This window comes from Zea mays, chromosome 3, assembly GCF_902167145.1.
Source record: "Zea mays cultivar B73 chromosome 3, Zm-B73-REFERENCE-NAM-5.0, whole genome shotgun sequence".
NCBI lineage: Eukaryota > Viridiplantae > Streptophyta > Magnoliopsida > Poales > Poaceae > Zea > Zea mays.
The window spans coordinates 58,557,127-58,629,215 of record NC_050098.1 but is presented as its reverse complement, the minus strand read 5'-3'; the positions used below and the strand labels follow the sequence as shown (position 1 = coordinate 58,629,215).

At 44.0% G+C, this 72,089-nt stretch overlaps 2 protein-coding genes, 1 non-coding gene and 1 pseudogene across 9 annotated transcripts; 2 read left to right on the top strand and 2 right to left on the bottom strand.

Annotated features, from left to right (window-relative positions):
* The first annotated feature begins 489 nt into the window (after window positions 1–489).
* On the top strand, window positions 490–12,049 carry LOC109945009 (uncharacterized; annotated as a pseudogene).
* Window positions 12,050–21,249: 9,200 nt separating this feature from the next.
* On the top strand, window positions 21,250–43,945 carry LOC542347 (thylakoid assembly 1). Of its 4 annotated transcripts, none has more exons than XR_002268001.3 (20): window positions 21,250–21,891; window positions 22,449–22,728; window positions 23,167–23,270; window positions 24,733–24,912; window positions 25,223–25,441; window positions 25,903–26,016; window positions 26,273–26,386; window positions 26,659–26,826; window positions 27,391–27,566; window positions 33,331–33,397; window positions 33,542–33,688; window positions 33,856–33,951; window positions 34,039–34,107; window positions 34,382–34,483; window positions 35,245–35,496; window positions 35,610–35,677; window positions 35,791–35,908; window positions 41,057–41,296; window positions 43,054–43,270; window positions 43,630–43,945. XR_002268001.3 is itself a non-coding variant. In XM_020550216.2 (19 exons), the coding sequence occupies exons 1-19, from the start codon at window positions 21,265–21,267 to the stop codon at window positions 43,159–43,161; spliced, it is 3,249 nt and encodes a 1,082-aa protein (XP_020405805.1). In that variant the 5' UTR covers window positions 21,250–21,264; the 3' UTR covers window positions 43,162–43,299. The 4 variants fall into 4 exon arrangements, 1 of the variants encoding a protein (XP_020405805.1); XR_002268002.3 differs by having other exon boundaries at window positions 43,639–43,943; XR_004857139.1 differs by having other exon boundaries at window positions 35,245–35,506; window positions 43,630–43,943.
* Window positions 43,671–46,749, bottom strand: LOC100285650 (carboxylic ester hydrolase). Of its 4 annotated transcripts, none has more exon segments than NM_001158541.1 (11): window positions 43,671–44,042; window positions 44,116–44,267; window positions 44,371–44,476; window positions 44,541–44,618; window positions 44,691–44,805; window positions 44,919–45,046; window positions 45,131–45,217; window positions 45,357–45,430; window positions 45,535–45,664; window positions 45,829–45,911; window positions 46,296–46,625. In NM_001158541.1, coding segments are annotated over 11 exon segments (1,266 nt in total). In that variant the 5' UTR covers window positions 46,507–46,625; the 3' UTR covers window positions 43,671–43,940.
* A 17,362-nt stretch (window positions 46,750–64,111) lies between these two features.
* Window positions 64,112–64,183, bottom strand: TRNAH-GUG (transfer RNA histidin (anticodon GUG)). Its single transcript has one exon. It is a non-coding gene; the product is annotated as a tRNA-His (tRNA).
* Between the last annotated feature and the right edge of the window lie 7,906 nt (window positions 64,184–72,089).

The window sequence follows — 72,089 nt, the reverse complement described above, 5'->3', positions numbered from 1 at the left end:
AGAGGCCCCCGCTGTTGTGAATAACCTGAAGCGGGTCATAGTACTATTCCACGGAGTCACTTACGCTTTTCAAATAAACCCCCGAACTTCTAAATCTTCTCACTTTGAAGCCCTCGACGGTACACCGCGCAAAGAACCGAGCTCCGGTGAGCTAACTAGCCGGAGGGAGCCAAGACCGGTGCCCCCAAGCGACTGACCCCGAATTGAATCCCTCCCAAGCATTTCCCCCAATATAATTTCAAGAATGGCGATCTAATTTGTCCTGGCCACGGTAACCGTGGATGTCACGAACAGACGATCACGTTCCCGATGATCAGTAGGCTTCTAGTCCAATTGAGTGGGTTGGTGAGTATCCAGGGCATGCATGGGTACTGAGACAAGAACATAAATGGCAAGATCGAACCTGGATTAAGCAGACCGCGGCGAGGTTGCTTTTATGGTGGCAGAAAACCGAATTGGGGGAAACGAGAAATTTGCGAGCTCTAAGCGATGATTCGAGGTGCGAGTCGCTTCACTGGTTGCGTAATTACCTAACGGAGCGAACGGTGACGGAAATTTATAGCCTCTAACGGCGGTGGCGTCCAATTTCACCAGGGTGTGCTGGCGGCCGGAGAAGAGAAACGGTACTGGCGCAACGAATTCGTGTCCTACGCCGTGGCAGTCACTCCGGTGATCAACAGGGAGCGAGAGCAGGTCACGGCGATGCAGTGGAAGTGCCTGGACACGCGGCGCAAGACCGGAAGGCGGCGGTCACCGGCGTGCTTATCGGATTCCGCCGCGGTGAGCTTGGTACGGCGGCCGGAATATTTTACTGGCCGGACTTATCCACGGCGGTGATCTTTACACGACTTCAAGTGTTATCCAGTCGATCTGGTCATGAATCACGGCGGCGAGGGCACGAATCTACGCGCGGCGATCGTCGGCGGTGAACTGAACTGAGCTGGCAGCTTAATCCATTTCAGTTTACTGTACCATCGCGAATTGCATTCAGTCGGTCTGACAGAGTAGATTCAAGGCAGATTTTCTCTAAATTTTCTATGGCAACTTACCTAAAACTCTGCAGCAAAGTTGTAGACCAATGATTCAGCTATAATCTTGCCATAACAATTATAGCCCAATTCCCACTCGATCATGCTTGATTTCCTGTCCAAAGATGACTTGGTACCACTATTAGTCTGAATTTTCAGACATCAAATAGCCTGACAGCTCGACTTTGAGTGTGATTTTCTTCCATTTCTTCATAACAACTATGCTTACACTCTTAAGCAAAGTTGTTCTCCTTTCATAGAGCTACAAAATTGTGGTGGTGACCTAGGGCAAAAACCTCATAATTTGAAAGTTACAAAGCTCCAAAGTTGAGCCCATATCACTGAATTTCAGACTTAGGTGAATAGGATTTAAGTGGTGCTTTTTGCAAATAGACCCAAAACTTAGGGTTTAACTTGCATTTTATGACTATTTTTCTTAAGCTTTAGGGTTTTCTCCATTTGGGTGTTGTTTTACCCCCCTCAGAACCATATTTAAGGTTAAGTACCCTACACTAGGGTTTTATTTGCAAAATACCATAACAATACAACGTGTTTGAAATTTTTGCCTAGTGAATGCATTCTAGGTGTATCAAACATATGAAATGCTGATGCTTATGATGTTATGCTCAAGTTTTAGTGACAGTAACACCAGGGGTGTTACAGGGTAGTGAAAGGGAAATAGGGTTAACCTTTTCCTATAATTAATTTTGGTGGTTGATAGTCAACGCAAACACATGGACTAACTAGTTTGCTCTAGAACTCATGTATTGCAGGTGCATAAGGTTCAACACAAACCAATGAAAGAATCAAGTTAGGGACATAATTTAAAATGGAGCAAAGAACTTGAGTGTGTTGAAAGTTGGCGCACCGGACTGTCCGGTGTGCCACTGGACAGTGTCGGGTGCACCAGATTCGTACAGGTGTCAACCAGCCTCTCTCTGGAAAACAAAGGCGCGCTCCGCTATAAATCATTGGACTGTCCGGTGTGCCACCAGACTGTCCGGTGAGCCAGCAGAGCAACGACTATCTGCGGGCAATGGTCAACTCTAACGGATGAACAGTGCAGCACAGTACCGCGACAGAGGTCAGAGCAGCGAAGTCAGAGGGCACCGGACTGTCCGGTGCCGCAAGAGGACAAAGCCCCTACGGCCGACTCGGCTCCGAACCCTAACGGTTGGGTGACGTGGCGGCGCACCGGACACTGAACAGTGCCTGTCTAGTGGTGCACCGGACTGTCCGGTGCGCCCATCGCGAGCAGCCTCCCCAACGGCTACCCAAGTGGTTGGGGGCTATAAATACCCCCAACCACCACAACCTTTGGCTTCCAAGTTTTCTGAAGATCACATTCAATACAAGAGCTCTAGCATTCACTCCAAGACACAATACAAAAGATCAAATCCTCTTCGAGTCCCAAATTCATTCCAAACACTTAGTGGCTTGTGAGAGAGAGATTTTTGTGTTCTTTTGCGCTCTTGTCGCTTGGATTGCCTTTCTTCTTTTCCCATTCTTATTCTCAAGTGCTTTGTAAGCAAGGCAAGAGACACCAAGTGTGTGGTAGTCCTTGCGGGGTCTTAGTGACCCGTGAGATTAAGGAAGAAGGCTCACTCGGTCTAAGTAACCGTTTGAGAGAGGGAAAGGGTTGAAATAGACCCGGTCTTAGTGACCTCTTCAACAAGGACTAGGTTCTTTGGAACCGATCCTCGGTAAAACAAATCATCGTGTTCACTCACCTTGATTCGTGTTTGATTTGTTTTCCCTCTCTTTCGGACTTGAATTTAATTCTAACGCTAACCCCGGCTTGTAGTGAGTGTTTAAGTTATAAATTTCAGGTTTCGCCTATTGACCCCCCCTCTAGGCGACTTTCAATTGGTATCAGAGCCATTGCTTCATTAAGAGTCTAATCAACTTGAAGTGATGTCTAGAGATCACACCAAGAGGGAGATCATGACCGGCGAAAAGACCGCAAGCTTGGGGAGGACTCCGTCAAGAGAGTCCGGCAACAGATAAAAGGAGGAATCATCTTCCTCCATCAAGTCGCATCGGAAAGGTGACAAGAAGAAGAAGATGAAGAAAGTGGTCTACTACGAGACCGACTCTTCATCACCTTCCACATCGAGCTCCGAGTCGTCCACCACTTCTAAGCACCATGAGCGCAAGAAGTATAGTAAGATGCCCCTACGCTATCCCCGTATTTCAAAGCACGCTCCATTACTTTCCGTACCCCTAGGCAAACCACCATATTTTGATGGTGAGGATTATTGCATGTGGAGTGATAAAATGAGGCACCATCTAACCTCACTCCATGAAAGTATTTGGGATATTGTTGAGTATGGAGCGCAGGTACCTAAGGTAGGGGACAAGGACTATGACTCGGACGAGGCCTCCCAAATTAGGCACTTTAACTCCCAAGCCACGTCTATACTCCTCGCCTCCTTATGTCGAGAGGAGTATAACAAGGTGCAAGGGTTAAAGAGCGCCAAGGAAATTTGGGACGCCCTCAAGACCACACACGAAGGGGATGAGGTGACCAAGATCACCAAGCGGGAGACGATCGAGGGGGAGCTCGGTCGATTCGTCCTCAACAAGGGAGAAGAGCCACAAGCAATGTGCAACCGACTAAAACAATGGTGAACCAAGTGTGCAACCTCGGGAGCACCAAATGGGATGACCATGAAATGGTCAAGGTTATTCTAAGATCCCTTGTTTTTCGTAATCCTACTCAAGTTCAATTAAGACGTGGGGATCCTAGATACAAACTAATGTCTCCCGAGGAAGTGATTGGCAAGTTTGTGAGCTTTGAACTTATGATCAAAGACTCCAAACACATTGTCAACTTAGAGCAAAGCGCCACCTCTATACCCGAAGTGCAACCCATCGCATTCAAGGCGGCGGAAGAAGAGAAGAAGGATTCTACATCAAGTAGGCTTCCAATCGACGCCTCCAAGCTCGACAACAAGGAAATGGCGCTCATCATCAAGAGCTTCCACCAAATCCTCATGCAAAGGAGGGGGAAGAACTACAAGTCCCACTCCAAGAAGGTGTGCTACCGATGTGGTAAGTCCGGTCACTTTATTGCTAAATGTCCAATCTCTAGTGAAAGTGACAGGGACGAAGACAAAAAGGGGAAGAAGAAGGAGAAGAAGAGGTACTACAAGAAGAAGGGCGGTGTTGGAACCTGCTCTCCTGGGCAAGTTGATCCAACGGGAAAGTAGAAAGAGTGTTTGCAAAGCTTAACACGGAATGCCAAAAGCTTTGTTCATCTCCCAGTGCCTGGGCACAGTACGGGGGTATTTATAGGTACTTGAGGGACCGCCTGTCCCTGTCAAAGACATTTAGACCCTCGAGTACCCAGTTTATCTCCAGAATATTCCCACGAGGGGAGGTTGCAGACAGTCATTACGGTAAACCTTATTACAGACACGGCCCTTATCACGCATGTCCACGCGGGGCCCATCCCTATGGGCCAAATCACACATGGGCCTCCCCCGGTGGTGAGGGAGCGGGAGGTCCATAGACTTCGGTAGGCCCTTCGTCTTGTCACATGAGTGTGAAGGGGGTCGAATAGGCCTCCGTCCGATTGGCGCCCTCGGCCTATTCTGGCGGGTTTTGTGGATTCAGCCTTCATCTAAGCAAGGAGAGGACGAAGTCGTAGAGCGAAGGGCGGCGTGTTCGCCATCGCCCCAACAGGCGGCGATGCCCACATATGTCGGGAATAAGACTCCGACGAGAGCTCCACCGACTCCTCCTCCGACGAGGACACCGCCAACATCGCCATCAACAAGGGCCTCCTCTTCCCCAACGTCGGCCACAAGTGTCTCATGGCTAAGGACGTCAAGAAAAAGAAGGTACACACTAGAGCCACCCCCAAATATACAACATCTAGTGATGAGGGTAGCTCTAGCGATAGTGAAGATAATTTAATGTCTCTTTTTGCCAACCTTAGCGTGGACCAAAAGAAAAAATTAAATGAATTAATTGAAGCCATTAATGAGAAGGATGAACTCTTGGATAGCCAAGAGGACTTCCTCATTAAAGAAAACAAAAAATTTGTTAAGTTGAAAAATGCTTATGCTCAGGAAGTAGAAAAATGTGAAAACTTAACTAAGGAGCTTAGCATTAGTCATGATAATAGCCTTAGAAATGAAAATGCTAGTTTAATTTCTAAGGTTAAAGATTTGAATGTTTGCAATGATTCTACTTCCTGTCTTAGATATAAGAATATTAAATTAAATGCTAGAATTGAGGAATTAAATGCATGCAAACCATCTACATCTACTGTTGATCATGTTTCTATTTGTACTAGATGTAGCGATATTAATGTTGAAGCTATAAATGATCACCTTGCCATGATTAAGAAACAAAATGATCACATAGCTCAATTAAGTGCTAAAATTGTTGAGCATGAGCTCGAAAATGAAAAATTTAAATTTGCTCGTAGTATGCTTTATAATGGGAGACGCCCTAACATTAAAGATGGCATTGGTTTCCAACATGGAAGTAATGTCAAGATTAATGCCCCTAAAAGATTGTCTAATTTTGTTAAGGGCAAGGCCCCCATGGTTCAGGATAGTGAGGGTTACATTTTATATCCTGCAAACTATCCTGAACATAAGATTAGGAAGATTCATGCTAGGAAACCTCATAATGTTTCTCACCATGCATTCATGTATAAAAATGAGGCTTCTAGCTCTAGGCATACCACACATGTTAAAATGCCTAGAAAGAAAATTCCTGCTGCATCAAATGAGCACAATGTTTCATTTAAGACTTTTGATGCATCTTATGTTTTAACTAACAAATCAGGCAAAGTAGTTGCCAAATATGTTGGGGGCAAACACAAGAGCTCCAAAACTTGTGTTTGGGTACCCAAGGTGCTTGTTTCTAACGTCAAAGGACCCAAGACTGTTTGGGTACCTAAGAACAAGGCCTAAAATTGTTTTGTAGGTTTATGCATCTGGTGGTTCAAGTTGGATAATCGATAGCGGGTGCACAAACCACATGACTGGGGAGAAAAGGATGTTCTCCTCCTACGAGAAAAACGAAGATCCCCAACGAGCTATCACATTCGGGGATGGAAATCAAGGTTTGGTCAAAGTCTTGGATAAAATTGCTATATCACCTGACCATTCTATTTCCAATGCTTTTCTTGTAGATTCTTTATATTACAATTTGCTTTCTATTTCTCAATTATGCAAAATGGGCTACAACTGTCTATTTACAGACATAGGTGTTACTGTCTTTAGAAGAAGTGATGATTCAATAACATTTAAGGGAGTGTTAGAGGGTCATCTATATTTAGTTAATTTTAATGATAACAAAGCTGAACTTGACACTTGCTTAATTGCTAAGACCAATATGGGCTGGCTCTGGCATCACCGACTTGCCCATGTTGGGATGAAGAATCTTCACAAGCTTCTAAAGGGAGAGCACATTTTAGGACTAACCAATGTTCATTTTGAGAAAGATAGGTTTTGAAGCGCATGCCAAGCAGGAAAGCAAGTTGGCACCCATCATCCACACAAGAACATCATGACGACTAACAGGCCGCTCAAGCTACTCCATATGGATCTATTCGGCCTGATAACTTACATAAGCATCAGCGGGAGTAAGTACTGTTTAGTTATTGTGGATGATTATTCTCGCTTCACTTGGGTATTCTTTTTGCAGGAAAAATCACAAACCCAAGAGACCCTAAAAGGATTCTTAAGGCGGGCTCAAAATGAGTTCGGATTAAGGATAAAAAAGATAAGAAACGATAATGGGACAAAGTTCAAGAATTCACAAATAGAAGGATTTCTTGAGGAGGAGGGCATCAAGCATAAATTCTCTTCTCCCTACACACCTCAACAAAATGGTGTAGTCGAGAGGAAGAATAGAACTCTACTAGATATGGAAAGAACCATGCTTGATGAGTACAAGACACCAGACCGGTTTTGGGCTGAGGCAATTAACACCGCCTGCTACTCCATCAACCGGTTATATCTTCACCGAATCCTCAAGAAAACATCATATGAACTCCTCACTGGTAAAAAGCCCAATGTTTCATATTTTAGAGTCTTTGGGAGTAAATATTTTATTCTTGTTAAAAGAGGTAGAAAATCTAAATTTGCTCCTAAAGTTGTAGAAGGCTTTTTACTTGGTTATGACTCAAACACAAGGGCATATAGAGTCTTCAACAAATCCACTAGATTGGTTGAGGTTTCTTGTGACATTGTGTTTGATGAAACTAATGGCTCCCAAGTGGAGCAAGTTGATCTTGATGAACTAGATGATGAAGAGGCTCCATGCGTCGCGCTAAGGAACATGTCCATTGGGGATGTGTGTCATAAGGAATCCGAAGAGCCTCCACAAACACAAGATCAAACGTCATCTTCCATACAAGCATCTCCACCAACTCAAGACTAGGATCAGGCTCAAGATGATGAAAATGAAGATCAAGAAGATGAGCCACCTCAAGAGGAGGACAATGATCAAGGGGGAGATGAAGATAATGAAAACAAGGAAGATGGTCAAGAAATTTAGGGTCAACGACCGCCACACCCAAGAGTCCACCAAGTAATTCAACGAGATCACCCCGTCAACTCCATCCTTGGTGACATTCATAAGGGGGTAATCACTAGATCTCGAGTTGCACATTTTTGTGAACATTACTCTTTTGTGTCCTCTATTGAGCCATACAGGGTAGAGGATGCACTAAGAGATCCGGATTGGGTGGTGGCAATGCAAGAGGAGCTCAACAACTTCACGAGGAATGATGTATGGCATTTAGTTCCATGTCCTAATCAAAATGTTGTAGGTACCAAGTGGGTATTCCGCAACAAGCAAGATGAGCATGGTGTGGTGACAAGAAACAAAGCCCAACTTGTGGCCAAAGGTTATTCACAAGTCGAAGGTTTGGATTTTGATGAAACTTATGCACCCGTAGCTAGGCTTGAGTCAATTCGCATACTACTTGCCTATGCTACTTACCATGGCTTTAAGCTCTATCAAATGGACGTGAAAAGTGCCTTCCTCAATGGACCCATCAAGGAAGAGGTCTACGTTGAGCAACCTCCCGGCTTTGAAGATAGTGACTACCCTAACCATGTTTACAAACTCTCAAAGGCGCTTTATGGGCTCAAGCAAGCCTCAAGAGCATCATATGAATGCCTGCGAGATTTTCTTATCACTAATGGCTTCAAAGTCGGTAAAGCCGATCCTACTCTCTTTACTAAAACTGTTGCAAAAGACTTGTTTGTATGCCAAATTTATGTTGATGATATTATATTTGGGTCTACTAACAAGTCAACTTGTGAAGAGTTTCGTAGGGTCTACTAATCAAGCAACTCCAAGATAGCACCTTCATCAGCCAAACAAAGTATATTCAAGACATACTTAACAAGTTTGGAATGAAGGATGGCAAACCCATCAAGACACCCATGGGAACAAATGGGCATCTCGACCTCGACACAGGAGGTAAGTCCATAGATCAAAAGGTATACCGGTCGATGATAGGATCTTTACTCTACTTATGTGCATCTCGACTGGATATTATGCTTTCTGTATGCATGTGTGCAAGATTTTAGGCAAATCCTAAGGAAGTTCACCTTAGGGCCGTGAAGAGAATCATGAGATACTTAGTTTACACTCCTAAGTTTGGACTTTGGTACCCCAAGGGATCCACCTTTTATTTAATAGGATATTCCGATTCTGATTGGGCAGGGTGTAAAATTGATAGGAAGAGCACATCAGAGACTTGTCAGTTTCTAGGGAGATCCCTGGTGTCATGGGCTTCAAAGAAACAAAACTCCGTAGCTCTTTCCACCGCCGAAGCCGAGTACATTACCGCAGGCTATTGTTGTGCGCAATTACTTTGGATGAGGCAAACCCTTAGGGACTATGGCTACAAATTGAGCAAAGTCCCTCTTCTATGTGATAATGAGAGTGCAATCTGCATGGCGGATAATCCCGTTGAACACATCCGCACTAAGCACATAGACATTCGGTATCACTTTCTGAGGGATCACCAACAAAAGGGAGATATCGAAATTGCTTATGTCAATACCCAAAACCAATTAGCCGATATCTTTACCAAGCCATTAGATGAGAAAACTTTTAGCAAACTTATGAATGAGCTAAATATACTTGACTCTCGAAATTTTGATTGAAACATTGCACACATAGCTTATTTATATACCTTTGATCATGTCTCTTTCATTTGGTGCAAATGCATATTTCTTATTATTCTTGTACCAAGGCTACGACTAATGTGTTTTCAAGTGTATTTCTATACTTAGTCTTAGATTGAAAGGGAAATGGAGTATTCTGCAAAGACAAGGCTTCCACTCCAACTCTGACGGTATCATTTACCCTTTGTCGTTACTCCCACAAACTCTCAATGCTATGACCCTTCAGTCATATTTATATTACGATTTGGGAGAAACATACAAAAAGGGCTCTCAAAGTCTCCGTTTTTGGCGATTAATGCCATAGGGGGAGAAAGTATTAAGCCTAAAGCAAAATTACCGCATCACCACGACCACCATTTCAAAAAATTTCGAAATGAAGTTTTAATTGGTATTTTTCGATTGGTATCTAATTTACAATTGATCTTCAATTGGTATCTTTAAAAGTCAATTTTCAAATTTGAATCTATTTCAAAAACCCTCTTGAAAGCTAAGAGGAGAATTTAATTTAGGGGGAGTTTAAATTTAGTCAAAGGAAAAGCATGACATTTCAAATCTTGAAAATGCTTCTTGCAATCTTATTCATATACCTTTGACTATTTGCAAAAGACTTTTGAAAAGATTTTACAAAAATATTTGCAAAAACAAAACAAGTGGTGCAAATGAGGTCCAAAATGTTAAATAAAAGAAAAGCAATCCATTCATATCTAATGAGTTGTTTCAATTGGTTTAACTCCAAGTAACCTATGCACATTCCAAATGCAAACTAGTTACATTTCTGCACTTTATATTTGCTTTGGTTTGTGTTGGCATCAATCAACAAAAAAGGGGGAGATTGAAAGGGAAATAGGGTTAACCTTTTCCTATAATTAATTTTGGTGGTTGATAGTCAACACAAACACATGGACTAACTAGTTTGCTCTATAACTCATGTATTATAGGTGCATAAGGTTCAACACAAACCAATAAAAGAATCAAGTTAGGGACATAATTTAAAACAGAGCAAAGAACTTGAGTGTGCTGAAAGTTGGCACACCGATGCACCAGGTCCGTACAGGTGTCAACCAGCCACTCTCGAGAAAACAAAGGCGCACTCCGCTATAATTCACCGGACTGTCCGGTGAGCCAGCGGAGCAACGACTATCTGTGGGCAACGGTCGACTCTTACGAATGAACAGTGCAGCATAGTACCACGGCAGAGGTCAGAGCAGCGAAGTCAAAGGGCACCAGACTGTCCGGTGCCGCAAGAGGACAAAGCCCTAACGGTCGACTCGGCTCCGAACCTTAACGGTTGGGTGACGTGGCAGCGCACTGGACTGTCCGGTGCGCCCATCGCCAGCAGCCTCCCCAACGGCTACCCAACTGGTTGGGGGCTATAAATACCCCCAACCACCACAACCTTTGGCATCCAAGTTTTCTGAAGATCACATTCAATACAAGAGCTCTAGCATTCACTCCAAGACACAATACAAAAGATCAAATCCTCTTCGAGTCCCCAATTCATTCCAAACACTTAGTGGCTTGTGTGAGAGAGATTTTTGTGTTCTTTTGCGCTCTTGTCGCTTGGATAGCCTTTCTTGTTTTCCCATTCTTATTCTCAAGTGCTTTGTAAGCAAGGCAAGAGACACCAAGTGTGTGGTGTTCCTTGCGGGGTCTTAGTGACCCGTGAGATTAAGGAAGAAGGCTCACTCGGTCTAAGTGACCGTTTGAGAGAGGGAAATGGTTGAAATAGACCCGGTCTTAGTGACCTCCTCAACGGGGACTAGGTTCTTTGGAACCGAACCTCGGTAAAACAAATCACCATGTTCACTCGCCTTGATTCGTGTTTGATTTGTTTTCCCTCTCTTTCGGACTTGAATTTAATTCTAACGCTAACCCCCGGCTTGTAGTGTGTGTTTAAGTTATAAATTTCAAGTTTCGCCTATTCACCCCCCTCTAGCCAACTTTCAGATAGTCATAGCAATGTTCATGAGATCAACTCTGAACTTATCTGAACATTATGTACATGTTAAATCAGTGCTTTACTTTGAACTAATAAAACACTGCTAAATTATGTTTTCAGTGTTGTAAGGCTTGAGCAAACTGTTAATTTATCATTGCTATGGTCTTTCAGGCTATTTGAGGAGATGTCGTCATCGTCATCCTTATTCTCTTGCTCCAATACTACGAGTGTTGAGCTTCCTCTAATCCCTTGCAAGCTCTGCAATGGGGTGGTGATTGAGCGGGTCTCCAAACAACCAGAAATCACGTCGAGGAAGTTCTACCGGTGCAGAGCCAAGAAAACGGTTATTTCTCAATTTTTGCTCAATTGATTAGTTATATGGTTTGGGTAATTTTAAGGGCCCAAGGCTTTCTTCTTTATAGGATGGGTCTCAATGTGATTTTTTCCACTAGCAAGCGAGCAATGATGTTTTGTTAATCGAGGATGGGTTTGTCAGTGGTGACTGATGCCTTGAGTTGTTAATGATCACACTTAATGATCATGGCAAAGTCGTTGAATCTCTAACCAATTCCATCAAAGAGATGAAGAGTTGTTAATGATCGCTCTTAATGATCATGGCAAAGCCGTTGAATCTCTAACCAATTCCATCAGAGAGATGAAGAAAAAGCTGTCCAACCTGGAGTTAGTGATGGAAGAGCTGGATAACGTGAAAAAGTCGATGAAGGCAGCCATGGTTGAAATTGAGGAAAACAAGAAATCGAAGAATGAGCTGCAAAAGCTTAAAGGGTCAACTAAAGTGAAGCATGTGAATATGGCACTGTGTTTTCTGCTTTTGACGTTGATTGGGGTGGTTTGTGATGGGACAGATGAATTGGGGGGAGGAAGCATCCAGCCGATTTATGTTGGGTGGCTAATGAACTTAGGATGGACTTTTGTATAGCTAGATGTAATCAGAACTGGTTTATATTTTCTCTGCTAACATGGCGTAGCAGCCAGGACACTTTGCTTATCAATTTACTTTTGCGCAAATCTCTTGCCTTGACTGATGACTTGAGCCAAATTTGTGTTGTCAGTGTTTGCTAATTTTGCTAATTGACTCCATTGTTCACTCAATAGCTACGAGCCACAATCAGGAAGAAGAGGATTCCCACACGGAGAAATAACCGAATAAATGGACAAACAAGGCATGTAACTCCTTTTCGTATTAGGATAGTTTGGGTGATCTACATGTACTGTGTTTGTATTCATTTTCAGATAATTTTGCTAATTGACTGCATTGTTCACTCAACAGCTCCGAGCTAGAATCGGGGGATGTGAGGCGAATGGATAAGGAGGAGAGAGGAAAAAATTAAAAAAAGAGGAACAAAAGAAAAATAAAGAAAAGGAAAATATAAGAAAAAAAATAAAAATAGCAATTTAGACATTTTACAATCTCAATCTAATAGGGGAAGCTGTTTTGCCAAATGTTTTAGAAAACAGCTCGAGCCGGAGCCGTTTTGGAGAGCCGGAACCCTGCCAAATAGGCCCTTAGTTACTAACTGGATTGTTTAATTCGAAAATTTTAGAACTGGTAATTTGGAGAATTAGAAGTTTGGAATGCTCCCTCTATTTTTGAGGAGAAAGTAGTAGGAAGAAGGAAATGAAAAGAAAACAAAGACAAAGAAAGAAGAAAATCAATCCTCCTCTTTATTCTTTCTGGATGCATCACTGACGGTGCGCGAAGGATAAGGGTGACAGCACGCTAGTGCGATTTTGAGAGTGTTGGGCTGAAAGACTACTAGGGATGAAAACAATTTTGGAATTTTTCGGTATTCCGGAAACCGATTTTGAAATTTTTCGATATGATTCATCGGTAACGGTATTTTTTGAAAACGGAATCGGTTTTCGAGATTTTCTATCGAAATCGGTATCGGAATCGGCGTGGTGTTTTACCGACCGTTTCCTTCGTCTACTGTTTTTTGTCGAAAATTACCAGATTAGTGTTTCGGATTTTTCCGGAATTGTGTCTCAGAATTTTTTGGAATTGTGTCTTAGATTTTTTGGAATTTTCCAGCATGTGATTTTTCGCATCGCCTGTACGTCTCTAGATAAGGATTACTTATTTTTGTATTTTTTGGATTCCTTAAGATTTTTTTGGGATAGATGGCGTTGGAAGGCAGTTGGGATTAATGATTTGGTCTCTCGAACGAATCCACCCTTTTCTATGCACATGTCATGTATCAGTAATATATAATGATAGTGAGCCGACAGTCTGTCTTTTCCACACACTAGGTTTTAGGGTTTTCCTGTGAGGCTGTGAAAAAACTCTTTATGTGAGGAAAAAATATTTCATGAGTAAGCATGTCATGTCAGCTAGATCGAGTGGATATTGTGAATTGTGAACTTTGAGTCTATGAACGTGTGATCTTTATGAACTTGTTATACTGTGAACTTGTTATATTGTGAACTTGTGATCTTTGTAAACTTTTTATATTATAAATTTTTTATCCTTGTGAACTTGTTATATCATGAATTGTGAACTGGTGGTCTTTGTGATCTTTTGTTAATTTTGTTGTATTGTGAAGTTTGATATGTTTACCGATCGTATTTTAGATTTTGACCGTTACCGGTGTATTTTCTGTACCAAACTTTCGTTTCCGATGTTTCTGAAATACCGATATTGTTTCCATTTCTGGAGTTACCGTTTTCGATTTTGTTTCCGATAAAAAATATGAAAACGATAATGGTTTTAGTGTTTACCGACCGTTTTCATCTCTAAAGACTACCATTTGTAGACGGGGCGTCCATTGTGCTAGTGGCACTGGGGGACTCACCCATTGGAAAAGATTACACCCTTCCGATCCCTTCAAACACAGAATGTGGAATTAAAACGAAACTAACATGTAGAATAACTACACAAAAACTGTGGAATTAAAACAAACCTTTTGGCAACGAAGGAATCCTCTGCCCCTGGGTTAGAATTAGAGATAGCAATGGGTAAATACCCACCGGGTATTACTACCCCATACCCATACCCATGACACAAAAATAACCTCATCGGGTCACTCATATACACTGGTGAGTATGAATTTACCCCCATACCCATGTGGGTATGTGTCACCCATCGGGTGACCCGTATCCACAAAAATTAAACATCTATCAAAATATTATATTATACTATTATACAAATGTCAAGTATATCCATCTAAATACCATTACAAAATTTCTAGCATCATTTAACTACCCATTCAACACACCAAATATAATTGGATAAAGTAGTAACACTAGGATAGTACTACATAGCACATTACATGTTCCGTTACATGGTCATTAAATTGTTGTCAAGCCTTCTATTACATTATGGCCTAAAAGGTTGTTAAATAGTAAAAAAGATGGATGACTAAAGTCCAAGTTCATGCTTGGGCTAGGTTTATATTGGGTATTTTATACCCACGGGTTAATGGGTATGGGTGAAGGCGGAACGTTCTAATACCCATTTACCCATTAGGTGAAGATTTTTGCCCAATAACAGACCCACGGGTAGAATATTTAGCCCACATACATACCCTAATGGAGTAAATACCTATCGGGTATCGGGTCGCGGGTACCCATTGCCATCTCTAGTTAGAATCGGTCCACGAGGTCACCTCCAACATAACACCTGAGCACCTGCAACAAACATGATTATCTGCATCCATCCAGGCTTACGAGGTGACTTTAAAGAGCCAGAGACAGACGAAGTCATGGAGAGCCTCTGCCTAATCCAAAAACCATAAAAATAACATAAGAAACATAATTATCAGCTTGATTGATGACACACTAGCATCTAAACCCAAATCTGATTAAGGAGAGTGCATCAACATGTCACTATATAATAGAAACACCTGTGCATGTAAGAACAAATAAAGAACCGTGTATAAAAAGCAATGTTTTTACTGAAGGATAGGGAGCATCATTCATCCCTTTTTGCTATGTGATATGCACCTACATCCTGATACATATAATGAGTAGAAAGTAGCTATGCGTATATAGTTGCATTGAGTAAATAGAATTTATCCCCCAGACGTGATTCTTCAAAGTTTTTTAGTACAATAAATGGGAATAGACATACATTTTCATGTCGTCACTTGTTCATCAATTTTAATTAGTTTTCATTTCTGATTTGGATCTTGAAATGGATTACGGTGTTGTCTGAGGGCAAGATGTTATATGCATTTCGAACGTTATAATTTCCTTTGACCCATCTACAACCATTTTTGCAGGAAAAAATAAAATAAAACCATGTTAGTAGCAGTGAACCATGTGAAAAAATAAAATAAAACAAACTGATTTGCTGTAGCACAAAGCATCAGTCACATGTAGTTGGAAAAAATATTTTCTTAAACATTCTGGCCACCATGCGGCGAGCCCAAAGCAGAGATGACAAGAACCCTCAATAGATTCGTTTTGTTAATCTGATTAGGTGCGGTTTACAGACTGATGTGAGGTAATGAGTAATTGAAAAAGCTTGCAATTTTGACCCCATAGTTTAGGATTTTGATTCCCGGGAAAATTGGAAAAAGGTGTCTGGATGGTGAAAACAAGTCACCTAGATTCGAACTCGCAGGACATCACTTCTCTTGACGTCCAGCGGAGGGCTCAAGGCGTGGACAGGACCAGTGGCATCGAGGAGGGGTAGGTGGTGGAGCCAGCAGCGTTGGTACGGTGGAAGGCATCGTAGCCGGCGGCACAAAGGTGGAGATGGTTGGAGAGCTGTATGAGTGTAGAGGGGGGAGAGGAGAGGAGGGAGAGTGCTCGCATCGTGTTGTTTTTATAGACCGGGAGTCTTCCAACTATCTATGGTAAGTTTCTATATAGAGATCCTGGAGCCTCTTCACTCTTATTTTGTTGAAAACCAAACATCCAGAAAATTAGAATGGAGCCACTCTATTCTCCTCCGCTCCCCAACCAAACACACCTTTAGGTATGGTACAATTGTATGATTTTGCATAGTTCTTTCTTTTTCCTTCTCCTTTTGACCCTGATGTGGTGGTAGGTAATTTCATAAGCAGTCCCTTTCCAATTGTCATATAGGTGGAGAAATTTATACAATTCATTCATATCAGCCCTAAGGTTGAATAGTAAGGGGATTCCTCCTCCGTAGATTCTTTCGGGATCCCTGATCACTAAATTAGCCCTAAGGTTGTCCTGAATGTTACATATATACAACCTTTTTACAGATGTGTCATTATATATTATTGAAATTCATTCATTTCTCCAGGGAAACCACATACCTTGTCTTCATGGCAGGCTCAAAGCCTTTGCAGTATAACTCTGCCATTAGTGTTTGCACTAGTGTTTGCCCGCGCGCCTTTGCCCGCGCGTGGCCATGTGTATTTATTCCAGTGTGATTTGCAAATAAACATGGTAAGCTTAGCATAGTCAGGTTGTTTGTACACAAGAGTGAGGCAGTGTTAGCCATACAGGTGATTTACAATACACAACGACACATTAGATAGGTTATATGCATTATATGGAAGGGTTTCCTAGGCATATAAATCACAACATCATACAAGTAGAGATGGCCAAATGGGCCGCCCGGCCCGGCCGGCCCGGGCCCGGTGAAGCCCGGCCCGCCAGACACGTTTAGAAAATCGGGTCAGGCCGTCTAAGCCCGTGGGCTCGATTTCTTGTCCGAGCCCGGCCCGCAGCGGGCCTAAATGGGCCGGCCCGGCCCTTTTAGCATGAAAAAATGGGCCGAAAAGCGAGCTAAGCGGGCCGAAAAGCGAGCTAAGCGGGCCGATAAGCACATTTTAGTGTAAAAAGCGGGCTTAACGGGATTAGAGGTAAACGGGCCGTGTCGGGCTAGCCCACCGTGCCTAGTTTCCTGTCCGAGCCCGGCCCGCTTATTCGTGCCGGGCTGGCCCGGGCCCACATAAAATCGGGCCGTGCCGGGCTCAGACCGGGCCTAAACAGTGGGCTTTGTGTCAGGCTCACGGGCCTCGTGCTTATTGGCCATCTATACATACAAGGGGAGAAATCAGCAACAACATAGAAAAGTAAACCACATGGTGTCGAGTCAGGCCAGAGAACCGTAGTAGCTTCCAGTAGTTGCAGTGGTGTTAAACAACTTTCGTGGCTGCAGAGGCAACCTCGGGCTGGGGCCACTGTGCAGCGACAACTGTAGCTTGGCAGTGGCGTTGGAGGAATACTCAGAGCTGCATTGAGCCAACAGGACAGTATATGCATGAACTGGACCTACAGAGTATGCAGAGAATTGGACCTTAAAAGCATTCCTACTTGGTTACAAATTACAATGCAATAGTTGGTTCTGATGGAGAAGACAGTCTCATGTCTAGCTACATGTCCGTACCTTGAATGATAACATCTTCTTCTTCAGCTCACCATTCCTCTAAACCATATTGTCGCACATGTCCTGAAAATAAAAGCAAGATAGTCTCTACAAATTTAGCAAGCAAAAATAGCAAAGTCATAGCTTGACCATAAAGTATCTCAGGAATCTACTGAGTTCGAAACAGGCCCGAGGAATGTGTATCACTGAAGACAAATTAGTAGGCACAATTTCTCAGTTTTCATTTTGTTTGAACTTGAAGTTAGCTCCTAGATTTTTCCTAGCACAGAAAATAAAGGACGCATATGCATATTCAAATATACATAAACCTGCATCTCAGTGAAATTACACATCTTGCTCAGTTCTAACTCAGAAGATGGGGCAAAGGTGCCATCTTTTTTCGAAAAAGAAGGGTACAATAATATAGAAGTAGTGAGAGGGTAAAGAAGGTGCTCTTTTGCACTCCAATGAGCTGTAAGCTCTTTCTGCATCGAAGTTTTCAGCCAATTCACAGTTAATTGGGCCTGATGCATCTTACTAATTTCAGCCAATTCAGACCTCGACTTTTCACTCTCCCTCTTCACTCTCTATAAATCCCTCGCTGCTTCTTCCTAACAATAGATTGTTTTAAGCACAACAACAATATATATAACTAACTATAATTCATTAACAAGCTCAGACATGCATACCTTTGCTCGCCTCTCATTCACAATCATGTTTTTATATCTCTCAAATCAAGTTGGATCTAAGCAAACACTTTCAGTGCTTTAGTACGCCTCTTCTCAACACCTTCCTTTTTGAGCCTCAATATCATTTATCCATTTAGTTGGGACTTTAATTTATTTATCAAAACTCTTGATCGTCTCACGTACATCTACCTCCTCATTGTCCGCAAGGGGCATACTTTCAGAAGTTTTTCTTTGGTTATCATCCATCTGATAGCAACAAGAACCCAAATGAAGAAAGTAGAAGAATAATTACAGAATAGATCAACATGATGACATCTGACGATTAGAGTTAGAAAATTGTGCTTTTGACCATTGTCCTTTGGATAGTAGCTACAAATTTGTGGAATCACCGCACGAGTTGGTATTGATAAAGTGGTGGTAGACAGAACTGGCATAAACTAAAATGGATTATCCACAACTAAAAAACAAGGAACCAAATGAAAAAAGTAGAAGAATAATTACATAATAGATCAACATAATGACATCTAACGGTTAGAGTTAGGAAATTATGGTTTTGACCATTGTCCTTTGGATAGTAGCTACAAATCCGTGGAATCACCGCACAAGTTGGTATTGATAAACTGGCGGTAGACAGAACTGGCATAAACTATGTCACTCCAGTGGATTATCCATAACTAAAAAGAAACGTACAAGCAAGGGAATACGATGAAGCATCATGCATGCTTATGCACATCAGCAGATGCTATATGCTATTAAAGACACATCGATACAAACCAGAGATGCATAGTACTTATCAACGATGGCTTGTATTAACAGAAAATACAAAGAACCTCTAGATTAGTAAATAACACCAAAGCACGACCCAACTAACTGACCATATGAGAAGGACAACCAGTAATATCATAAATGCAGTATCATCAATTGTAATTCAACCAGTAATGTATATTTTATATAGATTTAAGTATGAACGTGAAAAAATGTAATTCAAGCATAGCCAAGCAAAAGTGCAAAACCATGCACCATACATGATCAAAGGTCAATCAACAGTTATGATAACATCACGCTGTTTTACCATTATGACCTAGCACCACCTATATTCTCCTCAAATGAAACAAAAGTGAAGCTTGGACTTTGACAATGATTATTGATGGTACAACTACTATACTCAGTTAGCTCTTTTTAAAAAATATTATGCATAGGCAGCACACAACACAGTGAGAATATATATATATATATATATATATATATATATATATATATATATATATATATATATATATATATATATGCACTTTAGAAAAAGGCTAGCAAGCTCTATAGAACATGACTGCTGAAATAATGGCTAGCTGTGCAGGGAATGGCCAAACATCATATAAAAAACTAACCATAGAAATCTGAGACCAAATAAAACCTAACTGAAATGAAAAAATCACTTAACAATGTATGTGGCTCGGTTAGAGATTTGGAGAGGAGAAATCCAGGATCCAGGAAACAAGCGAGGCTGCGAGGAGCGAGACCACGACACTGCAGACCTTAAAACTTCAAAAGCTCGCTTCCATCTCCAAGAAGCTTGCAAGGCAAAAGACATTTCAGAAGCGAGCTGCATTAGCAGACTAAAACAGAGCAATAGCAACAACTAGCAGATGGGAAGGGAACAAAATAGCAAGAGATGGAACATGTTCACTACCCCGAGGATCAGCTCGTACTCCCGCGCCAGCCTCCTGCGCCCGGCGTGTGGCTATCTCCCTTCGCGCGGCGACCATGGGCGACCCGGCCGGCACCCGTAAACCACTAATGCCATTGCCTTCCCCTTTTCCCGCTAGCCGTAATGTGGAGGTCGTGACATCGAACGCCCCCGCTGCGTGCGCCACTGGAAGGGCAGGAGCAGGGCCAGCGACTAGAGCATGGCGAGGAGCTGGCGTAGCACGAGTAGTGCCATCTTTGCAATCGCTGCCTCTGCCTCCTATCCCTTCGTCTCCCAATTGGGATGAACATGTTCCAATTGGGATGAGGACCGAACTGTGTGTGCGCGGGGATGGCGCACCCAATTGGGATGAGGACCGGACTGCGGACTTCCGGCCGGGTGGGTGGGGGTGGGGATCTAGAAGCTTGGAGAGATTGGCTGGTCGTATGGAGTTGGAAGCTTAACAGCAGCGTTGGTCGGGGGGCGGGGGCATCGCGGAATGGAGAGGCTAGCTAGGAGACAGTTGGTGTGTGATCTAACGACTGAAAAAATAAAAGGACGACGTGGACCGGCTTGGAGGCCGCGTTTCGAACCGGCTTTCATATAACGCCCCGTTTGGATCATTGGAATTGAATTCTATTCTAATAATAGTAATTTAGGCATATATGAATAAAGATAATTCGATTTTATACAAAATATATTTGTATACTATTATTAGCAAGATGTCAGAGATATTTATGTGCTACATTTTTACTATAGAGGAGTGAGACGAAGAGTGTCATGTAAGTCAGAGTAGAAACAAATTCTACTAATGCATAAAATCATTTCCCATCCTCCACCCCATGAATTTGAGATGGACTTATATATGAACTTTGAAAAGTGGTGGAATGTCAAATTCCAAACTAAATAAGTTACTTTATTGAGTGAATTCCAATTCCTCTAAAATGAAGGCATCCAAACGCCCCGTTAGAGAAATGCTACACCAATTCCATTCTGTTTATGAACAGGTGCTACAGCTGAAAGAAGATCATTGTTTTTTCCTTACGGGGCGTTTGGATCACTTCATTTTAGAGGAATTGTAATTTACTCAATAAAATAACTTATTTAGTTTGGAATTTGATATTCCACCACTTTCCAAAGTTCAAATATTAGTCTATCTCAAATTCATGGGATGGGGGATGAGAAATAATTTTATACAGTAGTAGAATTTGTTTCTACTCTGTAACTTACGTGACATTCTTCGTCTCACTCCTCTATAGTAAAAATATAACATATAAATATCTCCGACATCTTGCTAATAATAATATACAAATATATTTTGTATAAAACTGAATTAACTTAATTGATATATGTCTAAATTACTATTATTAGAATGAAATTCAATTTCAAACGGGGCGTTATTGAAATGAGGGGCAATTTTGAAATGAGCCTATAGTACGCTAGTGGATGCCCGGCTCTGCCTGGTGCGGCCAAGATACATTTGGGCTTAAACTGAATATGGGTTCGGTCGTCGGCCCACCTAGTTCCTTATCCGTCGTCTCCTACGCCTCCATCCACACTCCACAGCCACGCCACAGTCGTTGCCCACCACCCAGAGCACGCGGCGGCTTGTCGCCGTGCGCGCCGCCACCATCACCACACGAGGCGCCGGAGAAAGACATCAAGCGCACGCCCATGGCCATGACTCCTCACGCCTCGGCGGCCACCGTAGCCGTTACCCCTGCGTTGCGCTTTCCCCACACTTTGTCTGCCACGGGCCTCTCCTCACCGCCTCTGGCTGGGGGCTGCGGCGGCTGCCGGGTTCGGTTCCGGCCCAGCCAGCGCGGCCGAGGCACGCAGGGGCGGCGAGGTGGCTCTCACGTGTCGCGCGTGGGGGGCCTGCTGGGCACCGTATTCGGCGGGGGCGGCCGCGACGACGGGGAGGCCACGCGGAAGAAGTACGCAGACACCGTGGCGCGTATCAACTCCATGGAGCTCGAGGTCTCCGCGCTCTCAGACGCTGATTTGCGTGCACGCACCGCTGCGCTCCAGGACCGTGCTCGCTCCGGGGAATCCCTGGATTCCCTTCTCCCCGTACGTACCCAAATATATAACGGGCACTCGTATCCTTTCACTACAGTGTGTCGAATCTAAAATGATTAAATGAACTTTATTAGTGACTACACTAAAATGTTACAGTCTGTGATCATGAGAATGGCGTTTTCAGGAAGAACTAGGAAAACCATAGCCTTCATTTTAATTTGATTCTCTGAGTGACTACAGTATATTAGTATCTAAACAACTTCATCTTCAATTTACTCTCGTATCAGATTGCAGATAATAGAAACAAGGCTGCAAACATTTCGTTTTGCATCTGGATAATGCTTAACATGTATAATTTTGGAGCTTCATCTGAGACTAATCAATTCACTGTCCAGAGTGTATGTACAATTAGTGAACCAACCAAGAACTGAATTCTCTCATCAAAGTTATGAAAGAAATCTATGATGTACCAAGGCACAAACAAATAGACTAACTCATTGTTCCTTTTCATTAGCCACTTTAAGATGATCTAAGATATGTTAAATCATGACTCCTGTAGAATGACATCTCAATTTTTCATGGTGGAATCTGTGTCATCATTTGTGCAGGAAGCATTTGCTGTTGTGAGGGAGGCTTCCAAGAGAGTTCTAGGCCTCCGGCCCTTTGATGTGCAGTTGATTGGTGGTATGGTTCTGCACAAGGGGGAGATTGCTGAAATGAAGACCGGAGAGGGGAAGACTCTTGTGGCCATTCTGCCAGCATACTTAAATGCTTTGAGTGGGAAAGGAGTGCATGTTGTCACTGTAAATGATTATCTCGCAAGACGTGATTGTGAGTGGGTTGGTCAAGTCCCCCGATTTCTAGGACTGCAGGTTGGCTTAATTCAACGTATGTCATCACATCACATTATTCATTCCTGTTGGTTGTGCCGTCTCCAGTTGTGCATATTCTTCAGCTTCCACATTAATATTGAAAATATTAATTGGTCCCTTACTTACCAATTTAAGCTCTAGCACTTGAATGATTCATGAAAGTACTGATATGTATATATATGAAACTAATGGCACATAACCCTAAGAGGATGGCTTGCTGAACTACTGAACCATGAATAAACTGATAGCTCCAATTATGAATGTTTAGTTAGGCCATTACCATTCTGAATTATAGGATATGCTTCCTGCCCTATCATGCTGCAGCTTCATGTGTCCTACAGTACTAGCCCAATTGGCATTTTGATTATTTTTTTTCTGTGTGCAGGCATTATTTATATGTTCTGTTTCATTGTTGCTAGTGATAGTTTGTTAAACAGAGTTTTTATTTTGACAGAGAACATGACACCTGAGCAAAGGAGGGAAAATTACTCATATGATATTACTTATGTCACAAACAGTGAGCTTGGTTTTGATTATCTAAGAGATAACCTTGCAATGGTATGCATTTCTTATGTTGGAAATACTTTGTCATTAATTACACCCTGCGTTCCAAATTGTAAGTCATTCAGGCTTTTCTATATACATTACGTCTAGATACATAGTAAAAGTTATGAATATAGAAAAGCCAGAATGTCTTACAATTCTGAATGGTCGGAGTAATATCTAGAGATGGCAATGGGGAATTCCCTGTTGGAGAATGGCTCCACATCCCCGTCCCTTAGAGAAAAATTCCTAATCCCCACGAACGCTCGCGGGAAGATTTTTCACCCATCCCTTTGCGTCGGGGAATTTATCCCCGTGTGGAACATGTTGTCACATCCGGTTTTAGAGGTAAACCGAATGCGAACCATATATGTGCGAGGATCAGAAATTCACGTACACAACAATTACATAAATGACTCATCATAGCACAATGCTTCGAATAACAATAAAGATTAAGTAATAATATTAAAGAATAGAATCATTTACATAATATAAATCAAAGTACACATAATAGAAATGTAGCCAACGTAAACAACCCACCACAGGCAGCTGACTGGGGGAGGTCGCTAGCCTAATCCTCGAACTCGTCAAAGTCCTGGAACTTCTGCAGATTCGCCTCGACGCCTTTCTCCTTCTTTATCTGAGCATAGATTGCACTAAAGGCAACCTGGTGTTTTGTGAAAGCAAGAGTGAGTACACATCAACGTACTCAGCAAATGTCCCGTTTGGCTGAGGTGGACTAGCTTTATGTGGGGTTAGGGTCAAAGCAATTGCTTTTAGTTCGTTAGGTATTTATTATAAGTAGAAGCCAAGTTTTAGCAATAACCAACCCGTGAATCATTTTCTCATCGAGGAACATCATTATCATCTTCGTAACCAAAACCATCAATAGAACCATTGTATCCCAGATCATCTGTATTTCTAATCAAAGAGGATCCCAAGGCCGCTCATAACCGTGAGCACGGCTGATATATCAGTTTCAAACACATTTTGTACTTAGAAATACCGTGCAACGACATGAATGCAAACAACCAAAGCACCTCTAGGGCTCATTCCACTAGGTTTACGCCAATATAAAACAAAATAAGTCTCCATTTTTAGGAAAAAGAGAAGGAAAGCAAAGAAAAGAGAGAGTAACACCTGAATTTGGTGGATATTAGGAAAGAAATTTTATACCCCTAAATTTAAGGTGTTACAATGTCAATGGACTAATTTATATCAAGAGAAGTTCGCGGGGCGGGTACGTGGAAAACGGGGATGGGGGATGGTTCCCCGCGAACTTGACAGAGATTAAATTATTCCCGTTTCGATCCCCGTGGGGACTAAATCACCCTGTCCTCGTCGCCTAATAGATAAATTTCCCGCGGGGAATCGGAGATCGGGGCCCTATTGCCATCTCTAATAATATCCAAGTGTCATTTTCCTCTACATGGATCATTGCATCTCCCTGAAATCGACTGAGTCTTCATTATTGCAGACTGTAGATGAACTTGTCTTGAGGAACTTCAATTACTGTGTGATAGATGAAGTTGATTCAATCCTTATTGATGAAGCAAGAACACCTCTTATAATATCAGGCCTAGCTGAAAAGCCAAGTGATCGGTATTACAAAGCAGCAAAAATAGCTGAAGCTTTTGAGCGAGACATTCATTACACGGTGAGCAATAAGCTAGTTCTATCCCTGCAAATATTTCTGTATGGATGTTTAATCTGTTATTATGGGTTGATTATACAATAAAATATGCCCTCACTCTCAATGCATTCTAGCCTCCTGATTTCTGAAACTTTTATTCACCCTTCTATTTCGAGATAAACAATTACATGTTGAATATTCTATTGCCATTTTCTAGAAGTATAAAAGATATAGTAGTACTTATGTGTGTCTGTCACCTAGCCATAATTTGTGGTTATTTGTTTCTTCAATTAACTTAATATAAATTGCCATCTAAAAATGACTATCGCTTCAGGTGGATGAAAAGCAGAGAAACGTTTTACTTACAGAAGAAGGTTATGCTGATGCTGAAGAAATACTGGACATAGATGATCTGTACGATCCTCGTGAACAGTGGGCTTCGTATATTCTAAATGCAATCAAGGCTAAGGAGCTCTTCCTTAAAGATGTCAATTACATTGTTCGTAGCAAGGAAGTGCTTATTGTAGATGAGTTTACTGGCAGAGTTATGGCGGTGAGTATATTTTATCATTATTCTCAGTAGCACAAAACATGTTACTGCCCATAAGATTTAAATTCTAAAACAGTTAGTACATACTACATACCTTTGCCTTCTAGTAAATGGAGGATACTATGCTCAGTATACATGCAACTTGAACTAATATTACATCATGAAAGTGCACTCTGACCAAGGTTCACACATACCAATTTTATGCATAGGAATATGTGTAACAACAAACTTGCAATTCATAAATAAACGTTAACATTCATACATGGTATATGAACATAAGAAGGAATGGAAGTAAGAGGGGAAGTGACACATGATGAATTTTTAAATTTCATCCCATTGACCCGTTGTATGCCCTGGATGGCAGGGCTTTTGTGTCACATCAATTTTTGTAGCATGAAGACAGATGTTTGATAGGAATCTCATTATTCTAGTTTTCACGTTGGAGGTTTTGATGCTTTTGGCAGGGCAGGCGATGGAGTGATGGTCTCCATCAAGCAATTGAAGCAAAAGAAGGTGTACCTATACAAAATGAAACCATAACTCTCGCATCAATAAGTTACCAAAACTTCTTTCTTCAGGCAAGTGACAAACTCTTCTTTCTGGAGTTTCTGTTTCTTAAAAAATACTGGAAAGCAGAAAATCCACCAACAATACTGTTTCTGGTGCTTTTTAATGCTAATGGCCAGTAACCCTTGTTGAGCATTTTGGTTGATAGTGGTAGAGAAATGAATATATAAATGGCTGTGTGCTGGATGAACAGCTTCCTCCTAATCTTATCTTTGTTTTATTTTCAATTTATTACTTCGTCAAGAAATTAACAGACTTTTGTGCCAGTTCCCCAAACTATGTGGCATGACTGGAACTGCAGCTACAGAGACCCAAGAGTTTGAGAGCATATATAAACTTAAAGTTACTGTTGTCCCAACAAACAAGCCAATGATACGGAAGGTACTAGCACTCTGTTGTAATGATTGTTTAATACTCCCTCCGTTCCAAAATAGTAGTCGTTTTAGCTCTTGGTTTTATGTCTATATTCAAATGGATTAAGATGAACCTAGACACGTATAAAACACATACATCAAATATGTATGAATCCATTAATTAACTAAAACAGATTTTAATTTGGGACGGAGAGAGTATGTTGTAACTTTGAATGATCTGTTCTTTTATATTTCATCTCATTTTCTGCCAATAAAATGATTTTGCTTATTTCTTTGCAGGATGACTCAGATGTTGTTTTCAGAGCAACAAATGGAAAATGGCGTGCTGTTCTTGTTGAGATATCAAGAATGAATAAAGTTGGCCGTCCTGTGCTTGTTGGTACCACCAGTGTTGAGCAAAGCGAATCTTTATCAAAGCAATTGCGTGAAGCTGGGATTCCTCACGAGGTATTCCTGTTAGTTTTTCATTAACACTAGTAAATGCTCCTTTTTTCCACTCAGGAATTCTGTTATTTGTGCTCAGTGCTCACATAGAAAAAATGTTGATACTTGAACATAATCCTGTTCTAGTGTGAAATGGTTGTGTATTATAATGTAGATATTTTTTATGTACATAAGGCAACACAACAGAATTAACTCAGAGTAACATTTGTCTCATGTACAAATTTCCGTCTTCTTTGACTCCACAGATAGTTCATTATTATTACCATTCAGCGCGCTACTCTGTTCTGCATTTGTAACTATGTAATTTATTTTTATGGCTGCTTGAAGCTACATCATTTTAGCTGAGGGTAACTTAACTTTGTGCCCATCAAATCTTTGACTTATGTTTTTGAATAAATTAGTTTTTCATTCTTTCATAGAAAGGAACCAATGGCAATTAATGAAAAATAAACTGTTTTTGAAAGGAATCTAGCTGCGACCTACTAACATGTTTGAAAGTTGCTACACCAGTTTCTCATTTCTTAAGGTGCCAAAACTTTCTAAATCTTATTGTAATTTCTATTGAAGGTCCTGAATGCTAAGCCAGAGAATGTTGAGAGGGAGGCAGAGATCGTAGCTCAGAGTGGACGCCTTGGTGCTGTGACAATTGCTACCAATATGGCGGGACGTGGAACTGATATTATCCTTGGTGGCAATGCAGAATTCATGGCCAGGTTGAAGTTGCGTGAGATCCTTATGCCAAGGTAGTAAATTTTCTCATCAGAATTCCAAATTATATTTTGCAGTGCTTTGAATACATGGTTGTAGTTTTGAGGGAAAAGTGTATGTTCGATTCATTAACTGGTTCCTTTGCACCTTTCTATGGGGTACAGTTGTATCTGAATAGGTGCTAACTTACTCCAACCCCACATGCACCCCCCTCCTTTCACGTTGTATGTCCATGACATACTCAGACCTACGCACTACACAGTACACACAGCCAGGAAAGTGATGACAGAGCTACAAGGCTCCTCAGGTAACATTAACAACAAGGGTAGGCTATAGTTGGAACCCCCAAGAGCCCCTAGTCGGATGAGAGGCAATATATAAAATTTATTTGTGGACTACCCCTGGTGAAACGCTCAAGCCTGGTTTTTTCTCTCGTGAACACGCAGGAGAGCTGCATATCTTTATAATAATAAGAAAAAAGGGGGTACAGAACCCTACAAGAAACACCTCAGTCTGTTACAACAAAGAGGAAAAAGGAACATGACTCGACTAGGTTTATACAATCAACTCACAACAATCTTAACCTGGACCGGGGGCAATGAGATGACTAACACCTCTTGCCCCAGCCACCGCTCAAAGTCTTAACTCATCGCTGACCGATGTTAACAGCAAGCTTATGTTAGGAGACTCCATCAAACACACAGCTGTTATGATGAGTCCAGAGGGAACAAGCTCCTAACAAGATGAGTTTAAACCTTTTCTTGCTTCTCCATCAACCAAACTATTTATGGCTTCCCAGAAGTTCCCACCAGTCTTTAAAGAAAAAATTGCATTAGGCGTGGCGAGCCAGATATAAAAACTTAGCCACTCAAAATGGAGATGAAACCCAATAGAAAACCGTTGGGGCGTAACCCTCTTAGCGATGCGCCATATCGGAACCCGGGTATGGTGTTAAATGGGCAAGGGCCGGGACGCCACCCATTTGGTGGCGCGCCGTATCGTGATCTGGATGCGATGTCAAGTGAGCAAGGATCGGGTCGTCGTTTCCTTAGTGGCACGCTACATCGGCGCTCGGGTGTAGTGACAAATGTGCAAGGGTCTTCGCATTTGTCTCAACGGGTGCGAGGGGTAAGGAAGCTAGTTGAGCCGACTAGGATCCGTGTAGGTAGTTGGAACGTAGGGTCCCTTACAGGTAAGCTAAGAGAGTTAGTCGATGTAGCAAGCAGGAGGCGTGTTAGTATTGGCAAAATGGAAGGGGCAAAAATCAAAGGAGGTGGAGAACACTGGTTTCAAAATTCGGTACTTAGGAACAGTGGCAAACAAAAATGGAGTAGGTATCCTGATTGATAAGACCCTCAAGGATGGAGTGGTGGACGTCAAAAGGCAGGGAGATAGGATTATCCTAGTCAAACTAGTTTTGGGGATGTAGTCTTGAACATTATAAGTGCATATGCCCCTTAGGTTGGTCTCAGTGAGAGCGAGAAGAGGAAGTTTTGGGAAGACTTAGATGACATGGTCATAGCAGTACCCACCAATGAGAAGCTTTTCATAGGAGGAGATCTCAATGGTTATGTAGGTTCAACAAATGTAGGTTATGAGCTGGCTCATGGAGGTTTCGGGTATGGTAGTAGGAATCAAGGAGAGGATATTTTGGACTTTGCTATAGCCTACAACCCAGTGATAGCCAACACTTTCTTTAGAAAGAGAGATTCTCATTTGGTGACTTTTACTAGTGGCCATCGTTCGAGCCAGATCGACTTCGTTCTCACAAGGAGAGAAGATAAACAAGCTTGTTTGGATTGTAAGGTGTTACCTGGAGAGAGTGTTGTGCCCCAACATAATCTTGTGGTGGCTGACCTCCGTTTTTGGATCCGTACCCATAGGGATAAACAAGCCAAAATTGCGAGGACCAAGTGGTGGAAACTCAAAGGGGAGACATCCGAAGTTTTTAAGGAAATATTTTTTGTGGAGGGCGCTTGGTCTGAAGAAGATGCAAACAACATGTGGGTGAAGATGACAACTTATATTAGGAAGGTGGCGTCAGAGGTGCTTGGAGTGACTAAAGGGAGCATAGGTGAACCTAAGGATACTTGGTGGTGGACCGAGAACGTTCAAAAGGCAATAAAGGAGAAGAAAGAATGTTACCGGAGCTTGTTCCATGACAGGAGCGCGATCAACATAGAGAGGTATAAGGTGGCAAAGAAGACTGCAAAGCAGCTGTGAGTGAGGCTAAGGGTCGAGCCTATGATGATCTTTACCGAAGACTAAGTACAAAGGAAGGGGAGAAGGATGTCTATAAGATTGCTAGGATTCGGGAAAGAAAGACGAGGGACCTCAACCAAGTTAAATGCATTAAAGATGAGATGGATCAACTTTTGGTGAAAGGACAAGACATCAAACAGAGGTGACAGATGTATTTTGACAATCTTTTCAATGTTGAGAATAAGACTATGGACACCCAATTGGATGACTCCTTTGATGATTTAAATAGATGCTTTGTACGCAGGATCCAAGCATCAGAGGTCAAAGAAGCTTTAAAGAGGATGAAAGGGGGCAAGACGATGGGCCCAGATGGTATCTCAATAGAGGTGTGGAAATGCCTTGTGGATATTGCTATCGTTTGGCTAACCAAGTTGTTCAACCATTTTTTTCGATCAAACAAGATGCCCGATGAGTGGAGGAGTACATTAGTACCAATCTTCAAGAACAAGGGAGATATTCAAAGTTGTACCAACTATCGAGAGATTAAGCTCATGAGCCACACTATGAAGCTTGGGAGAGAGTTATTGAGCATCGCCTGAGAGAAATGACGCATATCACTATGAACCAATTTGGATTCATGCCTGGAAGGTCAACCATGGAAGCAATTTTCTTAATAAGACATGTCATGGAGCGATATAAGGAGCAGAAGAAGGACTTCCACATGGTTTTTATCGACTTGGAAAAGGCCTATGATAAAATACCTAATAATCTCATGTGGTGGGCATTGGATAAGCATAAAGTCCCAACAATTATGTTACGCTCATCAAGGACATGTATGACAAGGTTGTGACTAGCGTCCGAACAAATGATGGTGATACAAATGTTTTCCCGATTAACATAGGACTACATCAAGGTTCAGCTTTGAGCCCTTATCTATTTGCCTTAGTGATAGATGAGGTCACGAGGGATATACAAGGAGATATCCCTTGGTGTATGTTTTTTGCTGACACCAACCCTAACACCCTAACACCTTAAACCCTAAAACGATGTAGTTCTAGTAGATGAAAGCCGAGAAGGAGTAAACAGAAAGCTAGAGTTGTGGTGTCAGACCCTAGAGTCAAAAGGATTTAGAATTAGCAGGACCAAAACCGAGTATATGAGATGTGACTTTGGTACTACAATTAGTGAGGATGGAGATGTAAGCTTGGGAGTCCAGGTAGTACCAAAGGACACCTTCCATTATTTGGGATCGATGCTACAGAGAGATGGTGTTATTTATGAAGATGTTAGCCATAGGATCAAAGCGGGGTAGATGAAATGACGTCAAGTATCGGGAGTCCTATGCGACAAGAGAGTACCACAGAAGCTGAAAGACAAGTTCTATAGGACGACGAATAGGCCTGCTATATTATATGGGGCTGAGTGTTGGCTTACTAAGAGACGACGTATCCAACAACTAAGTGTCGTAGAGATGCGTTTGTTGCGTTGGATATGTGGGCACACAAGATTGGACCGAGTGAGAAACGATGACATACGCGATCGGCTGGAGTAGCGCCAATTGAAGAAAAGCTTATTCAACACCGGTTGAGATGGTTTGGGCATGTCCACCGGAGACCCCTAGAGGCACCGGTGCACAGAGACATCATAAGACGGGACAATAATGTGAAGAGAGGTAGAGGACGGCCAAACTTGACATGGGAGGAGGCAATCAAAAGGGATTTGAAGGAATGGAATATCCCAATGGAGTTGTGTTTGGATAGAAGTGTTTGGAAAGAAGCTATCCACGTGCCCGAACCGTGATTAGGCCTTTTTCCTTTTAGTGCTCTCAAAAGCTTTTCCCCTCCCCTTTCTCTCTCCTTCTCTTTTTGGTGACATCTTGTTGGGTTTCAACTCTAGCCTATCCCAACTTGCTTGGTACTAAAGGCTATATTGATGTCGATATTGATGTTGTTGTGGTGCAAGATTCTGCAAACCAGCCGACCTCAAAAGCAGGAACCAGAATTCCTGGGCGAAGACACAGTTAACTAGCAGATGGTTAACTGTCTCTGTCTTATGATTACACAAGGGGCAGCGGGCTGGGTGTGGTAATTCTCTTTTTTAAGCCTGTCAGCTGTCAACACTTGTGGGCTACTAGCCATAGGAAGAACTGACATTTACTAGGAGCCCAAGACTTCCAAATTCTCTCCCAAGGTTTAAACAAGGTTGCTCTCAAACATTTGATCATAAGCCGACTTACCAGAATAACCTTTTGAGCTTGAAAAACGCCAAACACGTGAGTCTTTGACCCCGGGATGAAGAGCCACTTCAGAGAGTAAATCCCAGAGCTTCAGGAATTCCATGATGACTACCACTGTGAGAGCTCCCTGAATATCTGAAATCCAGGAATGATCAGTGAGAGCTTCAATTACAGTGCGGGTTTTTAATTTCCTCTTTGACACCAGACTAAAAACGTGGGACGCAAGTTCCTTTATGTTCTTTCCATGTAGCCATCTGTCAGTCCAGAATAAAGTTTTTGCCCCATCTCCTATTTCTGTTATAACTGCAATGTCGATGTGGAATTGAGGAGATCCCATGTTGGTCTACCTTTATCCCTTAAGAAATTGACCAAGGAGCAAATCCAGCCATATATTAATAAAATTGCAGACAGGCTACTAGGGTGGAAGGCAAACCTCCTCACCAAAGCTGGCCAGAAGGTTGTGGTTCAGTTCGTGTTGACGTCCATGCCTACTTACCTTGCCATGGCAGTCGATCTCCTTCCTTGGGCCATCAAGGCAGTGGATAAGATCAGGAGAGGTTTCTTGTGGTGTGGCAGCAAAGATTCTAAGGGTGGTCACTGTTTAGTAGAATGGGGGAGAACTTGCAAACCTACTGAATTGGGTGACCTTGGCATCACTGATCTCCAGCCCATGTGCTGGGCACTGCGCTTAAGGTGGCTGTGGCTGAGTAAAACTGAACCTGACAAGCCCTGGGCGGCCTTCCCAATCCGTGTGCATAAAATTGCTGAAACTTTCTCCGACTCAAGCATGGAGTTCAAATGCTCACTGGCAGGATTGTCAAAGCTTGGGGGGCTCAGATGCTCATGGCAATGAACGTAGAACCTGGGTCCTGAATCCTCATTGGCGGGATCAAACGACTGATTCCACCGCTGCGACTTCTCATTAGCTGGTTCTTTATCTGCCTGTTATTTGCAATGACTTAGAAGTTATATTAGAGTTGTTTGACATAAACAACGCTTTGTACTGTATCTGCATTGCTGTATCAACAACCCTAAAATGTTAGTTTATGCCTATTTATAAATAAGTTAGTTTTTACATTCGTTGATAAAGATTGAGCTGTGATCTACATCCTTCATCTTAGAGATAGTGTTTTTTTAAGAGGATGGGGTTGTTTCTCTTTTAATCAAACAGTCAACTCGATTACTACAGAATCTTTATTATATTGGATAAATAATAAGTTGCAGTGGATCTACCTTGTCTTTGCAACAGACTTCTATGGGATGTCTAGGATTCCAAAAAAGTCCCCCTCCCCCCCAGTGCATATCTAGAGTAAATGTTGTTCAACTGTTCTTATAGGATCTTTTGACTCTGAATGCTGCAGAGTCGTCAATCCAATAGATGGTGTTATTGTATCCAAAAAGCAGATGCCACCAAGAAAGACATGGAAGGTACATAACTGGTTGTAGGTTCAGTAGTGATATGAGCAACTGATGGTCTCGAGATTCTGGGACTTTTGCATTGGGTAGATGTATTATAATTTAACTTGTGATATAAGTTTATCTAATCGCTTACTGCACTTATTTTGCCTTAAGACAAATGAAAGCTTGTTCCCATGTGAACTTTCAAAAGAAACATTATCGTCTGTCAAGGATACAGTTGAAATGGCTGTCAAAGAATGGGGAGATAAATCATTAACTGAACTGGAAGCAGAAGAGCGGCTGTCCTATTCATGTGAGAAGGTAGGCCTATTTCAGCAACCATGAGAGGTCAAATATTAGTTTTTGTGTGGGTGAGAGTGAGACAACTATGCAATTTCAGGGACTACTGGTGTTCCACATTGCAGTATAAATATCCTGTTAAAAATTTTCGTATCTTGTGGACTTAATTATGTTTCTTTATATTTCAGGGACCAACACGTGATGAAGTAATAGCGAATTTGAGAAATGCATTTGTGAAGATAGCAGACGAATATAAAGTTTACACTGAGGAGGAAAAGCAGAAGGTTATATGGCATTATAAAAGAAACATTGATAGCTCTATCTGTTGCTGTTCAGTGTAGCGTAGTGTTCACGTGATCAATTTTATTCAGGTCATTACAGTAGGTGGGCTTCACGTAGTAGGAACAGAGCGCCATGAATCACGCAGAATTGACAATCAGGTAATATACTATTGAAGCTATTGCTGTTAATATGCAGGTGTGAACACAAGGTATCTTTTCTGCTTGCTGCATGGGTGAATTGCTAGTTTGTGCTAAACTAAATTTGATAAGTCTAGCCTTAGAAAAATGTTATGTTTCATGCCAAAGTCCGTTGTGCATGTTTTGAGTGTCTGTATACAGCAAAGCCAACGATGAAGTAGTTAGCACATATCTTTTTTACTTTGATCATGACAGAGCATGATTATAACTGAATTGGTTCCTTTTTCTGGTTTAGCTCCGTGGTCGAAGTGGAAGACAGGGGGATCCTGGAAGCTCTCGCTTCTTTCTTAGTCTCGAGGATAATATTTTCCGGATCTTTGGAGGTGACAGGATACAGGTTTGTATTATTTTCTCTAGTTCTACAACTGTTTACATGAGAAATAATACCAATGGCTTTACTATATAAAAGTAATGTATTGCATTAAAAACACCTTTTGGTATCTCCATCATTTTAATGATATAACTTATTGGTTGTACCTTGCTAAATGCTTTTGACAAAGTTGGATGTCGATCTCAAGTTGCATGTCATGTTTGAAATAATGGGGGTGATGTTTTGTTCATAATAGTAAGTAGAATGTACTCAAACCCACTGCCAATTTTTCTGAAGGACAGAATGTGATGCTCTCATCATTACTAGTAGTGGGTTCTAGCACGTTGAACCATATCCTGCTACTAGCTAAGTAGCTATAAACTAGAAATATTCTGTAGCAAAAATTTTGAGAACAAAGTGGTATTTTGGTTGGTAGAGTTTCCAGGAAAAGGCACCCACCTGGGATCAAACACAAGCTTGCAGGTTGTCTGGGTACATCCCTAAAGAGTTCGGCACTCCTCTCTCTTAAGACAAAGCTAGGGATGCCTTCTCACAGTGGTTGGTTTCCTTTTTTAGCAAAAATACCTGTTATGGTTATTGTAATACACTTGTCTAAGCATACCTGCAGGAGTGTGTGTGCGCTCGCGCGTGGTAAAATTACCGCATCACTTGTACCATTAACTGCTGCTCTCAGATATACCATTGCATGACTTATCCATATGATTTCAACATTTCTTGACAGACAGGAATAAATTTGTAACTAATATAGCATTTGGTTTTTTGTCTAGGGTCTGATGCAAGCATTCCGAGTTGAAGATCTTCCTATCGAATCGAAAATGCTAACGAGGGCTCTAGATGAAGCGCAGCGGAAAGTTGAGAATTACTTTTTTGACATCAGGAAGCAGTTGTTTGAGTATGATGAGGTATTGAATAGCCAGAGAGATCGTGTATATGCGGAAAGAAGACGTGCTCTTGCATCTGACAGTCTTCAATCACTTATTGTGGAATATGCTGAATTGACAATGGACGACATATTAGGGGTTGGTTATGGTGACCATCTGACAGCTGCACTTGAATATTAAAACTGAACACAAAGCTTTATATTTGATATTTCTCTGAAGTCCTGACGCTGTAATATTCTTCTCATTGGCAGGCTAACATAGGACCTGATACTCCAAAGGAAAATTGGGACCTGAACAAACTTATAGCTAAGCTGCAACAGTAAGTTTTCAAATTGTATATATTCATGTGTATTTGGCCAATTGGATTTCTGGGGATCTGTTGACTGATGTACTGTCACCAAAATTATAATGTTTCTGTTTCTTTTCTACAAGGTATTGCCATCTGTTGGATGACTTGACACCAGAATTGTTGGAGGGCAAAAGCTCAAGCTACGACGATTTGCGGGAGTACCTGCGTAAGCGAGGGCGTGAAGCTTACTTCCAGAAAACTGTTAGTTATTTCTCCTTTTCCTTTCATGGATATTGTTTTTTCGCATGGTTCAAAGGTTTTAAGAAGTTCAACAACAACAACATCAACATAGCCTTTTAGTCCCAAACAAGTTGGGGTAGGCTAGAGTTGAAACCCAACAAGAAGTCACCAAAAAGAGAAAGAGAGAGAAAGGGGAGGGGAAAAAGTTTTTGAGAGAACTAAAAGGGAAAAGGCCTAATCACAGTTCGGGCACGTGGATAGTTTTTTTCCAAGCACTTCTATCCAAACACAACTCCTTTGGATATTCCATTCCTTCAAGTCCCTTTTGATTGCTTCCTTCCATGTCAAGTTTGGTCGTCCTCTACCTCTCTTCACATTATTGTCCTGTCTTATGATGCCTTTGTGCACTGGTGCCTCTGGGGGTCTTTGGTGGACACACCCAAACAATCTCAACCGGTGTTGAATGAGCTTTTCTTCAATTGGCGCTACTACTAGCCGATCGCGTATGTCATCGTTTCTCACTCGGTCCAATCTTGTGTGGCCACATATCCAACGCAACATACGCATCTCTGCAACACTTAGTTGTTGGATATGCCGTCTCTTAGTAGTCCAACACTCAACCTCATATAACATAACAGGCCTAATTGTCACCCTGTAGAACTTGTCTTTCAGCTTCTTTGGCACTCTCTTGTCATATAGGACTCCCGGTGCTTGACGCCATTTTATCCACTCCGCTTTGATCCTATGGCTAACATCTTCATCAATATCACCATCTATATGTAGCATCAATCCCAAATAACGGAAGGTGTCCTTCTTGGGTACTACCTGGCCTCCCAAGCTTACATCAACATCATCACTAATTGTAGTACCAAAGTCACATCTCATATACTTGGTTTCGGTCCTGCTAATTCTAAAACCTTTTGACTCTAGGGTACGCCATAACTCCAACTTTATATATACTCCTTCTCGACTTTCATCTACTAGAACTACATCGTCAGCGAAAAGCATACACCAAGGGATATCTTCTTGTATATCCCTCGTGATCTCATCTATTAGTAAGGCAAATAGATAAGGGCTCAAAGCTGAACCTTGATGTAGTCCTATATTAATCGGGAAAACATTTGTATCACTATCAGTTGTTCGGACGCTAGTCACAACCTTGTCATATATGTCCTTGATGAGCGTAACATACTTTGTTAGGACATTATGCTTGTCCAATGTCCACCACATGAGATTCCTAGGTATTTTATTATAGGTCTTTTCCAAGTCGATAAAAACCATGTGCATGTCCTTCTGCTCCTTATACCGCTCCATGACTTGTCTTATGAAGAAAATTGCTTCCATGGTTGACCTTACAGGCATGAATCCAAATTGGTTCATGGTGATATGCGTCATTCCTCTCAGGCGATGTTCAATAACTCTCGCCCATAGCTTCATAGTGTGGCTCATGAGATTAATCCTTCGATAGTTGGTACAACTTTGAATATCTCCCTTGTTCTTGAAGATTGGTACTAATGAACTCCTCCACTCATCAGGCATCTTGTTTGATCGAAAAATACGGTTGAACAACTTGGTTAGCCAAACTATAGCAATATCCACAAGGCATTTCCACACCTCTATTGGGATACCATCCGGGCCCCTCTTCTTGCCCCCTTTCATCCTCTTTAAAGCTTATTTGACCTCTAACTCTTGGATCCTACGTACAAAGCATTTATTTAAATCATCAAAGGAGTCATCCATCTGGGTGTCTATAGTCTCATTCTCACCATTGAAAAGTTTGTCAAAATACATCTGCCACCTCTGTTTGATGTCTTGTCCTTTCACCAAGAGTTGATCCATCTCATCCTTAACGCATTTAACTTGGTTGAGGTCCCTCGTCTTCCTTTCCCGAATCCTAGCCATCTTATAGACATCATTCTCCCCTTCCTTTTTACGTAGTGTTCGGTAAATATCATCATAGGCTCGACCCTTTGCCTCACTCGCAGCTCGCTTTGTAGTCTCCTTTGCCACCTTATATGGTTATACCTCTCTATGTTGACCGTGCTCCTGTCATTGAACAAGCTCCTGTAACGTTCTTTCTTCTCCTTTATTGCCTTTTGAACGTCCTCGGTCCACCACCAAGTATCTTTAGGTTCACCTATGCCCTCTTATGTCACTCCAAACACCTCTGACGCCACCTTCTTAATACAAGTTGCCATCTTCACCCACATGTTGTTTGCATCTTCTTCTTCGTACCAAGCACCCTCCACAAAAACTCTACTTAAAAACTTCGGATGTCCCTCCTTTGAGTTTCCACCACTTCGTCCTCGCAAATTTGGCTTATTTATCTCTATGGGTATGAATCCGAAAACGGATGTCAGCCACCACAAGATTATGCTGGGGCACGTCACTCTCTCCAGGTATCACCTTGCAATCCAAACATGCTTGTTTATCTTCTCTCCTTGTGAGAACGAAGTCGACCGGGGTCGAACTATGGCCACTGCTAAAAGTCACCAAATGAGAATCTCACTTTCTGAAGAAAGTGTTGGCTATCACTAGGTTGTTGGCTACAACAAAGTCCAAAATATCCTCTCCTTGATTCCTACTACCATACCCGAAACCTCTATGAGCCAGCTCATAACCTGCATTTGTTGAACCTACATGACTATTGAGATCTCCTCCTTTGAAAAACTTCTCATTGGTGGGTACTGCTCTAACCAAGCCATCTAAGTCTTTCTAGAACTTTCTCTTCTCTCTCTCACTGAGACCAACCTGAGAGGCATATGCACTTATAATGTTCATGACTACATCCTCCAAAACTAGTTTGACTAGGATAATCCTATCTCCCTGTCTTTTGACATCCACCACTCCATCATTGAGGCTCTTATCAACCAGGATACCTACTCCATTTTTGTTTGCCACTGTTTCTGAGTACCAAAGCTTGAAACCAGTGTTCTCCACCTCCTTCACTTTTTGCCCCTTCCATTTTGTCTCCTGGACACATATGATATTAACACACCTCCTGCTTGCTGCATGGACTAACTCTCTTAGCTTACCTGTAAGGGATCCTACGTTCCAATTACCTACACGAATCCTAGTCGACTCAACTAGCTTCCTTACCCCTTGCACCCGTTGAGACAGATGCGAAGACCCTTGCACATTTGTCACTACATCTGGGCGCCGATGTAGCGCGCCACTAAGGAAGCGACGACCCGATCCTTGCTCACTTGACACCACATCCAGATCACGACACGACGCGCCACCAAGTGGGTGGCGGCCTGGCCCTTGCCCATTTAACACCATACACGGGTTCCGATATGGTGCGTCGCTAAGAGGGTTACGCCCCAACGTTTTCTATTGGGTTTCATCTCCATTTGAGTGGCTATGTTTTTTATAGCTAGCTCGCCATGCCTATCACAACCTTTCTCCTTGTATCTGGACTTGGGACCAGGCTATGCTGCACCAACATATGTTGAGACAACATAGGCTGAGTTGTTTTAAGAAGTTCAATGCAAATATTTACTACAAACAAGAGAGGGTTTGGGTAGGTATTTCACAATTTAAGAACTACACCTATCAATTTATCTCTGGTTCTTAGTAAGGGTAAAACCAAATCTGAGTTGAAGGCAAAGCTAGATCTTAGCAGTAGATCATCTTGGCAGGAGCTATGAGCTATGAGCTTTAAAACGTCTTTTTAAACAACATGGACAAAATATGAATATAACATAATTCACATAATAATGTAACATATCCATAACCACACTAACACAAATCCACAATAACGCAAGTTCCAAGTGTTCAACTAATAGCAACTAGCAAGTAGACAACCACAAACAAAGTGGAATGAAATGTGCAATAGTCCACAATCACAAGCATAGCACAAGAGCAACTAAAGTGGAATGCAATGTCCACAACCACAAAGACAAACATAGCACAAAAGCAACTAAGGGGGTGTTTGAATGCACTAGAACTAATAGTTAGATGACTAAAAATTGTTAGTGGAATTAACTAGCTAACAAATAACTACATAACTATTAACCAATTTACCAAAAATAGCTAATAGCTGAACTATTAGCTAGGGTGTTTGGATATCTCAAGTTCTCAACTAATTTTAGCCACTAACCATTAGCTCTAGTACATTCAAACACCCCCTAAAGTGGAATGCAATATCCACACCTACAAGCACATTACTCAATCTCCCTCTATCCTATCTCAATAACCATCATCTAAATCATCTATACCACCATCATTCTTGTCTTTGTCTTGCTCATCACCATAGCCAGCACTATTGTTTGTTGCTTCATCATCATAACCAAAGTCAGAGGAGAATGTGAGCAGATCAGTAGGGAAGGGGAGAAGGATGAGAGCAGGGGCAGGGGCAGCAAAGGGAGGCAGTGGCGAGCGTGAGCAGCAAGGGGACAGTGAGCAGGGACAACGAGCTGGAGCACTGGAGTGGCGAGCACGAGCGCTGAGCAGGGACAAAGGATAAGGACGTCCCTGTTTTAGGTTAGGAGAAATGGGCTGTGCTGGAAATCTGAAAAGCAACAAAACGTGGCCTTTTTACGTCCCAGAGCGTTTTAACGCTAAAAAGTGGCGCTTTAGCGCTTAAAACGAGCGCTTTACGTCGATTCGTGAAACGTTACAACGCTTTACCACCTTAGCGCTTTAGCGCTTAAAAGGCGCTTAAGCGCCTTTTTAATAACACTGGCTATGAGCCTATGATGAAAAGAGTCTTCTGATTCTGAAATGTAATTCTTGTTTATAACAAGTACATCTTATGAGAAAGACAAGTCTGAATATAATAATTCATATTTTCTCTTAAAATTAAGAGCAATCATCATGTGTTTATATGTGAACCTGTGAATTAGTGACTCAGTGAGAGCTCTCAGTCTCTCACCACTGCACCAAGCCTGCCATTGTAATAGATTTGATAAACTATTAACCAAGTATTAGGAGCACCAGAGATCAGTGGCAGACCTAGGAATTAAAGACAACCTAGGCAAGATTATCAAGTGCTAATTAACCATAGCTAATTTCATATAAAAGGCATGTAAATTTGGACTTGAGGTGCACTTCCAGTCGGCGTGGCAGGCCAAGCCATGGTCTGCGGTGCCTGGGTGGTGGGTCCGCCACTGCCAGAGATAGTGAGATGTAGTTCCTCATTTCATAACTTTTATATTTGTATGTCAGGAAATTGTGGAGAAGCAAGCTCCTGGATTGATGAAGGAAGCTGAGCGGTTTCTAATTCTCAGCAATATTGATAGGCTGTGGAAAGAGCATCTGCAGGCACTAAAGTTTGTCCAACAAGCTGTTGGTTTAAGGGGTTATGCCCAACGAGATCCCCTTATTGAGTATAAACTTGAGGGATATAATCTTTTCTTAGACATGATGGCTCAAATCAGGAGGAATGTTATTTATTCTGTATATCAGGTAAGTTCATCCACATGTCCTAAAAATTTCTTTCATGCTACGTTTTTGTTTTAAATAATATTTGAACCACTAAGTTTGGAGTAATGTAATTACTACTTCATTGAAAGATAGGTCTTATACTGATTAGTTGCTCGTGCATACGGTTTCTATATATCATACAGTTAAACATTGCTTATAGCACAAACCAACACGAGCTGTAGTGGTTAGAGGCGAGTGCTTTGTTTCTAGAGACCCACAGTTTGAATCCCAGTGGACACGTCTTTTTTTGATATTTTGCTGAGCACGTGGGGGAACTCTAGCGATGCTTGCTACGCGCGTGGGGAGGGGGACGACGCACGACGAAACTCTCACTTTAAAGGTGTAGTGATATAATCAGCAATGGTTCCCTTTCTGTAGTGGCATGCATGATGTAAAGACTTGGTATGAACATATTTGAATAAACTAGATCTACATAACATGTAACTTGAGGTTTCTGCTATCGGACTGTCTTGCACTCTGATCTGGTTAAGCATCTTGATCCTGATTCTTGAATGGTCACATGCTTCTTCACCCCTCAAAGGGTTGTGGGTTTTTTCTCTACCAATGGGGGCTTTCCCTTCACCACCCCATGGGGGTGGTCCACAGGGTTCATAACTGCCCCAACCCATAATGAAAACATTAGTGAGAATCAAATGCCTCGAAAACCCAAGATTTCCTCTGCAAGGTTTGTCCACGAAGATATTCACTGGACTGTCAGCATGTCCTAGAGTAAAGGCTTCCACGGCAGGTTGCCCAAAATGAGGATCCCAAATGGCATGAGCAATGGGATATGGACTAACTGGAAAAGTAAAGCTGTAAGCCCTGCATGGGGTCTATTTTTCATGCTTTTCCCGATGATCTAGAGAAACCATTGCTGTTTCATTCCTATTCATGTTTATGATGTTCAATATTCAAATAGCGTAGAATAGGTGGAACATTTAAACAAGTTTGGTTCTTTGTCGGATCATAAAACCTACTTTTATCCAAGACTTGTATGATTTGATGATGCCATGTGAACTGCTGGAAACATGTGAAGTGTATGGCTAACCCAATAACAAAAGTTTCAGCCATTACTTCGTCGGTCCAAACCAAGGAATTCATTAGAAATGTTTTGAAATGGATAGCCCTCTATCATATATATATATATATATATATATATATATATATATATATATATATATATATATATATATATATATATATATATATATATATATATATATATATATATATATAGAATAGTCCTTTTATGCAGACTGCTAAGTGCGGAGACAGGAATTAAACCCGTGACCTCAAGGTTATGAGCCTTGTGGGCTACCAAATTGCTCCTCAAGGTGTGGGCTACCAAATTGCTCTGCTTTGCTCTGTAGGGCTGAAAACTGGTGGACGAAAGAAAAAGATTGAATACAAGTCTCTGTTATGAATTGCACTACATTCAATATGAGGGCGCTAGCTCTCGTATGGCCGTAGCACCTGTCTCCTCTCTTGGGGAGACCTTACCCCTCATCTCCTCTCTCTCTCTCTCTGGCCACTCTCTGGCCGCCGTCGTCAGCGCTCCCATGGTCGGCGTGCCTGTCTCCTCCCATGGGGAGGCCTTCCTCCTATCATCTCTCTCCCTAGTCGTTTGTGGGCTGGCGTCACTGGTGTCATCAAATGCATATATTTGGTACTATTAGCACGGCGTCCTTTAGTTTATATATATATTCTGATTCTTCTAAAATCATCCTCTTTTTCAACAGTTCAAACCAGTAGTGAAGAACCAAGAAGGGGAAGCATCCCAAAAGGTGTCAAAAAAGAAACTGGACAAAGGAGCTAACAAACTTGGTGCTGCCCAAGCTGCGTCATGATCTTCCTGTGAGAAACGTTGCTGGTGCTTTTAGTTGCAGTGGCTGCAGTCTCCACGTGTACAAAGATGGTCTATACTCGATACCGTATGAGAAATGTACTTCATGCATGGTATGAGTAAGCTGATTTTGGTAGCTTCATACAGGGGCAGCCTTCCAGTATATATATATATATATATATATATATATATATATATATATATATATATATATATATATATATATATATATATATATATATATATATATATATATATATATATATATATATGCTTTCTTGAGCTATTGATGTTATCAGCAGATCCTGTGCCTCAGCAGATTGTTGTTCATAGTGCATAGCATCGATTTTACTAGTTGTACAGAAATAGAACACGGTCAATGAAAGAGTCTTTGCTCCTCAACCCACACTTTTTTGTATAATAATGTAATTCATTCTTATCGGCACTGATTACTGAAAGCTCAATCCTTCAGTTTTTGCAGGATTAGCATGAACAGGCACGCAGAATTCCGAATGTACTAGTAGAAGATATTTGCTGGTAGCAGTGCCAACTGACTAGAATGATAATACAGAGGAACTCCATTGCATGGATCAAATGCTAAACAACAGCTGTTGAATCACTCAATTGTCTTACTGGAACACGCCATTACCATTTATTTTCGCGTGTTGTGTTCATTTGATGGCTGTATCCAATTGCATTCCCAAAATCAAATACGATGTACACTTCGTTGAGAGAGCGAATGTTCTTCCCTATGCATAAAATAATAAAAAAACGTGGATCCTCTCATATAATGTGGTGGCAAGTGTTGTCGCAGGGATAGCGGCAGTCGACCGCCTTCACCTCAGCTCGATCAAAGTACCAGTCGCCAACGGATTTTGAAATCCCCTGTGCACGAACATCAGAACACATGAGTATCCAACAGTTTGATGTTCCAGGTGTGTTGTGGATTGTTTTTTACCTTGTTTTGAATGGTGGGGGAGCCACCTGGTTTGGTGTTCCAGGTGCCCAGCTGCTCGGACTGGCAGTGCGCGAAGCAGGAGCTTAGGAAGACCCCGTTGCTCCTGGAACCGGAGAAGCCTTTGACGGACGCTACCATCTGGTCCCTGAAATCTGCACTTGTATATATATGAATACGCATCACAGCGCTTCGGTCATTCAGATCATTTCCTGATGAAAAATGAACTTAAACATATGGATACGCAGTTAATTTAACCTTGCAGGAAACTCATCTGGGATGCGCTGCAGGCCGTGCGGTTGGACTTGCAGGCTCGCCAAGCGCCGCTTGGGTCAGCTCTGTCTGGCGCCAGGCTGAGCACAATCTGGGGGACCAACGCATGCTAATTAGGGCGTCTGCTCCATACAGCGAGAAAAATTAACGTTCACCTGAATGAAGTCGTATGCGGCATTTAGCAGGAACAGTGGGGTTTTAACGCCGTCGATTATGTTCTGCGGGAAGAAGCACTGCACGCCCACAATCACCGACTAGCCCAATTAATCGACAACGACTGTGTGTGAAGTGAAATAGGAGATCACCGAGGTGGCGTCGAGGCGGGCGGTGCAAGCCGGCGGCAGGTTCTGAGCTATTCCTTGCATGGCCACAATGTCTCCGAAGTAGGATCTCAGGCTGCGGCCCCCGGAGACGTCCACGCTGCGGTTATGGTGGCAAAGATCCTGCTGTCAGTTCAGTTGCATTGCATGCCCACGCGGAGCGAGCGAGCACGGAAGGAAGGAAGGTTCAAAGCACAGCGCACAGGTACGCACGCGTCGAGGTAGAGGCCGCCGTCGGAGATGCACTTGACGACGGTGGAGCCGGACGGGAAGAAGGCGCGGAGCTGGTCGCAGTGCAGTATCACCGCCAGACCGCCCGAGGAGCAGCCGGCGAGCAGCACCTGCAGAACCCATCGATCAGAGTGCAATGAACAGGTCAGCATGACAGTCGGTCGGCGAATATGAACCGAGAAAGGAAAGGTCACCTGGTCAGCGTTGGCCATCCCAATGGAGAGGAGGTGCCGGATGACCGCGTTCCAGATGCGCTGCCCTCGGAAGTAGATCCCAGTGTCCTGTAGTTCACCCCAAGCAGAACGACACGACTCGTTATAGTTATAGGTACTACGTACCTGGGGCTCTACTTACAAATACGGCGAAATAAAAATGCCTGCAAACTTGTAAGATGCACTCTGGATACATATGTGCGTGCACCTTGTCGAAGGCCTCGCCGGCAAAAGATCCACCGTCACAGTAGCGAACCTTGACCCGGTTCCAGTTGTAGAAATCTGCGCCGGAGACGACGACGACGAGATGAGCGATATGGACATGGACGGATATATGAGGGTGTGGAAGTGGAACTACGGGTGGACAAACTAGAATCGGGCGAGACCAGGATTCACGGCACGGCTACTGCTCATGATGCCGGTGAAGGGGATCTCTTTGTCCATGTGGTCCGACGAGCCACGGCCGGAGCTCCTGGTGAGCCGGCATGTCTTGGCGCTGTTGCACCACGCACCTCCCTGTGTGTGTGTGCGCGCGCATATGTGTAATAATAATGTACATTAAAATAGGAACGACATGAATCATGTGTACAAGTTTAAGCAAGGGCCAAGATAAAAAGCGGGAGTCCTTACTAATATGTGCTTTCGAATTTCAAATGGTAGCATAGACGATGTTAACTGACCTCTAAGTTCACAATCCAGCTTCTGCTGCCCGCTCCGGAGCCAGGATCCAAGTGGTAAGCAGGTGGCGTTCCATCCATGCACACTGCGTGTGTACCATATATATAACATGTGTGATATATCTTTAGTTCTAAAAACGCTCTTTGTTTGTTAATTTGGGCAAAGCTGGCAGTACCATTGTTTACCGGAAGCAATATACTGAACTTGACAAGTGAACACCAGTAGCAATACTACTGAAAGTCTGAACCTTAAAACTACCAACTAAACTAGCTAGAGGGCGCCTTGCGTTGCGCCCCACCGACCCAAAAGAAAAAAAAATGCGGGTCGCAATCGTATCCGGCGCGGCACGCGCACAGCAACTATAGCAACCAATTCAGATGGCAGCGAGATGACTTGAACATCCAGACCTCTATCTCTCTCAGTTCCCAAGATGAGAGTGAACAAAAAATGCAGCAGCATATGTGCGTACCAGCTCCGTCGCTAACAGCGGACTTGAGGATGGTGATGGGCACCATCACCGACGCCGCGCGCCGCCGCATCGTCGTCGGACCGCCGGCTCCTCCTCCACCGCGCAGCTCATCTTCCACCGCCGGCGAGGCCGAGCTCGCCACGCGGCAGTAACTGCCAGCAAGAACGGCGATAGCAATAATGAGAGCAGGAAGCGACGGCCGGTCCGCCATCTCGGCACGCCACCCCTTGATCGATCGAGATTGACAGGCAGGCTGCAGCGCGGCCACACCCCCTGCAGACTGCAGTCAAGCACGATGATGAAACAGCGACCTGGCTCAGGTGAATATATATATTAGCGCACGCGAAGCAAGAGGTGGATGGGCATGTGATGTGCGTGCCTAGCACTCCACCCATTGCAGAGCACTCGCCAGGGAATCAGCTGAGGAGACCGACAAGTCAATACCACGCTGCTAGTTTCGAGACCTGCGCCAGCCAGCCAAAAAATTTGGTATTTGCATCGCAGCACATGAACATGTAGGCCGTCTCAGTTTGCCAGTGAGATGTGGAGTGCAGCAACAGGTTAAAGAAGAGAGATTCTTGGGCGGGTAGAGCAACATATGCCCGTCGTGTGTCAGACTATGCCAAAGCATATTATCTTATATTCCGTCTCGTTTTTTTTTGTTATAGAGATAATATATATTGAGCCCGACTTACAAAGTTATCCTCTCGAACACATTCTTTCCTTTTTTTTTCTAGTTTTTAGCGTCGAGATGTATATAAATATATACTAGTCAGTTGCCCGTGCGTTGCGATGACTTACAACAATATCCACATAAATTATCCACAAAAAAAATTAAGATTTTTTATTGATTGTCTCTGCTCTCCGTATAACATTTTTGATTTAGCTAACTGATGTTATTGTTTACTCTATACAATATGTCATGGTACAACACGTCCAATGAAGTGAGCGATTAGAAGAGAGTTCACAACGATTAAGTGAACGAACAGAGATTATAAAATGACATAATTCCACTATACATAGACCAAATAAGAGAAAGTTTGTGAGCTCAAGTTTTTAAAATAAGTCACATGAACTCAAACTTATAAAAAAGATGGATCAAAATATAGAGTGATTATTGCTAAGTCAGGCATAAATAAAAACTGGATGCGCTCCATATAAATTATGCTACTTCGTAGCAATTATTAACGTTTAAAATCAACAAATAACCTTTCGTTTTACTGTTAGTGTGACAAATCATTGTTGCTCCATCCAATTCAGCAACCTCAAACACCATGGAGTCCATTGCGTCAATATGGTCTCAGAAACGACCTAATGCTTGCAAGAGCCAAGAACGTCGTGCTGTGCTTGGGTTGTAGCCTCGGCCCGTAGTGCTGGCCCGGCCCGACACGATTACATTTTTTTATTTTACAAAAAACATATATACATATATATACAATTTATATTCAATATTAAAAACATATAAGCATGATATTCTACTGGTTAGACATCTTCATCCAATGTCTCCCGCCTTTCTTACAACAAGCTAATAGGCTGGATTGGCACAGTCAGCAGGCCGGCATGACGTGCCTAGATATGGCAATGGGTAAATACCCACCGGATATTACTACCCCATACCACGACACAAAAATAACCACATCGAGTCACCCATATACGGGTATGGATTTACCCCCATACCCATACCCATGTGGGTATGGTCGCCCGTACCCACAAAAGCTCTATCAAAATGATACAAATATCAAGTATATCCATCTAAATAACATTACAAAATTTGTAGCATCATATAACCATTCATTCAACATACCAAAGATAATTGGATAAAGTAGTAACACTAAGATAGTACTACATAGTATATTACATGTTCCATTACATGGTCATTAAATTGTCGTTAAGCCTTCTATGACATTATGACCTAAAAGGTTGTTAAATAGTAAAAAAATGGATGACTAAAGTCAAAGTTCATGCATGAGCTAATTTTATATTGAGTATTTTATACCAACGGGTTAACGGGTATGGGTGAAGGCAGAACGTTCTAATACTCGTTTACCCATTGGGTGAAGATTTTTGCCCAATAACAGACCCACGTGTAGAATATTTATCCCAGATACATACCCTAAGGGAGTAAATACCCATCAGGTATCGGGTCACGGGTACCCATTGCCATCTCTAAACGTGCCTGGGCTAGAGTTGTGGCCCGAGGGTGTCTGGCCCGACCGGGCCGCCGTTTGGCCATCTATAGGCGTGCAACGAATTAATTTGAAATAGCTGTGACAGGTTATTTGTAAAATGATGACATTTTACGCTGATTAAATAAAATGGGCCGCCGGGCTAACGGGCTGGCTCGGCACAGTTAGCAGGCCGGTATGACGTGCCTAGGCCAGAGTTGTGGCCCGCGGGCGTCTGGTCCGGCCAGGCCGCTGTTTGGCCATCTATAGACTGCAACGCATTAATTTGAAATAGTTGTGAGGCGTTATCGGTAAAAAAATGACGCGGGACGACCGTTGAAACTAGTGCTTTAAATATAGTATAGAAATCTAATATAAAAAGAAAAATATTTGTGGTTGTATAACACCAAAGATTACAAAGAGTTAATCGCGGTCTTAAGAGTTTACGGTGATCGGTTCACCTTCACCGGAGCTCCGATCATTGTCAAAGAAGCGTTCCGCCTGACATCTAATATCGATGTCGTACGAGACTACGAGCCAAGGATGGATCGTCACACTGCTTCCCTAGCGGTGAACGTTGGACGGTGATAAGGTCACCACGTCTTTCCCTTACCAGCGCCACATGGAAAACACTACGAGATTATGATCCATCGCCCCGGCCCATCATGGAGACATTTACTGCTACGACTCGGTTTTCTATATGCACACCAACTATTAGGAGTGAGTGATGTTGATGTAGGTGAATGTAGAGGTAATAGCGTGGTTCCTCCTCGCCTCGCACTGCCCTCACCGCCGGTCAGTTGTACTCGAGTCACCGTTACCGCGAGCACCATTGCCGTCGAGGTTCCTTTCAGTGGACACTAAACCTGATTATGGGTCAACCGACCTGACTAATCTGACCTGACCAATGCAACGGTCGGGTATGGATCATAATTTTCGACCCGCAATAATTCACGTGCCGGACACGTGCTATGATTTTTGACCCAAAATCTGACCCAACCCGAAAAAACTCGACTCATAAAAAAAACCCAACCCAACCTGAAAACCCCCGACCTGTCACATCAAACAAGAAGGAATGGGATGACCTAACACTAGGCGCGTGTTGGGTACGAGCCCTGATATCTGATCCACGACCTGATCTTGACCCAACCCGACATTTGAACAGGTCTAGTGGACTCACAGCTCCGGCCGCTCTCCTCCCATTTCAAGCACACCATAACACTTGCCACACCATGCCACAGCCAGCGTGCTCCAATCTTGGAGCTCTACCGCCCTCCGGTGAGCTCGTCGCGGTCCACCGCCATCACCAATGCTCGGTCCACATGGCTGGGACAATCCAGTTGTTTTCCGCCTGATCTGAGCACGCCACCATCTTCGCCAAGACCCAGTGAAGCTCCCGGATCACTCTCCCGAACCCCTATCGTGCTAGGACGGTCGACCGACCAACTCTGGCGAACTCCATCCACCTGCACTCGTGGCTAGAGGTACTCTGGCCACCTCCTCGCGTGCCAAGCATCTCGACGTGATCGCCAGCTCACCCCTCACCTCCCCGACCCCTCGCCAAGAGCCCTACTGCCACCGGTAAGCTGCATCGTCACTTTCCCCCGCTTCCTCTATTCCGGTGAAGATGGGACCACAAGTTAAAAATGTGGGAAAGACGAGGGGGTTATGTGCAAGGCTGTAACTCAGGGGTATGTTTTAAATGAGTTAGTTAGAAAATAACTCAGGGTATCGGTGTAAATCGGGTTTTCTTTTCCTTTTTGATTTTCTTTTCCAGAAATAGTAGAAATAGTTACTAATGGATAGAAAATGCTCCACTGGTCCAAAAAACATCAAACCAATTTTGTAACACTACTTATTAGCATATCTACAGGATAAAAATAAGAACCTACATTTTTGGAACATTTTTACAAAGAGTTTGTATTTAAATAGGAAATTGTCCATTTCTTAGAAATAGAAAGGAAAAATAGGAGAACACTTCGGAAATACCTATTTTTTGTATAGAATCCTTAGTGGTTTTGTAACCAATGAAAAATATATTAGCTACTGGTGTTGTGGATTAAATAGAAATACTGAAATAAATACCAAAATTGCTGATTCTTTTAGAAAAGCAAAATAAATAGAAATGAGTTAGAAAAGTATGAAACTTGTCATTAGTGCTAACATTCAATTCACTTTGTCATAAAGTTTCTCTTATACTTAGGATAGTTAAGGTCCAAGACTGTGGAATAATGGCCATCAACACCCCCAAACTTAGACTTTTGCTCGTCCTCGAGCGAAGCTAAGACAAAGGTAATGGATCAAGAGTTGCTGCAATATGCATTTTAATAAATGACTAAGAATAAGAGGTTAGCTTTATGTTTATTCTGAATGGCACAACGATCGGAGTTCACCTTATATCATACCTATGGTGTAGCTGTCCTTTCGTTTACCTTGTCTGTAGAGAAAAAATGATCTTTTCCACAAGACATAGATTGTGTGCTCTTTTTGGACTCATATCTCAAGTGTTTTCAAGCTTTTTCAAAGAAAAGTGGTTCCCCAAGGGCACACCCGATCGCTCAATGTGTATCCTCACTTTTGTGGCCTTTCTTGATATTAACACATTTAATATGTACCTGTAATATATTTGAATTAATGAAATATGAGATATGACTTTATTAAATCTATCATGGATTTGGATTATCTTATGAGGATGACCTTAGAAGTGGTGTATCACATCAAGATACATAGTGGGGGAAAGAAGTTTTAGTTTTGTGGATGGTGATGCATGAAATAATATATAATTGCATGCAAAATAAAGATCATGCAATATGGAAACCTTGTTGCATGCGTGTTAGACATCATGCCAATTGTCCTGTCTAATGTGGACCCATAAACATGCTGGTCTTGGCATGATAAGGGATATCACAGATGTACCTAATAGGGTAAATGGCCACAATGAAAATGATAGCACTTCTCGTCTAGAGATGTAAATGGGGACCCGATACCCGCCAACCCATGGGGAATTCCCCTATTAGGGTACGGGTATGGGACGAAAATTGTCCCCATGGGTATGGATATGGGACAAAATCTCCACCCATTGGGTAAACAGGTATGGGTTTGGGAAGCAATAATCCGAACCCGATTACCCATGGGTATTTCATATGTGTACACCTGTCGTGTTTGTATGAATGAGTTGAGGCCGAGCCGGCCGCCAAGCCTAGCACGGCAGCGCACCAGGCCTAGGTCCTGGCCCAACAAGGCAACACGACAAAGCAACTAGTAGACTAGCAAAAAACAAAACCCTAAAATAACCAGCCATATGCTATGCCCTGCCCAGACGACGGTGACGACCATGGATTCTTAGCCGCCAACGAACTCAGATGGTGACCAAGGAAGGTGAGCAAACTCCATTTCTCCATTTCTTCTATCGGTCCTGAAGTACTTATTTCTTTTCTAATGGATGTACGAATGAATCATGGTTCATGGATGAGTGCTTGCTGATGTAGTGATGTCTGAAATCTAGATTGTTTGTGCTACATGTTAGTACCTAGTTATCCCTTAATTGGGGATGGGGACCCATTAGGGACCCGAAACCCGAATGGGGATACGTATGGCATGAGTTTTGTACCCATGATAGGTATGGGGATGGATCAAACATGATGGGGATGGGTATGTGATGCTATAACCCGGTGGGGAATTCCCCATTGACATCTCTATTCTCACCTGGTCATTTAACAAACAACTTATAGATGGTGAAGTCGATGATGCAATTAGGTGGCATTGGCTCCCTTCGCCTAGTAAAACATTAAGTAGTTTTCAAGAAAACATTAAGTCATTCTTGTTTTTCAGGGAACATTAAGTAATTTTCAGGAAACAAATTAAGTCATTTTTGTTTTTAGACATTCTACGTGTTTTCTTAGACATTTTTTATTTTTCAATAATTCTAGATTCTAGGTAACATTAAGTCATTTTTTGTTTTTCAATCATTTTTCATGTTTTTCTCAGACATTCATTGTTTTTAGTTTAGTGATTGTAGGCAACATTAAGTCATTTAATCGTTCAGGAAACATTATGTCATTAAGCGTAAAGAAAACATTAAGTCACCTTGAGCGCGTTAAGTCATTCGAAGAGGAGGTGGCTCGTCTCACGGTAAATAACTGGCTCGGCTCTGCTCTTGTGTGGGAGGCGGCTTGACTCGCAGTAGCGCGCGTATGGGAGGCGGCTTGGTCGGTCGGCTAGGGGACGCGAGCGCCGCCAGTGTGGTCCAGGTGATGGACCATATATATATATATATGGTCAGTATATTGGGAGCCTAGGGCTTTCAATAGTTCCAGGAAGCCCCAATTGCCTCCTAGACTGTGTCCAACAACTAGGCGCATGCGGTCGGGCACGTCCCACACCATGCACTAGGTCAAACCTCCTCACGCGTGTCAGTCAAACCCCCATCCAACAGTCAACCTCGCCTGGGACTCACGTCATAAATTGCGATTCTGTTTTTTGCGCAAATAGCGTAAATAGTTCACAAAAATATCATAAATAGTTCATGGAGATAGCATAAAAACCCCGCCCAACCACTAGACCATGTCCACATGCGTAGGCGCATACATGCAAATCCTATTTTTATGGTAGATCCGATAATTATGGCAGATTGTGGGAGTATCCATTTTATGTGCACAAAATTTGGATGCAATTTTCGTTTCCACTACATGCATGCAAAAATTGGATGGCTCCAACAACCATGTAGCTAGGCTCGTGAGAACCAGTTAATAATATATACTGAAAGGGAAATAGGCTTACATCTTTTCCTAAAATGATTTTGGTGGTTGAATTGCCCAACACAAACAATTGGACTAACTAGTTTGCTCTAGATTATAAGTTCTACAGATGCCAAAGGTTCACAATAAACCAATACAAAGTTCAAAGAAAGGGTTCAAAAAGAATGGAGCAAAGCAACCGAAGGCTGCCCTGGTCTGGCGCACCGGACTGTCCGGTGCATCAGGGAACCCAACTCCGAACTTGCCACCTTCGAGAATTCTGGGAGCCGCTCCGCTATAATTCACCAGACTATCCGGTGTGCCAGCGGAGTAACGGCTACACAGCGCCAACGGTCGTCTGCAACGGAACAGTAAAAGTGTACAGTGCGTGCCTGCGCGTGCAGAAGTCAGAGCAGCGCCAGAAGGCGCACCGGACAGTGAATAGTAATTGTCCGGTACACCATCGGACTGTCCAGTGGCCCAGAAGACAGAAGCTCCAACGGTCGAACCCTAACGGTCAGGTGACGTAGCTGGCGCACCGGACAGTGTCCGGTGGCGCACTGGACTGTCCGGTGCGCCATACGACAGCAGCCTTCACCAACGGCTATTTTGGTGGTTGGGGTTATAAATACCCCCAACCACCCACCATTCATTTTATCCAAGTTTTCAGCCTTCAAACCTCATACAAGAGCTATAGCATTCAATGCAAGACACAAACAAAGAAATCAAATCCTCTCCATGTCCGGAATCACTCCAAACAAAATAGTGACTAGTGAGAGAGATAATTGTGTTCCTTTGAGCTCTTGTGCTTGGATTGCTTTTCTTCTTTATTCTTTCTTGTTTCCAACTCAATTGAAATCAAGGCAAGAGACACCAATTGTGTGGTGGTCCTTGTGGGGATTTAGTGTCCCGATTGATTGAGAAGAGAAGCTCACTCGGTCTAAGTGACCGTTTGAGAGAGGGAAAGGGTTGAAAGAGACCCGGTCTTTGTGACCACCTCAACGGGGAGTAGGTTTGCAAGAACCGAACCTCGGTAAAACAAATCACCGTGTCATCCGCTCTTATTCACTTGTGATTTATTTTCGCCCTCTCTTTCGGACTCATTTATATTTCTAACGCTAACCCCGGCTTGTAGTGTGTGCTTAAGTTTGTAAATTTCAGATTTGCCTATTCACCCTCCCTTTAGGCGACTTTCATATACTGATACTAATTATCCTATATGGTGTGATATTTATGCAATTTGGTACTCCGTAAAAATCTATTTCCTTTTACATACGCACAAATTTAGGATGAGAGGAATGTGCGATGGAAGGAAATGGATTGACATGCATGGAAACAACAAATATTATTTAAATACTTTATTTTCTCCATAAATACAAGATCGCTCCAAAAGTCATGTAGTTAGGCTCGTTAGAACCACTTCATTATATATATTGATACTAATTATGCTACATGGTGTAGGTATGTATGCAATATGGTACACTACGTAAAAATCTGGCTGCGGTTCTCTGGTGGATGTATCTCCATGTTCGAGCATAAAAACGTTCAATTTTGAGCGTAAAATCCCGCATTTATGAGCGTAAATACAGATCCAACATGAAAGTTCTTGAAAACCTCTTGATGTCGGCATAAATGTCTATACAAAGTTACATAAAAATATGTACGCGATTGTATGTCGTCCCTCCACCAGGAACATACATTCAAGCGTGTCCCCCACCAAACGTATGCATGCAGTTCCTATTTTTATGGTCTGAAAAATATGGCAACCACTTAATCCCATGCATGCGGTTCTTATTTTTATGCAGATCAAAAAATTTTGGCGGGTCATGGGAGTTTTTATTACATGCGCATAATTTTTGAATAACATTTTCATTCCCACAATGTACACACAAAAATTAGATGGTTGATATCGCGCAAAGTATAAATTGTTATAGAAAGTTGCGAAAATATCTACATCGTTCATCATAATTAATGAAAAAATTCTAGTATGGGCTCAACCAACAGCCGCACGCATAAACAAAGGATTGGAGGAGGTCGTCGCTGGAGGACGACGTCGTGGCCACCGGATCGTAGGAGTTGGTCACCGAACGATGCCCAAACCACCATACAGACCGCCACCCCGCGTTGCCCCATGCAAGTGCTATCGCCGTTGGAGCCACCCGTGCCTAGTGTGCCTCATGGGGCGTTGTCGTCGCTCGGTCGCCGCCGCACGCCTACCCCGAGGCCTCGCCGTTGCTCGCCCTCGAGATCGCCACCCTTAGGGGCGCCGTCACTTGCCCGTCCTTGGGTACCAGTGCCGCTCGCCCACCTCGGGGGCCCACCGTCGCTCGCACAGGAACCGTTGCTGTCGCTAAAAACCTAATCCCTCATAGCATGGGGTGCTTTTATAGACGTCCGGACCTGGTGTAGCTGAACCGGATGACACTATTGGACCAGGGTTTTCTATAGTTATTCGAAGTCCAGGGCTTTCTATATATATGCCCATTTTTGTCCTTCTTCTCTCTCTTTTTATGAGTTCCACCAATCATCTTTTGATAATTCTTGGATTACCATAATTATGGAGATATTTTGGTGGATGCAAGGCTCAGAATGAATCTCTTGCATTTTGCACTTTTATAACTCTAACAGTAAAAAAGAAGGCAATAATTTTACTCAATGAAACACAAATTTGACAAAGCTCAAAACAAACTTAGTAGCCTTTTTATATAGGTTTGCCATATTTGATACCATTTTGGCTCAGGTGGGAATTTTGAAGCTAATGGGGAACTTAAATTTTAAATTTCAAAAATTAAAAGCCCGAGATGTCATCCTACTAGGAACGCATAAATGACTAGCTCATTTCACAGGAATCAAATCTAACTCAAAGCAACCTTAGTATAGAAATGAATGACAACCATAAAGTACAATACTTAGCTTACTTTTAGCATATGCACATTCAAAATAATACTAGTCATGCATATGCCACTAGTACACAGAGGCTCTATAGTGGCGGTTCTAGAGCTGTTTGCACTGGCGTTTTTCAGTGCCGCCAGTGCTAGGGGCCAGTGGAAATCGCCATTTCCACTGGCGGTTATTCTAGAACCGTCAGTGAAAATAGCATTTCCACTGGCGGTTTTCTTAAGCAAACCGCTAGTGGAAATAGCATTTCCACTGGCGATTTTATTAAGAAAACCGCCAGTGGAAATTGTATTTTCACTGGCGGTTTTTTATTTAGCCGCCAGTGGAAGTTTTCCCGCCTTTTTTAAAATTTTCAATCAGTACTGAAATTTATATATATTTACACACACAAACATATATATATATATATTGATATTGATAAACATGTAGTATTGATATTAAAAGCAATATGGAATTAAATTCTATCATACATTTATATACATCAAAGTCTTGTTTACAACCATGTATGCATCACACATTATATACATCAAAGTTTTCACGAAAGCTGTAATAACTATCTCGGCTAAGAGATAGTCTACTAATTTCTGTTAGTATTCTAAACTCTGGCAAAGCTAATGTTCCGGAAGCATCGTGATATTTCCCTTCTGCGGGAATGATCTCTTTCAATATGAATGTGCACAGGTCCTCAACTATGCCATACAATGCACCTTCAGTCAAGTTCTCCGGGCTTCCTTGTTGAAATTGATGTAAAGGAAGTTTATAAACATCATCTATTTATACTCAATAATAACACATTTGCATCTTTAATGATATAAATACATACGTGACTATTACTAATAATACCTTGCCAGGGTTCGTGATGTATCGTCCGTTCATTCTCATGAACTCGCACACGTAGAACCCACATAGGACCGATCCGGGTGGTTGCTTGTGGCACTACATAACGGGAGATTGGTTATTTAGTTACAACATTGTCCTATGTACGTACATGTATGATATGTATTGTTGGGGCCTTCGGCTTCCGAAGGTCCTCAAAAACATGATTTAACAATGTTTCTGGAGTACAATGTGTGAACAGGTATCTTCGGACATGAGTTAAAACCACAACGTGAAGAAGCACAGAAGGGGGTACGAAGGATGGCGCGGAGCCGAAGCTGTGTGTAGAAGAGCTTCGGCATGATAGCGGAAGGGGAAACCGACTTAAAGATGAAAAGGCTATTCAGACCTCGATGAATCATCATAGAGTTATTAGCAGATGTAAAGGGCATAGGTGTAATTTTACATGGGTTGCGTCTCGTGCCTATAAATAGATAAACAGTAACCCTGTACTGTTCACGCTGACTTGGTATTTGCTTTTGCGTCACGTTTGTACTCTTACCTTCTTTCAAGTCAAAGGTATATTTGTAACCCGATATCATTTCCATTTTTCCATAGCAATAAAATAGAAATGAGTTGATAATAATACATAATTGTTTATGTTATCTTTTATATTCCATGTAATTCTTTCTTCATTATGATATGTAATGTTTATGAAGGTATGTCCTTCATAACCTTCGTCCGAAAATCATTATATCCCAAGTGAAATCATGCTTCGAAGGACGAAGGACTTTAACGTTTAACATTTTCTATGTTGCCTTGTTCTTAACTCTTAGCATTTGAGAACAAGTCCCCAACATGTATTCATAAATTCACATACTTACCGGCCAGTTATAATGGATGTATAGTGGCACACTTTTTTTTGGACGTGTCGTACTTTCCACATCGTAGCTTATAAAACCTAAATGCCCTGTGATCTCAAATAGAATCACCATGTTATTCTACAATTCTCATCGATATAAGTATGCATGCATAGAAAAGGCTTACAGCTCTAAGATACCGAGGAATTTTGAATAGGCCGAAGGCTCGGTGTGCAAGGAGTCGAGCACCAGCACCTTTCCAACCTTAGGATAAATGAAGAAGCATATCCAGTGGTCCCTGTACGAATCAAACTTGTGATACATGTGTATTTAAATTATTAATTTTATTTATGCAAAATCACACTTACTTAAAGTTGTACGGGGCCACTATGGATTCCCTGTCTTGAAATTGAAGCATTGCGTGTCCTATGTAGGTGGCGTATCTTAATTCAAAATCCTTCTTCAGATCCTAGATACGCACCTCAATTTCTTCGTCCGTTAGTCCCTGTAATGCTTCGTTGTCTTTTCCGATTCTAAAAGTGTGGTTATCCTCGCATATCTTTATTGGGTTGAGATACCCAACCCTTTTACTGGCACTAGCATTGGGATTGGTACCATAAAGGATCTCCTACTGATCATGTTGCATTCTGCAACGCACACGTGCATGTCAGATATTGAAAATTTATACAACTCACTAATAATAACACATATATGTGGAGTATGTGTGACACTTACAATGCAAATATGGTTACAAGTTGCACGTTGAGTCTCTTAAGGTTCATCAATAACCACATGTCCTCAAATGCAACAACGGTTTTTTGATTTGAACCAATAAAAGCATGGGCTGGTATATTGACACTGATGGTGTCGATGCCAACTGAAGATGCCCGCATGTATCAATCATGCAACCTTTTAATATTAGTCGGGACCTTCCTTAGTTTCTCAAAAGTGAGTAGTGGTCTGCCCGGCACATATTTTTTAGGCACATTTTTATAATCTGCCTTAGTTGGCTCTTTATCTTTGCGGCCATTGCCTCAGCCTTTTTTGCGGACTCCTCGAGATCGACCAAATCAACAGTGTCTGACGTGAGGCTCCGTCCAATCCCTTTCAAAAAACGAGCTGTGCCAGCAGTGGATTTACTCTTCTTTTTCTTCTCGAACGGGGACACTAATTTTGGTATAGAAACTTTAGATTTCTTTGATGGTCATGGATCCCTTGATGGCTGTGGAGAAGGTGGATCCCTGAAGGGCGATGTATGTGGCGGAGACGGTGGGCCACCATGAGGATGAGGAGAAGGAGGGTCAGAAAGAGGATGAGGAGCAGCATGTGAAGTTTGAGGAGGTGATGATGGATGTACAATAGGAATAACAATTTGAGAAGACGGAGACGGTTGGGCCTGCGACGACGACTGTCGTGGTGGATCAACCAATTCGACATCCCTTCGAGGCCAAAGGATAATCTCACCAGTTTCATCATCTATGGCCTCGCATCGAACACCACTGTTTTGTGACATGCTCTTTTTGTCCTTGGACTTGGTACAAAATGTGAATCCACTAATGTCATAGGTTTGCCATGTTGTGACCTGGCGTGATGGTCCAGATGCCAACCCCTTGATGGTTTGTTCTTCTATTGTTTCTCCACGTGGAATGTCCTTCACCATTAGCCATGTGTTGAACCGCTGCTTATGTTGCTTCATTACCCAATCAGCCGTATGCCCAGAATTTTGCTCGTGAAGCTCATTGATGTGTTGTTGGATAAATGGCTCTATTATCGCTAGCTGATGTAGGATGCTATGATGTGCCTCAAGTATTGTATTGTAATCTGATGGGATGAAAGATTTCTGTCCCATCCTCCCGCTTCCATACAATCTACCCTCGTGTCGTGACGGAGGCAAACCTATTGCAACCTGGTCTTTTAGGATACTATTGCAGAATGGACCTCCGGACTCAATGGCCTCTTCGGTACAGTACCCCTCTATCATGGATGCCTCGGGACGAGCACGAGTTGATACATAGCCATTCAGTATTGACATGAAACGCTCGTACGTCCACATTTCATGCAAGTACATAGGACCCAATGCCTCTATTTGTGGCACCAAGTGCACCACAAGGTGCACCATAATATCAAAGAACGATGGAGGGAAACACATCTCAAACTGTGATATTGTCTCCACTGCGAATTCCTGAAGAGATGCCAACTCATCACGGTCAATTACCTTTTGTGAAATTCTGTTGAAAAAGTAGCACAACCGTGTGATTGCCATCTTTAAAAACAAAGGATTTATAGCCCTGATGGCAATAGGTAGGAATGTAGTCAGCATGACATGACAATCATGTGAGTTGTAGTTGGTGACTATCAGGTCTTTCATTGACACAATACTCCATATGCTAGAGCAGAATCCGGATGGGACTTTCAAATTCTTAAGCCAAACACACATCGCATGTTTCTCATCTACATTGAGATTGTAGCTTGCTGCTGGGAGATGGTACTTCCTATTTTCTTGAAGAACAGGATCTAGTTCCTTTTTTATGCCTAAATTTACCAAGTCCATGCGTGAATTGAGCCCTTCTTTTGTTTTGCCCTTTATGTCTAGCAAGGTGCCAATTATGCTTTCAAACACGTTCTTCTGAACGTGCATACCATCGATCGCATGCCGCACATCTAACTCTTTCCAGTAAGGTAAGTACTCGAAGAAAATAGACTTTTCTTGAATATAGCCCCCGAAGCTGGTTTGGCATCCTTCCTTGTTTTTCCGTCTTTTGTCTTCTTCCCGAAAACAAACTTGATATTCCTGACTATTTCAAAAACTCTATGACCTCTATTGTTATCCGATGGAGCAGTAGAATGTAGTTTACCATTATTGTCAAAGTACTTATCCATATTTCGCATGCGGTACCTGTGTCCTTCCAATAAAAAGCGTCTGTGCCTCATGTACACTATCTTCTTAGATGCAGTAAGGGACACGTAAGCAGTTCCATCAATGCATACTGTGCAGCCAACCTTTCCCTTAAACCGGCCTGATAATGTGAAGAGTGCAGGGTAATCGTTGATCGTAACAAAAATAATTGCTCTCAGCGTGAATGAATCTTTACGATACTCATCCAACATTTGAACACCCGTTACCCACAATATTTTCATATCCTCCATTAAGGGCTCTAAAAATACATCCATATCAACTCCAGGTTGTGTAGGTCCTGAAATAAGGATGGTTAGCAAAATATACTTCCGTTTCCGCATCAACCATGGAGGAAGGTTGTATATGGTGAGGATCACTGGCCATGTGCTATGCTTGCTGCTCCTTTCAGCAAATGGATTCATTCCATCAGTACTCAGTGCGAACCTAACATTTATTGGTTCATCGGCAAAGTCTCGGTGGTTCTCATTGAAATCTTTCCACTGCTTCCCATCGGCTGGATGTCGAAGCTTCCCATCGTTTTTGTGCTCATCAGAAGCATGCCAGCTCATAAGTTTGGCATCCTCAGGGTTAGCGAACAAACACCTCAATCGATCGACAACGGGGAGGTACCACATCACTAAAGCAGGAATCTTTTTGAGCGCATAATAGTCTACTTCTTCTTTTTCTTTGCTCGTGGATTTTGAAGTCTTCTTTTTGGCTTTCTTTCGCTTCTTCCCTTTAGACACAGATGCAACACACTCTTCCTCTCGATAGTCTTTATTCGTCTTGTACCTACTTGCACCACACTTTGGGCAGCTCTCCAAGTCTTTATAATCATTACCTCGATAAAGGATACAGTGATTTCTACACGCGTGGATCTTCTCCACGCCCATAGTGAGTGGACTGATTAGTTTCTTTGCATAGTACGTGTTAGCAGGCACTTTGTTCTCCTTTGGAAGCATGTCTGCGACAATACTCAAGAACGCATCGAAGCCAGCATCAGACAGACCATATCTAGCTTTTAACATCAATAGCTTTAACACAGACCGGAGCGTCATGAACTCTTTGGTACAACCCTTAGACTCGTCATACAAAGGCTCTTCTGCTGCCTTCTTCAGGGACTCCATACCTTTCATGAAGAACATCGATGGATCTGTATGACGACGCAACATTGCCTCTAACAACTCTGCATCTTCCTCGTCCATAACATTTGGCAGAACATGGGTTCTTTCACGTTCATTTCCTCCAGCGTAACCATGATCAGTAACATTTGGCACTACATGTTCGCTCTGTGGAAGAGGTTGTTGTGTCTCGTGAACGAACTGAAAGTTGTCGTCGATGTTCGCAGGGTTTCCAGCTGTATAAGGCGAAGAGCTACCCTCTCCATGCTTTGTCCAAATTATGTAATCCTTCACAAATCCTCAGCATACCAGATGAGATATGATTTGTTCTGTGTCATCAAATACAACAACATTTTTGCAGTCCATGCATGGACAATATATGTGCTTTGTCTTTTTTCTCCAAGCATGGTTCGTAGCGACAACAATAAACCTATGGACCTCAGATATGTATGATGAATCTAGCCTTGATAAGTTATACATCCAGGATATCCTCTCCATCATCACCTGTAAAAAAAGTAACATAAAACACACAAGAACACAAATTGGCAAGAGAAACATATACCACTATTTCCTAACAACTAAATATATCATGGATAAAAAAATTGGCAAAAGAAACATGAACAACCTTTCTTAGCGACCTTCTTCCCAAAAATAAAGATCAAAACCTCCCCCTTGTATTTTGTGAAATCTGGCCTTCCTATGAAAGTTGGGCTGCGCGCGAGCTACACAGTTTTTGTCGGGAAGGATGAAGGGGTATTTATACAACAAAGGTCATAGGCGGTTGGATTAAGCAACCTAATTACTTTATCTCTAACACATGGTGAAACAAAATTTGGCAAAAGAAACATAAGCCAAACTTTCCTAGCAACTAATAAACAAAAAAATCTTAATACCCAAACCTATCTCTAACACATGGTGAAAGCCTAGCTTCAAAATGTAGTTAAAATTGAGCAAAAATGAACAATAATTGGCAATTGAAACATAATTAAACCAACCTTTCATAACAATTAATAAAAACAATCTTAATTACCAAACCTATCATCCATCCCTCTCCATACAACACATTCACCATTCATTAAGCAACTAAATATAATATGTGTCATGGATAAACTGATTTGAGAACTAAACATGAAAAAGGAGAGGGAATAGACAAAATCTAACCATCTTAAGCAACCTCATTTGAGTAAATAGAGAAAATAACCTAGCTATACTCTTCTCTCTCACATGTAAAACCCTAGATCCAAAATGTGGCTAAAATTGAGCAAGAATGAACAAAAATTGACAAAGAAACATAAACCAACCTTTCTTATTCACCTTCTTCCAAAAAATGAAGACCAAAACCTCCCCTTGTATTTTGTGAAATCTGGACCTCCAAAATCGCCTCCAATGGAAGTTGGCTGCGAGCTACAGCTTCCGTCGGGGACGAAGAGTGGTATTTATAACACATAGTTCACTGGCGGTTATCTTAACACAACCGCCAGCCGTTCCACTGGCGGTTCTGTTACACCAACCGCCAGTGGAAATATCTTATTTCCACTGACGGTTGTGTTAAGAGAACCGCCAGTGGAAATAGGTTTCCACTGGCGGTTCTGTTACACCAACCGCCAGTGACGGTTGTGTTAAGAGAACCGCTAGTGGAAATAGGTTTCCACTGGCGGTTCTCAAGCCGGGTCCACCTGTTTTTTTTACTGGCGCGCGGTAACTGAAACCGCCAGTGATAATTTATGGGTGCCGCAGGCTTTGAGCTCTTTTCTACTAGTGTGCAATACCGATGACGTATGCGTTTTCTTGGTGACATGTTAGGAAAGAAATGTCTCAATCTTTTTATCCTTTTACGAGAGATGGCAATTTGAAAATAAATGGATCCAATGGACATTGTTGACGTTAATAGTTGAACATAAATTGATGCATAGAATTACATTTTCTTTAGAACCCGTAAAATCTACATCGACGGTCACAAATATATTTCTTTTAGAACTTCTAAATTTATATATTTTGATATCACATACCATAAAGATTAACGTGGAAACTTTAAAAGAAGTATATCCAGTCAATAATATAGGAAGATGCCCTGAACAAATCACCAACGCTCCAAATTGTTAAGCGCAGAATGTTGCCACGAGAAAACCAGAATAGGCAACCTCCTGAGATCCATACTTAGTTAACTGGAACAGAAATACTTACGTAAGAAGGTAGTGGCTAAAATAGTCTAGCTAGCAATCTAAGAAAACAGTAACTCTGCAAGACATACATTAAAAAAAAAGAGATAAATGGGCCAAGGGCGTTGCGTTTCTAAGACAAAATAAAAAAAAATAAAAAAATTTTGTGGCTGCTGGGATTCGAGCCCAGGTCTCCACGGCCACAACGTGGAATTCTCACCACTAAACTACAGCCACATTATGTTTCAATGAACTTATCAACGATATTAGTGCGTAATCAATAAGGCTGTCAGTGTTCAGGCTGCGCACACACTATGCGAGTCCACCAACCAAATTCTCAGGGATTATGAACGTAGTCACAAAGTTCGCAGATCAACGAGAACGACGTAGAAAATGAGGTAAAGTAACGTGGTACGCTGCTTGTAATAGCCCAATAGGTTTTTACATGGTAATGAGCTGCAGCCGAGAAGGAACTATTTCAGTCACACAAGACATCGGAAACGAAGATCTCTTCGACGTTACTATCCAGCACTAGATGCTACATCTGAATGGTCGTCACTGAAATTACATTGCTCGTAATCTTGGAACGGGATCTCACTGGAGATAATCATCTACAAAGCGTTTTGGAAAACCACGGCTTGCTCCAATGTCAATCAGACTGAATTTTCCTTGTAGCATCATCGTACAGAAAATCACTCCATTTTGGATCAGTCTGCACCGAAGCAGTAGTAATTAAAGATCAACATAAAAGATCAGTTTAAATGAAAGGTTTTCAGTGTTGACAATGAGCACCACAAATTATAAACTGATGGAAATTTACCATGATGCTAATTATACAACCAGAAAACTCTAACTACCAGTTATTTAGGAATTTAGCGGACGGATGGGAGCTGGCACATGCCTGCCTGAATCTGAAGACAAACCAGTCCTTTGTTGTAAGTCAAGCAGTTTACAACCAACATAATTGCGGTTTCTTGGCTCCATGTTTACAAAAGGAAGTTGAAATGGATAAGCCACATTCACAAGGTTCCGCGCAAATTTCTGGGATTGTTACAATTAACAGTTGAGCAGAGCTCAGCAAATTGTCATTGTTATTAATTAGTAACGTCAAAAATCATAGCATCATTGCTCAAAAGAACTAAAAATACCTGGAACAAATTGTGAGGTTAGCGTTAAGAATTTAGGCATTTTCAGTTTTAATTTAATCCAGAAAAACAGTGGGATATAAGTGATGACATGTACGTGCATGTGTTCATAACTACTCGTATAAGCAGTAAACAACAATGAAACATGCACAAATACGAAAAACAGAGTGTACCCTGTGGAGAGACCAATGCTTAAGGCATCAATGGCTCCATTTACACGAGACATTTCGTGTGTTTGTTTGATGTAGCTGTACGAAGTCGATGCAGGAAGATGTACACCGTGTAGTCCATCAAACGGTCGTCGGAAGAATAATAGCAGCACACGTCGCCCGAGGAAGACGGCGAAGAACAGGATGTAGACGAAGCAGCACCGGGTCGAACAGATCACACGAGCAGTCGCGAATACGCTCCCTAAAAATCTGATCGCTCATACACCCGTGCCCCACTCTCTCTGTGCTCGCATAAGATAGGATGAGGATGTGGTGTTTGCAATTCGCGTGAGAGATTTCGCGCACCTAAAAGAGCCCTCCATTTCCATTCTTATAGGCAGTCAGAAGGAGGGAGGAAGACAACGGGCAGAAACAACCGCGAATGAATATTTGAAGTTGACGATCTGTTACTGATAACGGACAGAGTAACTCACATTTGTTACCAACCGTTACCAGCCAGGAAATATGAAACAGACGGTCATCACTCCAGGCAAAATGCGCAATCATAACCATGGCCACGACCACGGCCACGGCCCGGTCGCCAGCGGCAACGGCGCGCTCGCGTGTGGCAGTTCTTCATCCTTTCTCAACTTCTCAATAGATGCACCAACAGTCCACATATTTAAGTTGATTGATTTATCTCTTTAACTTCCAATACGGTACTAATTTATTAGTACAACATAGCATTTAAGTGGGTCATTAGCATTGACTATTATTGAATAAATTAATCTGGCCAAACCCACATTTATCCAACAGTCCCCACCAAATGCTAAGCCACACGAAAATGCTTTCATCATCTCAAATGCTTGATATACTGGTGTCGGCGTTTCGAGACCGGGGGGTCCCTAAGCCGACGAGTGAATGTCGCTGCGTGCCCCAGCCCAGATGGGTCGAGCGCGTGGGCGAGCGCAAAGGGGGGAAGCGAGGTGGCCGGAGAAGGGCGTGAGAGAGGTGGAAATCCCGCGGCCTTCGTGTTCGTCCCGCGCTCAGGTCGGGTGCGCTTGCAGTAGGGGTTGCAAGCGTCCACACGAGTGAGGGAAGCGAGCGGCCCCAAGAGAGCGCCTGTCCCGTCCTCGTCCCCGCGCGGCCAACCCTCTCTAAGAGGGCCCTGGTCCTTCCTTTTATAGGCGTAAGGAGAGGATCCAGGTGTACAATGGGGGTGTAGCAGAGTGCTACGTGTCTAGCGGGGGAGAGCTAGCGCCCTGAGTACATGCCGATGTGGCAGCCGGAGAGATCTTGGCACCCTGATGGTGTGATGTCGTGGCCGTCGGAGGAGCGACGGAGCCTGGCGGAGGGACAGCTGTCGGAGCGGTTGAGTCCGTGCTGACGTCCTCCTGCTTCCGTAAGAGAGCTGAGAGCCGCCGTCGTCACAGAGCTTGCGGGGCGCCATCATTGCCTATCTGGCGGAGCTAGCCAGATGGGACACCGGTCTTGTTCTCTGCGGCCCGAGTCAGCTCGGGGTAGGGTGATGATGGCGCTTCCTGTTGACGTGGCTGGCTTGCGCCCTAGGTTGGGCGACGTGGAGGCTCCTCCGAAGCCGAGGTTGAGTCTGTCTTCCGTGGCCGAGGCCGAGTCCGAGCCCCTGGGTCGGGCGAGGCGGAGGTCGTTCGGCAGAGGCCAGGGCGGAGTCCGAGCCCTGGGGTCGGGCGGAGCGGAGTTCGTCGTCTTCTGGGGCTGAGCCCGAGTCCGAGCCCTGGGGTCGGGCGGAGCGGAGTTCGTCGTCTTCTGGGACTTAGCCCGAGTCCGAGCCCTGGGTCAGGCGGAGCGGAGTTCGTCGTCTTCCGGGATTTAGCCCGAGTCCGAGCCCTGGGTCGGGCGGAGCGGAGTTCACCGTCTTCCGGGACTTAGCCCGAGTCCGAGCCCTGGGGTCGGGCGGAGCGGAGTTCACCGTCTTCCGGGACTTAGCCCGAGTCCGAGCCCTGGGTCGGGCGGAGCGGAGTTCGCCGTCTTCCGGGACTTAGCCCGAGTCCGAGCCCTGGGTCGGGCGGAGCTTCCTATGGTGCCTTTGGCAGGGCCTGACTGCCCGTCAGTCTCACTCTGTCGAGTGGCACTGCAATCGAAGTGGCGCAGGCAGCGCTGTCCTTCTGCCAGGCCGGTCAGTGGAGCGGCGAAGTGACGGCGGTCACTTCGGCTCTGCCGGGGGGCGTGTGTCAGGATAAAGGTGTCAGGCCACCTTTGCGTTAAATGCTCCTGCAATCCGGTCGGTCGGTGCGGCGATTTAGTCAGGGTTGCTTCTTAACGAAGGCAGGGCCTCGGGCGAGCCGGAGATGTGTCCGCCGTTGAAGGGGGGCCTCGTGCGAGACGGAAATCCTCCGGGGTCGGCTGCCCTTGTCCGAGGCTAGGCTCGGGCGAGGCGTGATCGAGTCGCTCGAATGGACTGATCCCTGACTTAATCGCACCCATCAGGCCTTTGCAGCTTTATGCTGATGGGGGTTACCAGCTGAGAATTAGGAGTCTTGAGGGTACCCCTAATTATGGTCCCCGACAGTAGCCCCCGAGCCTCGAAGGGAGTGTTAGCACTCGCTTGGAGGCTTTCGTCGCACTTTTTTGCAAGGAGACCAGCCTTTCTCGGTTGCATTTTGTTCCGGTGGGTGCGCGCGAGCGCACCCGCCGGGTGTAGCCCCTGAGGCCTCGAAGGAGTGGTTTCACTCCTTCGAGGTCTTAATGCCTTGCGCAATGCTTCGGCTGGCCTGGTTTTTCCCTCATGCGAACTGGCCGTAGCCCGGGTGTACGGTCGGGGCCCAAGTTCTCGGGCTGGTATGTTGACGCTGTCAACGGTTTGGCCGGAGCCGGGTTTGCGAGAGCAGCCCCCGAGCCTCTGCACAGGGCGAGAGGACGATCTGGGACAGACTCGGCTTTTTTACATACGCCCCTGCGTCGCCTTTCCGCAAGGAGGAGGGGGGGAAAGCGCCATGTTACCCTCGATGGGCGCCGAACATGGTGTCTCCGGTGAGCTGCAAGCGGGTAATCCGAGTGGACGTCCGTGCCCCGTTCGTTAGGGGTCGGCTAGGGGCCCAGAGGCACGCCCAAAAGTACCTGCGGGTGATCTGCCGGACCCGGTCCCCTGACGACGGGGTCCGAGGGCTCGATGCCTCCCTCCAATGGGATTCCGTTACAAGATCGCTCCCGCTGGTCTCGGAAATGTCCTAGGGTACCTCGGGAGCATAGCCCGAGCCTTGGTTATGTATCGAACGTACCCCTGGTCATCCCTCGCTCGGCGTCTGAGGCGGCTATGAACCCTTCGGGGGTCAGCCTTCGAACCCCTGATCAGTAATGGGCGCGGAGCCCGAGTAGCCTGAGGCGGCCGTGGAACCCTTCGGGGGGCCGGCCTTCGAACCTCTGACCAGTAGTGGGTGTAGGGCCCACGCGATCTGAGGCGGCTGTTGAACCCCTCGGGGGGCCAGCCTTCGAACCTCTGATTAGTAGGGAGGCTCGGAGCCTGGTTCCTTCACGGGGAAGGATCCTTTTCGGGGTATCCCCCTTTCCCGGTCCCTGCTGCAAGAGATAGAGAAAGAGGAAAAACGGAAAAGGATACGAAATCGAACGACGCGGCGTACCTTTTTTGGCGCGGTTATTACGGCGAAGGCAAAACGTCGCCCGCTTCTCCTGCCATAGGTGCCGCCTGTCACGCCGCGGAGTTAATGCGACGGGGCGAGTGGTTGGTGGGGCGGCCATCGCGCGTGCGCGAGCCGTTCGAGGAACGGATCACGGGCGCGTTATCTTCACGCCGTGAGAGGAGGTCCTCTCGCTGCCCCCGGATGGGACGTGAGCTTGGCTGACGACGTGACCGCTGCTCCCGCCCGCCTGCCACCGTCATTACTGCCGGCCCACCTTCGGCCGCATTGACCATCGCGCCAGGCTGGCGCTGCTGGGTCGTGTGCCTGGTCGCCTCGAGTCGCGGTATTGGTTCCGCAACCGAAGAGGCGCGGTGGTGGCGCGAGTGGCGGTGCAGTTGCTTGCATGCAGCATCCGGCGCACCGGTTGAGTGACGCGTGGGCCTGGGCCTCTAGGCCGGGCGCGTTGGGAGTCGGAGAAGCGCGTCCACTTGGCGCGGTTGCATGCTGCCTGCATGGTTGCCCGCCTCTTTCGCTCGTTGGTCTGGGCAAAAGTGGAGGGTCACTTGTAACCGCTGGGCGGTTGAGTGCACCACGCGCGGCGGTTTGGCTTCTTCTGCTCCGAGCTGGTTTGCATGACATGCGGGACCCAGCCCCCGCGTGGCAGGGGAGGGCCTTGGAACGTGTTGGAGAAGACTCGGCCCGTGACGGTTGGGGGCGCAAGTAGGGAGAGTTGCCTTTAAAAGGAGGGCGACCCCTTTCGGAAGGCGACCATGTCTTCTCGCTCCCTTATGCATCGCGTCTCTCCACCTTCCAAGCCCCCGGATGGGGGATACCCGCCGTCTTCTCGCCTCATCGTTGGAGGAACACAACTCCGCGGGAGTTGGTACCTTTCAGCCATCGTTCGGCTTCAAGGATTTTCATCATGCAGCCCGGCTGCACCCCTCCACCGGCGGTCACCCAAGATGGTGACCTCCAGCTTGATGGTGGGGGAAAGCGAGCCGGGCTGCGGCCTCTGCCCCTCCCTCAGCCTCAAGGATTTTCATCACCAGGGCTGGGGAGGGGAGTGCGCCGAGTTGGGGTCGGCCCCTGCGTGGGCGGCGGCCCGCTCCTTCACTCAGTGATCGGAGGGAAGGGCGGTCGTCGTCAGTGGCGCTGGCAGCTGCAGCGTGCCTGGCTTTCGGACGCGAGTGGCTTCGGAGCCGCTCGCGGCGCCGGCGTCTGCCACGGCAGCTGGAAGAGGTTCTTCCGCCGGCGAGATAGCCAAGGCTGGCCACGGACCAACCTCCAACTCTACGGCCTTCTGCCCGTCCTTGCCTCACGAGTTTGGGCGTGAGCGGGGGCCTCCTAGCAGCAGCACCCGCCCTGAGGTCAGTGCTGCCGCTGTTCGGCCCCCCGGAGCAGAAGTCATCGTCGTCGCTGCTGCTGGAGCAGGTGACGGCGCGCCGTTCGTCGGTCTTCTGTTGCTCCGCAGGCCCTCCCCCCTGGAGTGGGGTTGTTCGTGCCAGCGGAGGGGGAACCAGAGTTCCGTTTGTAGTGGCACTTCGAATGCCAGTGTTTTTGTTCATTATGGCTGTCGAGGCCTGAACATGTATGTAATTTTGGCACGGAGCCGTGTTTTTTCCTCATTTTCGAGCACTAAGACTCGCCTGTTGATTATCTGAACCACTTCACCAAGCATGAGTCGCCCCGTGTCAAGGTGACGAGTGAGGTATCCGTATCCCGGAGGCGTAGGAGTCCCTCGGCTCGGTCGGCCTTGTTGTCTGAGGCTCCTCTAGCTTAGTTAAAGGGACCCCTTGGCCGCTCTTCGACGAGCCGAGGCCAGGGGTAGCGATATCAGCATGAACAGAGGCGGAGTTGGCTCGAAAATGAAAACCTGGTTGGCCGGAGCCTAGCCGGGTTGTCCGTTAGCGGGACCGACGCCGGAGTTGACCAGCCGAGGCCTCGGGTCGGGCTGGCGCCCTTGGGAGATGGTCGGCCGAGGCCCTAGAGGTGACCGGCCGAGCCACCTGCTCGGGCCGGGTTCCCGAAGAAGACCCTAGCGGCGACGGCCTGGGCGTGGTGATGACGTCGTCCTTCGGAGTGGAGGTCTTCGGACCGCGTCGCCGTCCGAGGCTAGGTCGAACCTTGCCGAAGTTGTCGTCGATGCCGAGGGTGCTGCTGGCCCCTTCCATCGTCAAGACCCGAGCCTGTAGGATCAGATTGTCTTGTAGCGTGTGCGTTCTGCGGCCGCCGAGGCCAGAACACACACCCTCGCTGCGTTGTAAAGCTGCGTCCCTTTTCCTCTTGTTTCGAGTATCCGGACTTTTTTGTCGGTAACTGGGATGTTTGTGCGAGCGAGAGTTGCTTCTCGCGGAAGGTGATGAGTGAGGTATCCGTATCTCGGAGGCGTGGGAGTCCCTCGGCTCGGTCGGCCTTGCCGCTTACGCGTACTTTCACCCGTCCGTGAGGCCCTGTCACCGACTCAGTCGAGAAGGCTCGAAGGATCGCTTCGGCAGAAGAGCTTCCGAACGTGAAGACTTGTTCGGTCCGCGGAATCACTTTATCCGAACGCGAGTTACTTATCGCATAAGGTGATGAGTGAGGTATCCGTATCCCGAAGGCGTAGGAGTCCCTCGGCTCGGTCAGCCTTGGCTGCTTACGTGTACTCCGTCGTTTTCAGGATCCACTTTTCGAGGTAGTCAGAAAGCACGAAAGATATTCTGGCAGAAGGGATCTTTTTTCGAGGAAAATTTCAACGCAGAGGGGGTTCCCCCCCTTTTAGCCCCCGAGGGAGGGTCGGGCTTTGCCGAGGCGAGGCCGACCCTTCCTTGATGACTAAACTTTGCGTGGGTGCGAGGTATATGAACAACTTGAAAATATCTTAAGGGTAGAAGCGACATAGCTGTTGGATATTCCAAGCGTTGCCGTAGACCTCGCCTTGACTGTTGGCCAGCTTGTACGTTCCGGGCTTCAGAACTTTGGCGATGACGAATGGCCCCTCCCAGGGGGGCGTGAGCTTGTGCCTCCCTCGGGCGTCTTGCCGCAGCCGAAGCACCAGGTCGCCCACCTGGAGGTCTCGGGACCGGACCCCTCGGGCGTGGTAGCGTCGCAGGGACTGCTGGTACCGCACCGAGTGTAGTAAGGCCTTGTCCCGAGCTTCTTCCAGCTGGTCCAGCGAGTCTTCTCGGCTAACTTGGTTGCTTTGATCGCTGTAGGCCCTCGTCCTCGGGGAGCCGTATTCCAGGTCAGTGGG

Bases quoted from the DNA above. Each gene is read 5' to 3' on its own strand.
- LOC542347 (XM_020550216.2), top strand. From the start codon at position 21,265: ATGCCCGGCTCTGCCTGGTGCGGCCAAGATACATTTGGGCTTAAACTG. The intron at 35,678-35,790 runs GTAAGTTTTCAA...CTTTTCTACAAG, and splicing joins CTTATAGCTAAGCTGCAACA to GTATTGCCATCTGTTGGATG. The intron at 35,909-41,056 runs GTTAGTTATTTC...TTTGTATGTCAG, and splicing joins AAGCTTACTTCCAGAAAACT to GAAATTGTGGAGAAGCAAGC.
- LOC100285650 (XM_008674796.4), bottom strand. From the start codon at position 46,506: ATGGCGGACCGGCCGTCGCTTCCTGCTCTCATTATTGCTATCGCCGTT. The intron at 45,912-46,295 runs GTACGCACATAT...GTACACACGCAG, and splicing joins CGCTGTTAGCGACGGAGCTG to TGTGCATGGATGGAACGCCA. The intron at 44,806-44,918 runs GTGCGTACCTGT...CCATAACCGCAG, and splicing joins GGCGGCCTCTACCTCGACGC to CGTGGACGTCTCCGGGGGCC.